The following is a 72,089-nucleotide window of genomic DNA, read 5'->3' on the forward strand; positions in this document are numbered from 1 at the left end:
AAGGGTAATTCCCAACCATAACTGGTGTGAAACCTATCGTTTTTTCAGTGAATTTCAATGGTTTTTTAATAGCAAATCTCTATAGGTATGAAAAGTAATATTTTTTTTATAACGAATGTTATATTGTATAATTATGTAATAGTTTATTTTTTTGTTTTTTTGCCCTGGAGCGCTCCCGGGGCGCGTACCGATGCGCTCACCGGTAAGCGCAGTGTTACGGCACGCCCCGGGGCACGTACCGGTGAGCTCCCATTAGCGCTATTGCCGCGAACGAAAACAACATCGTGACGTCTCGCATAGCCGCATGATGCGTCATATCACGCACTGCGTAAGCGCACCCGGAAGCACGCGAGCGCATACGATCGCGCAACGTCTCAACGCGCTTACGCTACGCGCACCGGGGCGGAACTACGGGCGCGCCCCGGGGCGCGTAGCGTAAGCGCGTCGGGCCATGTGACCTGAAAATAACACTTTTGATTGGTTCACAACAGTTTTGTTTAATAAATGATGAAAGACCCCACCTTTTTTCCTCATTTTCACTTTCTTGTTTGAGTGAAGAAGACCTGCATTCATTCTGTGAGAAATGGCTTCACTAGTAGCAGCTGCAGGTGCATCTGCACCACCACCACCTCCACCACCACCACAAGGACCACCACAAGACCACATTGGTGGTCAACAAGAAGAGGAGGACGAAGAGGAGGAGGTGGAGAGGGACTTTCTGCCTGAGGACAATCCCCCATACAGACCCAAGGAACATTTTATTTGGAACTTTTTCAAGATGCCAAGGGGTGCAAAAAAGGTGAATGCAGCTAAGGTGACTTGCCTCATCTGTGGCCAAGAACTGTCAAGAGGGAACCCAAAGAAGAAGTATTCTTTTGGGAACCACACGATGATTAGACATATGCAGAGGAAGCACCCGAACAATTATTCGGCAGCAGAGGTCAGGGAACTGACCAGGAACCCTTCCCATCCTTCTTCTTCAAGCGCCTCCAATCAACCCACTCTGTTGGATGCAGCGGCTATGGAGATGGTCCCTAATGTACAAACTAGGTTTGGGGATTATAAATTTGTTTGCAAATATTGCAACAAAACAATTTCATATGTTGAGCAAAGCATCACTTTACTCAATCGAGCTGCAGACAACCATCACTGCAGCAAGCGACCTTAATTTTTTTCTATTTTTTTTTGCTCCAGTTGAGCTGTTTGCAATTCCCTGTGTTTTGTTTGCCCCCCAGAAAAAATACAAAAAAAACATAAAATTGTTAAGAAAAGCCAAAAAAAGTAAAAAATGTTCAAAAAAACAATAAAAAAATATAAAACAACAAAAAGAATAAAAAAGAACAGTTCTTTTCAGAACTACCTCTGATTTATAAAAAAATGCTACTTTTTTAAACTCTCATTCTTTTTTCTCCAGGGTACGCTCCCCGGTACGCTCGCCGGTGCACGTACCGGTCGCTCCCCCCGCGAAAATCGATTTTTTTTTTTTTTGCCCCGCGGAGTCTTTTATGGCCCCCACATCAAACCTAGAGGGTCAGGGGGGGTCTACCCTGCCCCCTTTTGGTCGTTTCCCCCTTTGTTTTTTGCCACCTCTTGTGTCTCGATCCTACCGACACACAAGATGGCGGCCGCTCCGGACTGTTTGGAATGTTTACAGACACCCGAGAGCCAATCAGCTTTCCGCTCGCGAACTCGCGTAGCGCGCTGGTACGCTCCCCGGTGCGCGTACCGGGGCGCGCTTATAGATATATATATTTTTTTAAACCAAATTACTCAAAATCCTCTGGAGCACATATCTTGAGACATAGCAAAGGCACATCTACCACATCTACCACAGGCTACCAGTCCCTACAATTTTGCCAAGTTTGGTGAAAATCCATTCAGCCGTTCGAGCTAAAAGTGAGTCCGACCGCCCTATGGAAATTAAATGGGGAAAACACGTTTTTGGACCCCCTTTTATCTCTGCCCCCGATTGACGAATCCCCCCCAAACTTTCAGGGAAGGAGCGGAGAGCCGCGAGGCAAATTTGAGGAAAATGTCAGGCAGATTCCTCAACCGGCGCCAAAGTTATTCCAAATAGAATGTTGCGATTTCCCTATGGAAAACAATCCTAACTATAACTACCTACTGACGACCGCCAGTAGGTGATATATATATATATATTTCTCTATGTGTATTTGAATGTTGTCATCTTGGAATCTGGGAAAGCCTTTCTGTTAGAGAGCATTTTGTAAAATAAAACCCCAAGCCTTATTCTAAAAAGAGAGTCTTTGCATTTTGTAAAATAAAACCGTTGTCTAAAGGTTTTGTTTTGTGTTCATGTCTCCTGCTTCGCCGGGTGGGTTTTGAGCCACTGTGTGGGAGATTTTGTATTATTTGATAGGTGAAGCAAGACATGGTATTGTGGTGATGGTGGTATTGGTGGGATTTGGGGTGATGGTAATGGTGGTGGTATTGGTGGTATTAGTGGTGGTGGCATTGGTATTGGTGGTGGTCTTGGTATTGGTGATGGTGGTATTGTTGGTGGTGGTGGTATTGTTGAGGGTGGTGGTATTGATGGGGTGGAGTTGTGGGTGGAGGTGGTGCTATTGATGGTGGTGGTGGTGGTGGTATTGGAGGTTGTGGTATTGGTGGTGGCGGTGATATTTGTGGTGGTGGTATTGGCACTGGTGGTGGTATTGGTGGTGGTGATATTTGTGGTGGTGGTATTGGTGGTGGTATTGTTGGTGGTGGTGGTTATGTTGGTGGTGATCGTGGTTGTATTTATGGTATTGGTGGTGTTGGTATTAGTGGTGGTATTGGTGGTGGTGGTATTTGTGGTGGTGGTGGTATTCGTGGTGTTTTTAATGGTGGTGGTAGTGGTCGTGGCAGTGGTATTGGTGGCAGTATTGGTGGAGGTGGTATTGGTGGTGGTATTGGTGGTATTGGTGGTGGTGGTAATGGTGAAATGGTGGTGGTATTGGTGGTGGTATTGGTAGTGGTGGTATTGGTGGTATTGGTGGTGGGAGTGGTGGTATCGGTGTTGGTGGTGGTGGTTTTGGTGGTGGTATTGCTGGTGGCGGTATTGGTGGTAGTGGTATTTATGGTGGTGGTATTGATTGTGGTGGTGGTGTTATTGCTGGTGTAGATAGTGGTATTGGTGGTGGTGGTATTGGTGGTGGTGTTGGTTGGAGTGGTATTGGTATTGATGGTGGTGGTAGTATTGGTGGTGTTATTGGTGGTGTTGGTGGTGGTGATTGTATTGGTGGTGGTGGTGGTAGTGGTGGTGGTGGTAATGGTGGTAGTTGTGGTAGTGGTGGAGGTGGTGGTATTGATGGAGGTGGTATGGGTAGTGGTGGTGGTATTGTTGGTATTGGTGTTAGTGGTGGTGATGGTGGTAGTGGTGTTATGTTAGGTTAGGTTGTCTTGTAAAGCGCATGGCTACCCAAGCAATGGGGCGTCCCAGCGCTGTAGACCACTGGGAAACCCATCCTGGCTTTCCCTGTGAGATGATCCCTGCTGGGTATCTCCAAGGTGAAACCAGGCATCCCCGGTGTATGTGGGGGGCCGTTGTGGAGATGAGGCAAGCTAATGCCCAGAGTTGCCGAGTGTGATCCCTGGTTAGAGTAGGCACCGAAGCGAGAATTATCGAGTCCACTGACCCTGGTCCACAACCCTGCCGCGTCGGGAATTGAACCCTGGTCCGAGGCCGTCCTCTGCTTCCGGGTCTGCCGCCTCTAACCCGTGAGCCACACCACTCCACCAATGGTGGTGGTGGTGGTATTGGTATTGGTGGTGTGGTATTGGTGGTGGTGGTGGTGGTAGTGGTATTGGTGGTGGTATTGGTGTTGGTGATAGTGGCATTGGTTTTGGAGTTATTGGTGGTGGTGGTATTGGTGGTGGTATTGGTAGTGGTGGTATTGGTATTGATGGTGGTGGTGTTGTTGGTGGTTGTATTGGTGGTAGTTATTGTATTGGTGGTGGTGGTGGGGATGGTAATGGTGGTGGTTGTGGTAGTGTTATTGGTGGAGGTGGTGGTATTGATGGTGGTGGTATTGGTAGTGGTGGTGGTATTGGTGGTGGTATTGTTGGTATTGGTGGTGGTGGTATTGGTGGTGGTAGTCATGGAATTGGTGGTGGTGTTGGTATTGGTGATGGTGGTGGTATTGGTGGTGCTGGTGGTCTTGGTGTTGGTGGTATTGGTGGTGATGGTATTGGTGGTGGTGGTGGTATTGAATGTGGTGGTATTGGTGGTATTGGTGGTGATTTTGGTGGTGGTATTGATGGTAGCAGTGGTAGTATTGGTCTTATTGGTGGTGGTGGTAAAAGTGGTGGTATTCTTGGTGATGGTATGTAGTGCTAAAGGCGCTCTTGTGGTCTGACACCCTGTGATGACCTTTGACTACCATTATTCTAATTGACTTTGATGTGTTATTTTATCCTAGCTTGAATGTACGACATTCTGCATTTGCCTTGTTTCTCTTAGGGGTTTCTTTCTTGTAATCTTGCAGTCTTTTTGTGGGAGCATTCACGGAGTAGAACAGCCTTGCCAAGAACAGAACGTGTGGGATGTGCATTTGAAAGCACGAGAGATTGAGTGAGTTGTGGAATGTACTTTTTGGTCTTGAAGTGCAGTGTTATGAGCAGTGGTGCACAAATATTCTCTGTGTTGTACATTGAGAGATGATGTATGTGATGCTATAAGCAGTGGTGCACAAATGTGCATTGTGTTGTACATTGATAAGTGTTATCATGTTCTTACTATTTACTTTGATATGGCCTCATGTCATCCTGAATTCTGACTCTGCCTGGCTTGAGCTTTATCTGCATGCATAGTCACGCTTGCAAGTTGTTTGGGTTAATCACGTTCAAGGATTGTTTTTGTGAGAGATTGTTTAATGTACCCTGGAAGGCTTTCATGAGCTTTGTCAAGATAAAGTCTGGACATGCGAGAACGTAGAGGGGATGTGGGAACTTCTTCCTACCATAGAATGCTTGCTTGAAAGCTGGCCAGTCCTAATAAGTTTCCTTGTGCGGGGAGGAGGATTCTCAAACCTTATAGTGGTGTTTTGAGATTATAAAGCTGATGGTTGTTGACTTAGGAACCGGGATTTTGCAATGTGAATGGGTTCAGACGTGTCTACCTCGGTACAGCGGAATCCTGGTTGCGGAGGCTCTTATTCCCGGCTGTTAATCCCCTTGTCAGGAGTGGGTTTAAGATGCAATGTTTGCACCAGGTGAAGTGTTGAGTTTTGATTATTGCCATTGTGATGTGTGGCCAGTGGCTTTGATCATTTGAGGTGTTTTATTATTGAGTCAGTGTATATATCTTTCTGATCTCTTGTGGGACATCCAATAATATTTTCTTGAGTGTTATCTCATATTATTTGCTGCTTGTTTATTCATGGTATTATTCATGCATTTATTTTAACTGTTGCCTTTACCAAGTTTGTTATTATTGCATGCATATAAATATATATAAATATATATATATGTATGTATATTTCTCTATGTGTCTTTGAATGTTGTTATTTTGGAATCTGGGAAAGCCTTTCTGTTAGAGAGCAACTTGTAGAATAAAACCCCAAGCGTTATTCTAAAAAGAGAGTCTTTGCATTTTGTAAAATAAAACAGTTTTCTAAAGGTGTTGTTTTGTGTTTATGTCTCCTGCTTCACTGGGTGGGTTTTGAGCTACCGTGTTGAAGATTCTGTATTATGTGAAAGGGGAAGCAAGATTGGTGGTGATGGTGGTGGTGGGATTTAGGGTGGTGGTAATGGTGGTGGTATTGGTGGTATTAGTGGTGGTGGCATTGGTATTGGTGGTGGTCTTGGTATTGGTATTAGTGGTGGTGGTGGTATTACTCAGGGTGGTGCTATTGGTGGGGATGGAGGTGGTGGTATTGATGGTGGTGGTGGTGGTGGTATTGGATGTTGTGGTATTGGTGGTGGTATTGGTGATATTGGTGGTGGTGGTGGTGTTGGTGGTGGTATTGGCACTTGTGGTGGTACTGGTGGTGGTGGTATTAGTCGTGGTATTGGAGATGGTGGTATTTGTGGTGGTGGTAGTGGTGGTGGTAGTGGTGGTGGTATTGATGGTGGTGGTGGTTATGTTGGTTATGATCGTGGTTGTATTAGAGGTATTGGTATTAGTGGTGGTATTGGTGGTGGTATTGGTGGTGGGGGTATCGGTGGTGGTGGTATTCGCGGTGGTGGTGGTATTGGTGGTGTTGTTAATGGTGGTGGTAGTGGTCATGGTAGTGGTATTGGTGGCTGTATTGGTGGAGGTGGCATTGGTGGTGGTGGTGGTATTGGTGATATTGGTGGTTGTATTGGTAGTGGTGGTATTGGTGGTGCTAGTGGTGGTGGTGGGGGTATCGGTGTTGGTGGTTTTGGTGGTGGTATTGGTGGTGGCGGTATTGGTGGCAGTGGTATTTCTGGTGGAGGTATTGATGGTGGTGGTGGTATTGGTGGTGGTGGAATTGGTATTGGTGATGGTGGTATTGGTGGTGGTGGTAGTGGTGGGGGTGTTAGTGGTGGTTGTGGTATTGGTGGTGATGGTATTTGTGGTGGTGGTAGTGGTATTGGTGGTAGTGATATTGGTTGTGGTGATAGTGGTATTGGTGGTGGTGTTATTGCTGGTGGTGTTGGTCGCTGTGGTATTGGTGATGGTGGTATTGGTGGTGATATTTGTGGTGGTGATGATTGTATTGGTGGTGGTATTGTTGGTGGTGTGATAGTTTTATTGGTGGTGGTGGTGGTATTGGTGGAGGTGGTGGTATTGGTGGCGGTCTTGGTAGTCGTGGTATTGGTGGTGGTAGTATTGGTGGTGTTGTTGTTAATAAAAAAAAAACGTCAGGTGGCTTTAGTACAGATGACATGTAACACAGATGCGCTGTTGTCAGCTTCAGCCCATTAGCAGAAGATTATATGCTACCTGGAATGCACATGACTTTATTCGCTAATCATTTCTAAATTCATTTTACTTGACTGCTTGAAACAGACACAAAATAATGCTGTGTTAAAGTGATTCAAAGCAGGCGCCGTGTTACGGAGGTGGCCGTGCGGCTTGAAAAAACACAAGTGAATTTAGCTGAATTGGAATATTTAGTTTATTACTATGCATAATTAATTAAAACCGTTGCATACACATACCATTAACAATTTAATAAACGTAATTCAATGGATAAAAACAGTGTTAAAAACCATCATTATGCATCAAATTAAAATGAACATTTTGGTGCTAAAGGGCTTTATCAGATCTAAAGTGCCTGTGCATCAATAAAAACTGAGCTAGCGAAAGCTTTGCCAAGTTAAGCAGCCATCATTATGCATCTTGTTAAAATTCACATTTTAGGGCTTACTCGCTTCATCAGATCTAAAGTGCCTACAAGCCAAATAAAGTGGGCTAGCAAAGGCTTTGCCAAGTTAAGCAACAGTAACAGCCTGGCCAGGCTGTTTTTGTTTATCCAATGTCCACTTGCGGTATGTGTTTGAGTCTCTCTGCCACTGTGTCAAAAATGTTTGTAAGCCTGCCGTTTTGCTGTGTTTTGGCCGGATTGAAGCACAGCTTTACAGTCTGCCTGCAGGTCCTGGGACAGTTATGCTTGAATATTGGTCAAAGTAGGGTGTCTCTTTTATCCTTTAGGTTGGGGCAAATGCAGATGACGTGCACAAGGTCCTCGTTTCCTATTTTACATAGACGGCAGGACTGCACTCCAGGTCTCCTTTTCTATGGTGGGAGGTGTGAGAAGATTGGTAAGATACCAAGACGCAGCTTTAGGAATTTTTCTTTTATCCTCATTTTAAGTCCCGTTTTCAGGGAAGATTGTGGTTTTAGGGCTTTGTAGTCACTGAGTACTATCCATTCATGAGCCCTTTTAGCCATTGTTTCCTTATCTTCTAAGTCGGATACCATTTTTGTTACCTTTGTCACCGTCTTTGAAGCACTGGTGTTCTTTGGAGGTCACCCAAAGTTCGGACAGTCCTAGTAGCTTTAGGAAGTCAAGCAAGTACTCCCTTGCAGGTGATTTTTCGTGGAGTGACAATTCATTCCAAAGGTGCGCGTTTAATGATCCTGCTTCGTTGCTTCGGATTTTGTGCCAGCTTTTGATATATACACCCCTTCTTTCCACCAATTGTTTTTGTAGCCAGAATTGTAGGTGTATTTGGGCAGGTGACACATAGCTTGGGAGATGGAAAATTGCTCTGTAGGTGTTGGCTATGACTTTGTCCAAGACCACAGCATCTCTCCCTTTCAGTGATTCGCTCCCATAGGTTAACGCTGGTTGTATTTTTGCACAGATCACCTGTAATAATGGGTCGGGGGTTAGATCAGGCATCACTTTTTTCAGGGGCTTCCTTGTTAGGTAGCTCATTGTGCCCTTCATACGTAGGGCCTCCAGCAGGGGTTTGAATGAGCCTTTATGGTCCAGCAGGACTAATAGGTATTTGTAGTTTGTTGTCTGGTCCAGGCATTGCCCACCTAAATACCAGTTGATTTTTTCCTTTTGTGAAGGTTTATTACTAGGGGTGGGCGGAAGTCGCGTAATGGACTTTCGCGGAGAGGCATGGAAATCGAACCAATTTCCGTGCCTATCCACAAATTTCCGTTACGTGACGGCTGCCCGCCTCCCGCCCGCCTCCCACCCACAATATTATAAAGATTATAGCCTGAAATAATATTGAAAACACTTACCTTATAGCGGGGACATCTCTTCCCAGTCTATTGCGGCTTCTTCTTTGAAACTGCGCAGGCGGGAGCCTGTGCATGCGCATTTCTCGCCAGGAATGCACATGCGCAGGCTCCCGCGAATGCGCAGTTTCAAAGAAGAAGCTGCGATAGACCCGGAAGAGATATCCCCCTATAAGGTAAGTGTTTTCAATATTATTTCAGGCTTTAATCTTTATAATATTGCGGGCGGGCAGCGGGCAGCGGGCAGCGGGCGGCCTACTTCCGTTCCGCCCCTGAGTGTGTGGAAATTTGTCCCATTTTTCCGCCTTCTTTGCGGAAGGCAGAAGGGGCAAATTATCGCACATTCCGTGGACGGAACGGAAATATCCGCCCACCATGATTTTTGTTTTCTTAAGATTTATTTTGAGGGCATTAGGTTGGGAGAAGCTATTGGTGGTGTTCAAGAGATGTTGCAGGCCGATAGGAGTCCTACTTATAAACACCAGGTCATCCGCGTATAACAAGTTAGACAGCAAAGTTGTTCCCAATTTCGGGGCGTGTGAGGTGCTCTTGTCCAATTCCCGAGGGAGGTCAGCTAGGAAGAGGTTAAAGAGTAGGGGTGCTAAACGCACCTTTGCTTTAGCCCTTTGGAGCTGGTGATTCTGCTTGAGAGGTGCGTCCCTGCTCCTAGTTTAATCTTGACCCAGGTATTGGTATGTAGCAATATCAACTGTTGTAAATGAGGTTTCAGTAACCCCCAGCTGTCCAGTTTTTGCAATAGTTTGGGGCAGTTTACGTGGTCGAAGGCTATGCTGTAGTCTATAAAGCATAAGAATAATGGGTAATTTGCCACTTTAGCCACGTCCATCAACAGGGCTAGCACCATGATGTTAGTGGTAGTATCTTGTCCACAACAAAACCCAGTTTGGTTTATAGGGATGATAGAATTTTCCAATGCCCAGGATGTTTGTTTTTCCAGGATTATTTCTGCGTTGTACTTTGCTTCAATATCGATTAGAGCAATTAATCGATAGTTGTCTGGGACGGTCCCGTCACTCTGTTTGAACTTGGGCTAATTATTGATCCTTTCCAAGACTCCGGGATTGTGTGCGCACTTTTTATGTCCTTGTAGACTGGGGCAAATGCTTTACTCCAATATTTTGCCTCGTGCTTGTACAGCATTGGAGGAATTCCATTGGGGTCTAGGGCTTCTTCAAGTCTACCCCTAGCCTTTTGTCTTTTGATCTGTGTTGCAGTTGTTTCGTAGCACTCTTCGTTGTTAAGCGGGGATGATACAGGAACTGCTACGGTTTCAATTCCTGGATGTTTTTGTCTACTCCAGGAGGAGTCATTATGCATTGCTTCCGTTGTGTTTTGAGTTGTTTTATCCCTGTGGGTGATGCCTCTGCCTTTTCTGGTGATCCAGGACTCTTTGTCTGCCTCGTTCTCCTTTTCTGCATTATTGTTGAAGTGGCTAAATAGGCCTTCTGGCCAAAAACCCCATTTTATTTTGGAGTTTAATCCTGGCTGGGCTGATTATTGAATTCTGTTGATCGTCTCCCATAACCTGGCGCTGTTCTTTAGTTTGGCGGTACAAAAGGGGGTGGTAATGAACGGAGCATCTGATTCAATCAAACACTCACACCCAGTCAAAAGATCTGCGTTTAATCCATCACCGTTCTTTAGCCCACTCTGCCACCCCAGTTCAGACATGGCTATATGCAAATCAGTCTGACCCAGTGCCTCATGGGAACAGTCCAACCCGAACTGCCAAGCCATGCCTTCCCTGGACCGGAAACAAGCTTCCGAGGACCGGTTTCTGGCATTACAGCCGTCTTCAGCCCGGCTTGCTTGAATCCAGTGGCAAAGTGAGCAAGGGACCCACGTCTGAGCATACCCTGCCACACTTATGGCAGTCAAAAGCGGTACAAAAGGGGGTGGTAAATGACGGAGCATCTGAACCAATCAAACACTCACACCCAGTCAAAAGATCTGAATTTAATCCATCACCGTTCTTTAGCCCACTCTGCCAACCCAGTTCAGACATGGCTATATGCAAATCAGTCTGACCCAGTGCCTCATGGGAACAGTCCAGCCCGAACTGCCAAGCCATGCCTTCCCTGGACCGGAAACAAGCTTCTGAGGACCGGTTTCTGGCATTACAGCCGTCTTCAGCCCGGCTTGCTTGAATCCAGTGGCAAAGTGAGCAAGGGACCCACGTCTGAGCATACCCTGCCACACTTATTGCGGCCAAAAGCGGTACAAAAAGGGGTGGTAATGGACGGAGCATCTGAACCAATCAAACACTCACACCCAGTCAAAAGATCTGGGATTAATCCATCAACGTTCTTTAGCCCTCTCTGCCACCCCAGTTCAGACATGGCTATATGCAAATCAGTCTGACCCAGTGCCTCGTGGGAACAGTCCAGCCCGAACTGCCAAGCCATGCCTTCCCTGGACCGGAAACAAGCTTCCGAGGACCGGTTTCTGGCATTACAGCCGTCTTCAGCCCGGCTTGCTTGAATCCAGTGGCAAAGTGAGCAAGGGACCCACGTCTGAGCATACCCTGCCACACTTATGGCAGTCAAAAGCGGTACAAAAGGGGGTGGTAAATGACGGAGCATCTGAACCAATCAAACACTCACACCCAGTCAAAAGATCTGAATTTAATCCATCACCGTTCATTAGCCCACTCTCCCAACCCAGTTCAGACATGGCTATATGCAAATCAGTCTGACCCAGTGCCTCATGGGAACAGTCCAGCCCGAACTGCCAAGCCATGCCTTCCCTGGACCGGAAACAAGCTTCTGAGGACCGGTTTCTGGCATTACAGCCGTCTTCAGCCCGGCTTGCTTGAATCCAGTGGCAAAGTGAGCAAGGGACCCACGTCTGAGCATACCCTGCCACACTTATTGCGGCCAAAAGCGGTACAAAAAGGGGTGGTAATGGACGGAGCATCTGAACCAATCAAACACTCACACCCAGTCAAAAGATCTGGGATTAATCCATCAACGTTCTTTAGCCCTCTCTGCCACCCCAGTTCAGACATGGCTATATGCAAATCAGTCTGACCCAGTGCCTCGTGGGAACAGTCCAGCCCGAACTGCCAAGCCATGCCTTCCCTGGACCGGAAACAAGCTTCCGAGGACCGGTTTCTGGCATTACAGCCGTCTTCAGCCCGGCTTGCTTGAATCCAGTGGCAAAGGGAGCAAGGGACCCACATCTGAGCATACCCTGCCACATTTATGGTGGCCAAAAGCGGTACAAAAGGGGGTGGTAATGGACGGAGCATCTAAACCAATCAAACACTCACACCCAGTCAAAAGATCTAGGTTTAATCCATCACCGTTCTTTAGCCCACTCTGCCACCCCAGTTCAGACATGGCTATATGCAAATCAGTCTGACCCAGTGCCTCATGGGAACAGTCCAGCCCGAACTGCCAAGCCATGCCTTCCCTGGACCGGAAACAAGCTTCCGAGGACCGGTTTCTGGCATTACAGCCGTCTTCAGCCCGGCTTGCTTGAATCCAGTGGCAAAGTGAGCAAGGGACCCATGTCTGAGCATACCCTGCCACACTTATGGCGGCCAAAAGCGGTACAAAAGGGGGTGGTAATGGACGGAGCATCTGAACCAATCAAACACTCACACCCAGTCAAAAGATCTGGGTTTAATCCATCACCGTTCTTTAGCCCATGCTGCCACCCCAGTTCAGACATGGCTATATGCAAATCAGTCTGACCCAATGCCTCATGGGAACAGTCCAGCCCGAACTGCCAAGCCATGCCTTCCCTGGACCGTAAACAAGCTTCCGAGGACCGGTTTCTGGCATTACAGCCGTCTTCAGCCCGACTTGCTTGAATCCAGTGGCAAAGTGAGCAAGGGACCCACGTGTGAGCATACCCTGCCACACTTATTGCGGCCAAAAGCGGTACAAAAGGGGGTGGTAATGGACGGAGCATCTGAACCAATCAAACACTCACACCCAGTCAAAAGATCTGGGTTTAATCCATCACCGTTCTTTAGCCCACTCTGCCACCCCAGTTCAGACATGGCTATATGCAAATCAGTCTGACCCAGTGCCTCATGGGAACAGTCCAGCCCGAACTGCCAAGCCACGCCTTCCCTGGACCGGAAGCAAGCTTCCGAGGACCGGTTTCTGGCATTACAGCCGTCTTCAGCCTGGCTTGCTTGAATCCAGTGGCAAAGTGAGCAAGGGACCCACGTCTGAGCATACCCTGCCACACTTATGGCGGCCAAAAGCGGTACAAAAGGGGGTGGTAATGGACGGAGCATCTGAACCAATCAAACACTCACACCCAGTCAAAAGATCTGGGTTTAATCCATCACCGTTCTTTAGCCCACTCTGCCACCCCAGTTCAGACATGGCTATATGCAAATCAGTCTGAGCCAGTGCCTCATGGGAACAGTCCAGCCCGAACTGCCAAGCCATGCCTTCCCTGGACATTGTTCTGCATTCTGCCCATCAACTATTATTTTTGCAATTGTCACCCCGAGTTGGATGGGTATGCTCAGACGTGAGGCCCATGCTCTCCTCACCACTGGAGTCAAGCTATCCTGGCTGAAGACGGCTGATAGCCAGAAACCGATCCTAGGATGCTTGATTCGGGTCCAGGAAAGACGTGGCTTGGCAGTTCGGGCTGGACTGTTCCCATGAGGGACAGGGTCAAGGCTGATTTGCATATGGCCATGTCTGAACTGGGGTGGTGTGGAGTGCAAAAAAACGATGGATTTAGGCCCAGATCTTTGTACTGGGGTGAATGTATGACATTGTTCTGCATTCTGTCCATCAACTATTATTTTTGCAATTGTCAACCCGAGTTGGATGGGTATGCTCAGACGTGAGGCCCATGCTCTCCTCAACACTGGAGTCAAGCTATCCTGGCTGAAGACGGCTGATAGCCAGAAACCGGTCCTAGGATGCTTGAGTCCGGTCCAGGAAAGACATGGCTTGGTAGTTCGAGCTGGACTGTTCCCATGAGGCACAGGGTCAAGGCTGATTTGCATAAGGCCATGTCTGAACTGGGGTGGTGTGGAGTGCAAAAAAACGATGGATTTAGTCCCAGATCTTTGAACTGGGGTGAATGTATGACATTGTTCTGCAATCTGTCCATCAACTATTATTTTTGCAATTGTCACCCCGAGTGGGATGGGTATGCTCAGACGTGAGTCCCAAGCTCTCCTCACCACTGGAGTCAAGCTATCCTGGCTGAAGACGGCTGTTAGCCAGAAACCGGTCCTAGGATGCTTGATTCCGGTCCAGGAAAGACATGGCTTGGCAGTTCGGGCTGGACTGTTCCCATGACGCACAGGGTCAAGGCTGATTTGCATATGGCCATGTCTGAACTGGGGTGGTGTGGAGTGCAAAAAAACGAAGGATTTAAGCCCAGATCTTTGTACTGGGGTGAATGTATGACATTGTTCTGCATTCTGTCCATCAACTATTATTTTTGCACTTGTCACCCCGAGTTGGATGGGTATGCTCAGACGTGAGGCCCATGCTCTCCTCACCACTGGAGTCAAGCTATCCTGGCTGAAGACGGCTGATAGCCGGAAACCGGTCCTAGGATGCTTGATTCCGGTCCAGGAAAGACATGGCTTGGCAGTTCGAGCTGGACTTTTCCCATGAGGCACAGGGTCAAGGCTGATTTGCATAAGGCCATGTCTTAACTGGGGTGGTGTGGAGTGCAAAAAAACGATGGATTTAGGCCCAGATCTTTGAACTGGGGTGAATGTATGACATTGCTCTGCATTCTGTCCATCAACTATTATTTTTGCAATTGTCACCCCGAGTGGGATGGGTATGCTCAGACGTGAGTCCCAAGCTCTCCTCACCACTGGAGTCAAGCTATCCTGGCTGAAGACGGCTGTTAGCCAGAAACCGGTCCTAGGATGCTTGATTCCGGTCCAGGAAAGACATGGCTTGGCAGTTCGGGCTGGACTGTTCCCATGAGGCACAGGGTCAAGGCTGATTTGCATATGGCCATGTCTGAACTGGGGTGGTGTGGAGTGCAAAAAAACGATGGATTTAGGCCCAGATCTTTGTACTGGGGTGAATGTATGACATTGTTCTGCATTCTGTCCATCAACTATTATTTTTGCAATTGTCACCCCGAGTGGGATGGGTATGCTCAGACGTGAGTCCCATGCTCTCCTCACCACTGGAGTCAAGCTATCCTGGCTGAAGACGGCTGATAGCCAGAAACCGGTCCTAGGATGCTTGATTCCGGTCCAGGAAAGACATGGCTTGGCAGTTCGGGCTGGACTGTTCCCATGAGGCACAGGGTCAAGGCTGATTTGCATATGGCCATGTCTGAACTGGGGTGGTGTGGAGTGCAAAAAAACAATGGATTTAGGCCCAGATCTTTGTACTGGGGTGAATGTATGACATTGTTCTGCATTCTGTCCATCAACTATTATTTTTGCAATTGTCACCCCGAGTGGGATGGGTATGCTCAGACGTGAGTCCCATGCTCTCCTCACCACTGGTGTCAAGCTATCCTGGCTGAAGACGGCTGATAGCCAGAAACCGGTCCTAGGATGCTTGATTCCGGCCCAGGAAAGACATGGCTTGGCAGTTCGGGCAGGACTGTTCCCATGAGGCACAGGGTCATGGCTGATTTGCATATGGCCATGTCTGAACTGGGGTGGTGAGGAGTGCAAAAAAACGATGGATTTAGGCCCAGATCTTTGTACTGGGGTGAATGTATGACATTGTTCTGCATTCTGTCCATCAACTATTATTTTTGCAATTGTCACCCCGAGTGGGATGGGTATGCTCAGACGTGTGTCCCGTGCTCTCCTCACCACTGGAGTCAAGCTATCCTGGCTGAAGACGGCTGATAGCCAGAAACCGGTCCTAGGATGCTTGATTCCGGTCCAGGAAACTCATGGCTTGGCAGTTCGGGCTGGACTGTTCCCATGACGCACAGGGTCAAGGCTGATTTGCATATGGCCATGTCTGAACTGGGGTGGTGTGGAGTGCAAAAAAACGAAGGATTTAAGCCCAGATCTTTGTACTGGGGTGAATGTATGACATTGTTCTGCATTCTGTCCATCAACTATTATTTTTGCAATTGTCACCCCGAGTGGGATGGGTATGCTCAGACGTGAGTCCCATGCTCTCCTCACCACTGGAGTCAAGCTATCCTGGCTGAAGACGGCTGATAGCCAGAAACCGGTCCTAGGAGGCTTGATTCCGGTCCAGGAAAGACATGGCTTGGCAGTTCGGGCTGGACTGTTCCTATGAGGCACAGGGTCAAGGCTGATTTGCATATGGCCATGTCTGAACTGGGGTGGTGTGGAGTGCAAAAAAACGATGGATTTAGGCCCAGATCTTTGTACTGGGGTGAATGTATGACATTGTTCTGCATTCTGTCCATCAACTATTATTTTTGCAATTGTCACCCCGAGTGGGATGGGTATGCTCAGACGTGAGTCCCATGCTCTCCTCACCATTGGAGTCAAGCTATCCTGGCTGAAGACGACTGATAGCCAGAAACCGGTCCTAGGATGCTTGATTCCGGTCCAGGAAAGACATGGCTTGGCAGTTCGGGCTGGACTGTTCCCATGAGGCACAGGGTCAAGGCTGATTTGCATATGGCCATGTCTGAACTGGGGTGGTGTGGAGTGCAAAAAAACGATGGATTTAGGCCCAGATCTTTGAACTGGGGTGAATGTATGACATTGCTCTGCATTCTGTCCATCAACTATTATTTTTGCAATTGTCACCCCGAGTGGGATGGGTATGCTCAGACGTGAGTCCAAAGCTCTCCTCACCACTGGAGTCAAGCTATCCTGGCTGAAGACGGCTGTTAGCCAGAAACCGGTCCTAGGATGCTTGATTCCGGTCCAGGAAAGACATGGCTTGGCAGTTCGGGCTGGACTGTTCCCATGAGGCACAGGGTCAAGGCTGATTTGCATATGGCCATGTCTGAACTGGGGTGGTGTGGAGTGCAAAAAAACTATGGAATTAGGCCCAGATCTTTGTACTGGGGTGAATGTATGACATTGTTCTGCATTCTGTCCATCAACTATTATTTTTGCAATTGTCACCCCGAGTGGGATGGGTATGCTCAGACGTGAGTCCCATGCTCTCCTCACCACTGGAGTCAAGCTATCCTGGCTGAAGACGGCTGATAGCCAGAAACCGGTCCTAGGATGCTTGATTCCGGTCCAGGAAAGACATGGCTTGGCAGTTCGGGCTGGACTGTTCCCATGAGGCACAGGGTCAAGGCTGATTTGCATATGGCCATGTCTGAACTGGGGTGGTGTGGAGTGCAAAAAAACAATGGATTTAGGCCCAGATCTTTGTACTGGGGTGAATGTATGACATTGTTCTGCATTCTGTCCATCAACTATTATTTTTGCAATTGTCACCCCGAGTGGGATGGGTATGCTCAGACGTGAGTCCCATGCTCTCCTCACCACTGGTGTCAAGCTATCCTGGCTGAAGACGGCTGATAGCCAGAAACCGGTCCTAGGATGGTTGATTCCGGCCCAGGAAAGACATGGCTTGGCAGTTCGGGCAGGACAGTTCCCATGAGTGACAGGGTCATGGCTGATTTGCATATGGCCATGTCTGAACTGGGGTGGTGTGGAGTGCAAAAAAACGATGGATTTAGGCCCAGATCTTTGTACTGGGGTGAATGTATGACATTGTTCTGCATTCTGTCCATCAACTATTATTTTTGCAATTGTCACCCCGAGTGGGATGGGTATGCTCAGACGTGAGTCCCGTGCTCTCCTCACCACTGGAGTCAAGCTATCCTGGCTGAAGACGGCTGATAGCCAGAAACCGGTCCTAGGATGCTTGATTCCGGTCCAGGAAACTCATGGCTTGGCAGTTCGGGCTGGACTGTTCCCATGACGCACAGGGTCAAGGCTGATTTGCATATGGCCATGTCTGAACTGGGGTGGTGTGGAGTGCAAAAAAACGAAGGATTTAAGCCCAGATCTTTGTACTGGGGTGAATGTATGACATTGTTCTGCATTCTGTCCATCAACTATTATTTTTGCAATTGTCACCCCGAGTGGGATGGGTATGCTCAGACGTGAGTCCCATGCTCTCCTCACCACTGGAGTCAAGCTATCCTGGCTGAAGACGGCTGATAGCCAGAAACCGGTCCTAGGAGGCTTGATTCCGGTCCAGGAAAGACATGGCTTGGCAGTTCGGGCTGGACTGTTCCTATGAGGCACAGGGTCAAGGCTGATTTGCATATGGCCATGTCTGAACTGGGGTGGTGTGGAGTGCAAAAAAACGATGGATTTAGGCCCAGATCTTTGTACTGGGGTGAATGTATGACATTGTTCTGCATTCTGTCCATCAACTATTATTTTTGCAATTGTCACCCCGAGTGGGATGGGTATGCTCAGACGTGAGTCCCATGCTCTCCTCACCATTGGAGTCAAGCTATCCTGGCTGAAGACGGCTGATAGCCAGAAACCGGTCCTAGGATGCTTGATTCCGGTCCAGGAAAGACATGGCTTGGCAGTTCGGGCTGGACTGTTCCCATGACGCACAGGGTCAAGGCTGATTTTGCATATGGCCATGTCTGAACTGGAGTGTAAGTATGGGAGGATCTAGCAGATCTCGCGTACGCGAATTTGCGAATTTACGGATTCGCAATACGCAAAATCCGCGAACTCTCGCGGATTTGCGGGTTTTTACGTTTTTTGTGTTGGCGAGCGTTCGCGAGGATTTGTGGACCATTTCGCACTTGCAAACTTACTTTTCGGCTCGCAACGGCCGCGACTATGTTGTTTCTACGTCTGGTTTATCATCACAGGTTCACAGCACCCTCTGTTTCACCACTGCCACCCTCTGGTACACCCATGCCACCCTCTGGTACATCCTCACTGCCACCCATTAGGTTTGTTTATCACTGTAGATTATGGGGGTGAAAAAAAGCAAGCACACCTGCCCTGCTTCAACTGCCATGAATTAATTTGGGGTTGATTAATGTGTCAGTGATTTTGAAACTTCCAGTCTGGCTGGCACCTGCTTCCTTCCTTATCTGTAATTTGCTTTCTGTTGCAGTGAAAGCAAGCACACCTGCCCTTCTTCAACTGCCATGAATTAATTTGGGGGTCATTAATGTGAGAAGTTGGCCTGGTATATGATGCTCACTGGTTCTAGTGATCACCTTGTACCATGCCAAGCAACCCTTATGGTGCAGGTTGTAAAGTCAACCTTATAGACAAGCTATCCTAGGGGTAGCATGGACTAAGCAGTCTTAGGCTAAACTCTGTAAAGGCATGTGAAGCAAGCTGTTTTACCATACACAATCCCTTGAATACCAAATGAAAGGACACCACACAGATATATATTGAAAATATATATAGATTTATTTCTACAAATAACCCTGATACTCTTTATGAGCACAGAAGCAAATGCGTTAAAACAAAACACAGTTTAAATACACAAAAGTTGCACAATTATGGATGAGCCTCAGGGGCCACCTAAACCATATACTAAAATAGTGGTATAAGAACCACTATGGGGAAAGTGAAGAGGCCTAGGGCCTGGGGAATCGCTGGAGCTGTTCGGGACTAGCAGTGAAGAAGTCGGGAAAGGCCCGCGGTACTCGGGTGCAGTGCGGAAAGTGCACGCTTTACCAATGCAATGTCAATGGTGCGTAAAAGTTACAAAGTTAGTTAAAAAGGAACCTTCCGAGTGACCTAGAAGGATGAAACTTCAGACACAGACACTAGAGGTGTGTACCAGTGTGGGAACACCGGCGGAGCTGAGTTACCTCACCCACAGGAAGCAGGTGCATAGGGTCGAAGTAGTGTCGGGTTTCGTCACGCAGGTCGATGGTGCTTGGAGCTGAAGATGCTGCAGGCGGCTCGATGTGAAGAGTTCCGGTGGATCCAAGGGTGGATCTGAAGAGGTGAAGACCTGAAAGCAGAGGGGACAATGTTCAAAGTCACTAGCCAGTGACTACCGTGGAACCAGAGTGGAACCAGGCGATGTCGGGTGCAAACAGGCGTCGAGGTGTAGCTTCTTTCTGCAGCCACGTAGACACGAGGGGTCAAAGACGTCCAGGAGTCGGTCACGAGCTGTCCCACGCAGACTTCTCGCTGTTGGCGGTGTCGGCAACTTGATTGAAGCAAACAGGCCTTGGCTAATGCAAGCCACGCAGGAATCAAAAAAGGCTTGTTACTCGGACCAGCAAGGTCAGAGCGGGTGCTCCCTTTTACAGGAGCAAGGGCAAGTCTGGAGCAACCAGACCTGCAGTGAAAGTTGTAGGTTTCGTCGCCAAGATGGCCACTAGCCGCGTGGCAAGTGGACGGGAAGGCGTGTCGAGTGGCACAATGCAAAAGGGCCCCACGCAGATCGTGGAGATGCTGGGGGGCTGATCTTCAGTGCAAGGGCTGCTCGAGGTTGGGGCTTCTCAAACCCCAAAGCACAGCGTCGAGGGTTCCTCTGATGCTGCGCAGTCAGGGTTTCGGGGGTCTTCCAAGAGGTCCGGTCCCACGTCTCTCGGTGCGTCCACGGGTCCCTTCTTTGCAGGGACTGTGGATCAGGCGGTGAGAAGTCTGGGAGTCTGGGTCTTGTCAGTCTTTGGGCTCGGGCTCCGGCGGGAGGCAGCGGCAAAGCAGACGTCGAGTTGCTGGTTGGTGCCTGTGTGAACAGGGTGGTCACTCCTTGACCACAAGGGAGATTCTCTTCCGTCTTCTGAGCAGCAGAATGTCGAAGTCCAGTCTTCTTCTGTATTTCAAGTTGATTCAGGATGATCTGAAGTCTCAGGACACAGCTCCCACTCTTATTCGAATCTGGGGGGCCGGATCACCTACTAGGTCCCTCCTCTGGGTGGAACCAGGAAGGGGGGTGGTTACACCCCCTTTCCTTTGTCCAGTTTCGCGCCAGGACTGGGGCTGGAAAGCCCCAGCACCGGTTTGAACTGGCCTATGCACAGGGACACCTTGTGTGCCCCAGGCATGTCTGATTCTATTCAGCCCTGTCCTACCCAATACACAAAATCCTGTCTGGAGTGGTGCTAGCACCTCCCCAGGCAGGAAACCCTTTGTCCAAGCTGCCCTCGCTGGAAGGACTCCCAGCAGCAGGAGGTCAGACTTGTGTCTGTGGTGGCAGCATCCATTTTGGGATGCTAAGGCTCTGTTTAACTTTAACCGGGGTTCAGGCTAGGTACATGTCGTGTCCCTCTAGAAGGGTGGAATGCTACCCCCGTCGCCAGAATTGGCGGGGGGGTAGTATTCCAATTCGTATGACACCTTACTCGACATGTTTTGATAAAGCCAAACCAAAGATAGCATTTAACCGCGAGGTTCATAATGCACTTAAGAGTATATGGTATGGCAATATCATGGAACAGCTAAAGGACATGGTTCCGAAAGCTGCAGACAGGCTCAGCTCATGCCAGAGCACCATCTCACATATTTCCAAGCACTCTGCCTCCAGGATTGATGAGGCCTTCCATAGGAGTGACTGATAGGAACATATGTGTCCATTTTAGGTTAGGTATAGGCATACTACACCTAAGTAAGGGGTGGTTACACCGACTTACCCCAGCTGAGTGATCAGCCAGTTGTGTCAAATATGGAGGCCAGGCCAGGGGTGGCATAATACATGCTGCAGCCCCTGGTAGGCCTTGGAAGCACCTATGCCCTGGGTACCTTGGTACACTGTTACAGGGGCCAATAAGGTGAACCAGTTCCAATTGTGTATGTACCTAAGGTACATGGAGTCCATTTTAAGGAGAGAGCAATTAGCCTGGGGCCCTGAATAGCAGGATCCCAGGCCAACTATGTCAAAAACCAGCTAAACACCAGGCAAAAAGTTTGGGGGTAACCATAGTCAGATATCCACCTTCCTACATAACCCCCCCCCCCAAACGAAAGGAGATAAGGCTATCCTTGACCAGGTAAGCCTATATTGCCTAAGTGGCCATATAAGGAAGTACCAGCTCTGGCTTGGTTACCCCCTGTCTCATGGTCCACTAAGCCATCCCTCACCCTAAGGGTATCTGAGGGTCTCCACCATAGGGAATCTCTACCTGTGGTGTGTCTTTGCAAAGTTAAAGGCTGGTGTTGGGATGGAGTACTGAAGTGAGATTCCTCTGTAGGACTCAGCTTCCTCCAATCACTCTCCACCATGTGTGCCTTTCTTTCTTTGACTGAGTTGCACTGTGCTCTCAGGGTCAACCTCTGGCTATCTAAAGCTGGAGGCTGGGTCCCTCTTGTTGGTTTACTGGAGGGACAGTTCAGGTTTGGGCCCTTGGGGTCCCAGGTTTGGCTGTGCCCAACAGAATCCATCTGTGGGAGGTCCCTAACTACTTTTAAGGGGGCTCCTTCAGGATTTTTTAAAGTTTTCACCTCACTAGGGCTACTAGTTTTGGTGCCCCTAATCTGTTGATGGGGGTGCTTTATTTGACAGGGGGCCCTTTGGGGCTCACTGTCCTTCTTGTCCTCTGCAGCCCTGGGCTGAGTAAGGCAAGGTAGAGAGGGGCAGGATACCTGCTCCAGACTGGGTCCCACCTGAGAAGGGTCCACTGACATCAGAGGCTCTGTCAGGCTAGGCCTGACTACCTCTGGGGCAGTTCCTTCATCAGGGGTAAGATCAGTTCCCTGAGGAGGCTGATCCTTTCCTAAAGTCTGGTGGGAGGGAGATTTCTCTTCCTCCTCAATGCTCTCTGTTTGTGTGGAGTGATCCATCTTTTCAGGCCTCACAACACATGGATCAGTTTGAGTTTGGGCTGTGGCCATCACAGCCCCACCAACCTTTTCAGGAGGAGACTCAGTTTGGGTATGGGCTGTTACCATCACAGCCCTGCTAATCTTTTCAGGAGGGAAGTTAGCTGAAGATGGGGCTGAGGTTTGCTCAGCCCTACCAACCTTTTCAGGAAGGACATCTTGTATTGGGGATGTGGCCAGCACAGCCCCACTAACCTTTCCATGGAGATTTACCATTCTAGAATGGGTTTCCTGTTCCACCTCAGCCCAGGCTGAGATTTCTAAATCATTCCCCAGTAGACAATCTACAGGCAAGTTTGATGACACTGCCACTCTCTTTGGGCCAGTGACACCTCCCCAGCTAAGATTTACTACTGCCATGAGGTGATTGGTTTCTATTCCATCAATGTTTGTCACCTGATATGTGGCATCAGGTAAAAGTTGCCTTGAGGGGACTAGACATTCAGCCAACATGGTGATGCTAGCCCCTGTGTCTCTAAAGGCCTCAACTTTCAAGCCATTGATGGGGGGCTCCTGTCTATACTTGCTCAAAGTGTTTGGGCAAGCAGTGAAATTGGCAAACCCCATGCCAGTCTCATAGACAAGAATATCTGAGGTAGGGGACCTGGTTAGGCCAGAATTCACCTGTCCTCCAAAAGTAAACCCACCCAGATTCCTGGGTGTGCTCCCACTTCCTGGGGGATTACTGCTGACAGTAACAGGAGGTGTTGGAGCTGGCTTTGGAGGTATATTCTCTGTATTGCCATTCTTGGGACAACAGCTGTCTGTTTTGTAATGCCCAACCTGTTTACAGACATGACAATAAGGCTTTTTGTGGGTTGAAGAAGTGTCTTGGGACCCACCCCCATCCTTGGAGTTTTGGGGCCCTGGGGAAGTCTTTTCCTTACTTTTATCCCCACCCTTCTCTTGAGGCTTGGTAGTCTCTTTCTTTTGGTCACCACCCTGGTTCTTAGGCCTGATCCTGGTTCTGACCCATTTGTCTGCCCTCCTACCCAATTCTTGTGGGGAGGTCAGATCAGAGTCAACCAGGTGCTGATGTAGAAGCTGATTTTGACAATTACTTAAGATTTGCTCTCTCATAATTAAATTATACAATCCTGTATAGTCAGTAACCTTACTTCCCAGCAACCAGCCCTCCAGAGCCTTAGTGGCAAATTCAACAAATTCAGACCAGTCCTGAGTCTGTGTCTTCTGGGTGTCTCTGAACATTAACCTGTACTGTTCAGTGGTTAAGCCTAACCCATCAATCAGAGCACTCTTCAGGACCAGGTAGTTTCTAGAATCCCCATCTCTAACTGTGAGGAGTCTGTCTCTGCCTCTACCTTCAAAGGAGAGCCACAAGATTGCTGCCCACTGCTCCTGAGGGACCTGCTGTACTTTGCAAGCTCTCTCAAGTGCAGTCATCCATTTGTGGATATCATCCCCAACTTTGTAGGGGGGCACAATCTTACTCAGGTTTCTATTGTCATAGGACCTGTCTTTATCCTTAGGGATAGTGCTGCCACCAGTGGAATCTAATCCACTCTCTCTAGGCTGTCTTGCTCTAGCAAGTTTCTCTTTGGCCAGGGCAACTTCTAATTCTTGTCTCTGGATCCTAAGTTCAGCCTCTCTCATTTTGGCCTCATGTTCCCTTCTCTGAGGGCTAGTCAACTCCCTTCTGGAGTTGCCATGATAACCTCTAGAAACATGGGAAGTATTGGATTCACCTGAGTGATTCCTCCTCCTCCTCCTCCTATGCTCCTGGTTAAGTCCATTTGGGGGTCTGAATGGGTTGGACCCACCTTCAGTCCCAAATAAACTTAGGTTAGCCTGGTCAAGCCTGCTGACTACCACCTGGCTATTTCTACCATCATCAAAATCACTTTCTTCTACCTCCTCCCCCTCTTCTTCTTCCTCAGGCTGAGTATTCCCAGTGGTCTGGTTTTCCTCATCTATCTGGATGACAGGGGCAGGGGCATCAGGGTTATCATCTTCAGTGGGAGATCCTCCATCTCCAGTCCCTGAGGGGCCTGGTTTGGAGTTCCTTAGAGTTTCAGACTGGTCTAACAGCTCTCTGAGGTGTCCTGCTGTAGGAGAAGAACCTGTTTTGATTCCTCTCATGGAACACAGTTGCCTCAGTTCCTTAAATGGAAAGGTAGCAAATTTGGATGGTGCCCTTGGCGGGTCACTCTCAACAGAGGTTGGTCCAGTGGATCCCTTTGCTCCAGACATTGCTCTAGTGTGGTGGATGCGTTGCAATCTACCTACACTTGTGTTTTCCTACAAAACCTATCTAGTAGTTGTAGTCAGGATGTGCTACTCCCTATCCTCTACAACAACTAAGTTCAGTAGAACTTAAGTATATCTAGTCTTGTTTTAGTGTACCTATCAGGTACCTGTATGGTCTTTCAAATGATATTTTCAAAGATTGTAATGGTAAAACAACAGCAAGCTCAAATCCCAATCCGCTGCCACCAATGTGAGAAGTTGGCCTGGTATATGATGCTCACTAGTTCTAGTGATCACCTTGTACCATGCCAAGCAACCCTTATGGTGCAGGTTGTAAAGTCAACCTTATAGACAAGCTATCCTAGGGGTAGCATGGACTAAGCAGTCTTAGGCTAAACTCTGTAAAGGCATGTGAAGCAAGCTGTTTTACCATACACAATCCCTTGAATACCAAATGAAAGGACACCACACAGATATATATTGAAAATATATATAGATTTATTTCTACAAATAACCCTGATACTCTTTATGAGCACAGAAGCAAATGCGTTAAAACAAAACACAGTTTAAATACACAAAAGTTGCACAATTATGGATGAGCCCTAGGGGCCACCTAAACCATATACTAAAATAGTGGTATAAGAACCACTATGGGGAAAGTGAAGAGGCCTAGGGCCTGGGGAATCGCTGGAGCTGTTCGGGACTAGCAGTGAAGAAGTCGAGAAAGGCCCGCGGGACTCGGGTGCAGTGCGGAAAGTGCACGCTTTACCAATGCAATGTCAATGGTGCGTAAAAGTTACAAAGTTAGTTAAAAAGGAACCTTCCGAGTGACCTAGAAGGATGAAACTTCAGACACAGACACTAGAGGTGTGTACCAGTGTGGGAACACCGGCGGAGCTGAGTTACCTCACCCACAGGAAGCGGGTGCATAGGGTCGAAGTAGTGTCGGGTTTCGTCACGCAGGTCGATGGTGCTTGGAGCTGAAGATGCTGCAGGCGGCTCGATGTGAAGAGTTCCGGTGGATCCAAGGGTGGATCTGAAGAGGTGAAGACCTGAAAGCAGAGGGGACAATGTTCAAAGTCACTAGCCAGTGACTACCGTGGAACCAGAGTGGAACCAGGCGATGTCGGGTGCAAACAGGCGTCGAGGTGTAGCTTCTTTCTGCAGCCACGTGGACACGAGGGGTCGAAGACGTCCAGGAGTCGGTCACGAGCTGTCCCATGCAGGCTTCTCGCTGTTGGCGGTGTCGACAACTTGATTGAAGCAAACAGGCCTTGGCTAATGCAAGCCACGCAGGAATCGAAAAAGGCTTGTTACTCGGACCAGCAAGGTCAGAGCGGGTGCTCCCTTTTACAGGAGCAAGGGCAAGTCTGGAGCAACCAGACCTGCAGTGAAAGTTGTAGGTTTCATCGCCAAGATGGCCACTAGCCGCGTGGCAAGTGGACGGGAAGGCACGTCGAGTGGCACAATGCAAAAGGGCCCCTCACAGATCGTGGAGATGCTGGGGGGCTGATCTTCAGTGCAAGGGCTGCTCGAGGTTGGGGCTTCTCAAACCCCAAAGCACAGCATGGAGGGTGCCTCTGATGCTGCGCAGTCAGCGTTTCGGGGGTCTTCCAAGAGGTCCGGTCCCACGTCTCTCGGTGCCTCCACGGATCCCTTCTTTGCAGGGACTGTGGATCAGGCGGTGAGAAGTCTGGGAGTCTGAGTCTTGTCAGGCTCTGGGCTCGGGCTCCGGCGGGAGGCGGCGGCAAAGCAGACGTCGAGTTGCTGGTTGGTGCCTGTGTGAACAGGGTGGTCACTCCTTGGCCACAAGGGAGATTCTCTTCCGTCTTCTGAGCAGCAGATTGTCGAAGTCCAGTCTTCTTCTGTATTTCAAGTTGATTCAGGATGATCTGAAGTCTCAGGACACAGCTCCCACTCTTATTCGAATCTGGGGGGCCGGATCACCTACTAGGTCCCTCCTCTGGGTGGAACCAGGAAGGGGGGTGGTTACACCCCCTTTCCTTTGTCCAGTTTCGCGCCAGGACTGGGGCTGGAAAGCCCCAGCACCGGTTTGAACTGGCCTATGCACAGGGACACCTTGTGTGCCCCAGGCATGTCTGATTCTATTCAGCCCTGTCCTACCCAATACACAAAATCCTGTCTGGAGTGGTGCTAGCACCTCCCCAGGCAGGAAACCCTTTGTCCAAGCTGCCCTCGCTGGAAGGACTCCCAGCAGCAGGAGGTCAGACTTGTGTCTGTGGTGGCAGCATCCATTTTGGGATGCTAAGGCTCTGTTTAACTTTAACCGGGGTTCAGGCTAGGTACATGTCGTTTCCCTCTAGAAGGGTGGAATGCTACCCCCGTCGCCAGAACTGGCGAGGGGGTAGTATTCCAATTCGTATGACAACTTACTCGACATGTTTTGATAAAGCCAAACCAAAGATAGCATTTAACCGCGAGGTTCATAATGCACTTAAGAGTATATGGTATGGCAATATCATGGAACAGCTAAAGGACATGGTTCCGAAAGCTGCAGACAGGCTCAGCTCATGCCAGAGCACCATCTCACATATTTCCAAGCACTCTGCCTCCAGGATTGATGAGGCCTTCCATAGGAGTGACTGATAGGAACATATGTGTCCATTTTAGGTTAGGTATAGGCATACTACACCTAAGTAAGGAGTGGTTACACCGACTTACCCCAGCTGAGTGATCAGCCAGTTGTGTCAAATATGGAGGCCAGGCCAGGGGTGGCATAATACATGCTGCAGCCCCTGGTAGGCCTTGGAAGCACCTATGCCCTGGCTACCTGGGTACACTGTTACAGGGGCCAATAAGGTGAACCAGTTCCAATTGTGTATGTACCTAAGGTACATGGAGTCCATTTTAAGGAGAGAGCAATTAGCCTGGGGCCCTGAATAGCAGGATCCCAGGCCAACTATGTCAAAAACCAGCTAAACACCAGGCAAAAAGTTTGGGGGTAACCATAGTCAGATATCCACCTTCCTACAATTAATGTGTCAGTAATTTTGAAACTTCCAGTCTGGCTGGCACCTGCTTCCTTCCTTATCTGTAATCTCCTTTCTGTTGCAGTGAAATTTGTTTTCACAGGACCTTTATGGTCTACTTGTAGCTATTCTATGAGCCTGCTGTTTGGGTCATAGCAGGGTCATAGAATAGTTGCAAATAGGCAACTGAACTCTGGAGGGGCCCCTCAGGAAGCACTAGAGTGAATGGTTACTAATGTTAAGTTTGAACTTTTGCACCTGCTGATTGCTTTCAGTTTAGCAAAAATCGTTTTTCTGCAATTTCGCGCCATTTGCGGGGCGCGAATCCGTGCGAGATCGATTTCGGAACCCGCGAATGCGTGCGGATACACTATTTTTTTTTTTGCGGTGTGTATGTTCGCGTGATTTTTTGCATGTTCGCAAGGCGCTTGTAGCGATACGTTTGCGAAGTTACCCTAGCGGTCGTACACGGGAGCGGCCATCTTGTTTGCGTGACGTAATTCCGTTTCCGGCCGCTATGTGTAATCTCGCAAAGTGTGCTGCTCGCTAGTACAATTTTGCGCGTGATCGCGAGGAAAACTTACCCACGCGGTCGTGAACGGGCGCAGCCATCTTGTTTCTCATTCATTGCTATGGTTCTGGGCATGCTTTCTGTATCCTCTCTGAATCTCTCCCATCCTCTGCTTGTTTGAAGTTTTTTTGATCTATTTTACTTATTATCTATCCCTCTATTTTTCTAGCTCTATATTTTTGTGTTTTCTGCTACTTTTTGTTAATTTTAAACTACTTTTTTAAACTCTTTCCTTTTCTTCTTCCCTATTCTATTTCTTCTTTATTATTTAACTTCATTTCTGCCCAGACCATGGTAAAGGGAGCCGGGAAGCACCCGTGCGGGCGTTTGAGGGGGGAGCTAGTGATGCCACGGGAGATCTTTAGCGCGGAGGAGGTGGCCGCACTAATATTCCACGTCCAGCGCCGCCTCCCCAAGACCATCCTGGGAGGCGGCAAGATCGCAACCGGCTATGGCATCCGGGAGCGCCGGAAGCGGTGGGAGAAGGTGTGCCGGGCCATGTTTAAGCTCTCTGGGGTCCGGCGCACCTATAACCAGGCCACCCACCGCTGGACGGATGTCATGGACCGGGAACGCGACTTGCTGGACGCGCTCGGCGTAGAGGTCCCCGGGCTTGGTGAGTAGTAGTAGCTATTTCTAGCTATTTCATCACTACTCTCTTTTATCCGGCTCTGTTATTTGCAAATCTTTGTTCTTTACCAAGAGCAATAATGCTGCCGATTACATTGTAGGTAAATTATATTTCAAAATCTTCTATGCATTTCAGGTGCACTGCTCTCCTTCTCAGTAGCCTTGCTTGCTACTATGCTTATTTGTTTTGTATTTTGTGTTCATTTCATTGGCCTGAGAAATTATGTATGAGTGTAGTGTAAAGAACTGCGTAATGCTAGACACTAAGGGTCATATTTTCAATTACTGGCGCATCCCTGCAAAGTAGCAGGGATGCGGCAGTAATTGTGCGCCATGCCACCACCACCACCCATGGGCCCAAAACGTCACAGAAGCCTTACGCATCTGTGCCGTAAAGGTGGCGCATTGCTGGAGTTGCGTGCCAACGATGGCGCAGCTCCAGTAATGCTCTGGGGTGCCCTATCTCCCCAATGCTGCATCAAGCCGTACGTCGGCTTCAAGCAGGCGCAGTGTTTCAGTCACGCATCATTGTCCTAAAAGTGACTGATTGACATCTTGTAGATTTCCCTTAGCCACTTTTAGGATTCGTTCCTGCGCAGGAACGCCCTCCCTTGCGCCGGAACGCCCCCTGATGGCACAGGGCTTTACAACGTGATGCATCTCCCATATGCGTCATTTTTTTTTTATATACGCCGCACCATGGCGCCTCTTTTGTTCTGCCGCTGCGTCACAAAAGTCACGCAACAATGGAGGAAAATGAGCCGCAAGGGACTTCTAAATCAGCCCCAACAGACTGAAGTCCAGTACTTCCTTTAGACACATGGCTATAAGAAGAAATAGTGGTGGTGGTCGGTGGATTGATAGTTTGAGTATTCACTGATCTGCAAGCACGATGGACTTTGTCTGTCACTTCGCGTGCTGCGGACTGCTGCCTGCCAGGCCTAGGCAAACCTTTTTAGTAGTCTGTTTAGTGAGTTACATAGGAACTTTCAAAGTCAACGGTCCGCAAATCAGGCAATACGAATAACGTAGTATACCATATGAGATTGGTCAATATATCCTGTGGAATAGTTGTCTATCTATTTGCTATTTCTCCAAAATATTTTGTTATTGTTCTTTTGAAATGTTTGATTTGGTTGACAAATCTCATCCATGTTTTCTGGTCTTTCTTTCTTTCATGTTGTACATCAGCTCCCCCCAAGGGCAAGAGGACACAGGAGGAGGAGGAGGGTGCTGTTCAGGAGGATGCAGGCCAGGATCGGGCAGGGGAGGGCTCCTTTGCTGGCCCCAGTAAGTTTTAATTTTAATATAGAGTACCTATTTTTTCCTAGCGTTCCTCATTCGTTTTTTTCTAAATCGTCTTTGATCTTCTTGTAGACTGGATCTAAATTCTTATCCTGCCTCGACTATGACTCCCTGTGGTATTACTAGATTATTCTTATTAGTCTGTCTGTGTAGCTAACTAAGATTGCACATTTGGCAATTCCATTGGACTCCCATTCTAGTCAGCAATAGCTCTATGCACTGAGTGCAGTCCTCTGGGATTGTCCATAATGTCTTTTCAAGTCTTCTAAATGTTTATGCTTTGACAATTGCCAACAATAAAAAGGTGAATGACCACCAAGAAAGAATAAGATACTACTTTACTTTTGGTTTGGATAGGAGGACAATCCATTCTACTACTGTTGCAGGGACAAATCTGCACAAACCGAACTATGAACACTAAATAGTGCATTGTTTATCAATTATAATAGGCGCAGGTAGACTTTCTTTCCACATACCTCAGTGATATCAGACTTTGAAGAACCCCCAATCTCCTTACTGACTAGATAGTGTGGCAGAGTCATTTAGCTCCCAAAGTCACCGATGATTGATCCCCAATGATGATTAGATTATCCAACGCAGGACAAGAGTACGGAGTCAGTCAAGAAGTGTCAGAGGCACTCATGCTTGCAAAAATTCCAAAACCTTTAGCTCATCCACTCTAGTCTGGAGGACCAAAAACCACAGAGTCTATTTAAGTTTAAAAGCTTTATTAAAACTAAACACATTTATTAAAATACACTTTGTCATAAAAGTAAAAGTTTAACTGAAAATGGAAAAGTGCTTAGTGCTAACGATTAATTGGACACATTTCTTGTGGTCGAGCTGAGCTCTCACCTGGTTTGAACTTGAGCTTGACCCTGATCGTGTTCTTAGAAGTCAAGCTTCTGTTAGGAGAAAAAGTGGCGTGTGTTAAAAATAAAAAGCAAGCATTCATCAGTTGTGCCAAAAAGTGCAGCAAGACAACAGCCTTCCCTGGAAAAAGGGACATTTTTACTTTAGAGTATACAGTTACAATTTATTACATTGTATTTCGTTTTTTTAACATTTCTTTATTCCTCCTAGACCAAATATTATATAGTAGTGAGTGGTGTATTTCTAACATTCTTAAATGTACTTTGTAGGTGTAACATCTGGTGGCGGGGCCAGCGCGGAGGTGGTGGTGTTGGACGAGGACTCTGGGGAGGATGCGGTGCAAGTGCCGGACGTTCCTGTGAGGGTTCACACGGTGGTGGCGGGAAGAGATAAGCTATATATTCCTTACTTATTGAGATTGAAGACTGCATAGTGTGCTTTCTGCACGGGTGTACAATAAATCAACCAGGTGGTAGCCTCCTCTAAATGTACTTCGACTTAGCTGTGAAGTTTTTGGTGAGAAGAATCCCAATAAGATCTTAGATGAACTTGATGGATGGGATGAACGAAAAGCGAAAGAAGGGTGTAAGTAAGTGTGGAAGGACGAGAAATTTTATGATGGCTGGCAAAGAAGAATGATATGTGTTTGCTTGGTCCCCGAGGTGGCTGGGAAGGAAAGAATATGGTACGGTGCATGGCTGGGTCAATGATGAAGCAAGGATGGGTGGAAGGAGAACAGCCTGGGTGGGTGAAACAGAAACTGGATGTGTGCATATACTTTGAATGGATGGATGCCTGGAGCATGGTATTATCTGACTCTTAGATAGCATATGTGTATCTAGAGAGAGTAGATAGTCACTGGATGAACTAAGTGTTACCTTGAAGAGCATGTAACACCGCACCCGCACGTCCGTTCCAGTGTAGGGAAGGCAACTGGCAAGGAAAAGAAATTGTAAATTTGTCCAATACTACCATGAATAGTAGCAGTAGTTTGTATTGCAACTGCAAGCACAGCATATATCCGGTTATTACGGTGGACACTCCGTACCTCTCTTAATAACTTTAGTTTAGTAGTAGTACGTCATTCATGTGTGGGTGTATCACTGTTCACTCAATAATAAGCAAAGCACCTAAAGTCATCCCATATGTCATCAAATACATCCCATGTGAAGTGATAGATAATCAAATTATTTAGCTTCTTCATTTTCCTTTTCTAGTACTCATTTGCACTGTAGGGTTAAAGGTAAGTTAATTAAGCAGTAGCCCTTGTAACAGAGTATTCTCAGTGCCACCCGTAATAGAAAAGTAATAGCTTCACCACCTGCATGTACTGGACCGGTACAGTAACGCAAGTCTGTCTCACTCATCATGGTGTGCGTCTGTTTTTCTCGGGTGCAAGTTCACTGTGCTGGCATTCTGCCGGCTTGCATAAGATAACGTACCAATTTTCCTAAACAAGAGAGAAGAAGAAGAATAAGACTGGTGTACTGTCATAGTCAACTGTAATGGAAGTCCATAGTGGTCGTAGAATTTGTTCATTAAACTCCCACTAATGTTAGAGCAAGGATGCAGAAGTGGGAGGTTAGATAGATACTGTCCTCAATAGTTATGTACTGTGCTTTCAATTTGCTACTTGTACTGTGACACAACTTTCGGCTCAATCACTTTGTGTTATTAATGTTAAGGAGCATTGGTTACAGACTATGTCTTTCTTTCTTCATATAGTTGCTCCTTCCAAATCGACATCACGGAGGGAGCAGGCTCGAATGGCCCGGCAACGGAGGCTGGATGCCACTTTCGCCGAATATCGGCGGCTGGTGGCCCTGGAGGAGGAGGACACGCAGTCAACCGGTGGAACCACAACATCCTCCACTGGGACAGCTGCATCCTCCTCCGTGCCCCCACGGGCTGCCAGCCAGCGCAGTGCTCCAGCGGTACGGAGCCGGGCTACCAAAGCCAACCGCCACCGCCAAGCAGCAAAGACACCAGCTGCCCCCCACAGGAGTTGCAAGGTACGCCAGCGCCGCTTAGGACTCAGAGTGTCCTACCTGGAGCAGGAGGTCCATAACTATAAGAACTTGGTGGAGGGCCTCCGCTTCGACCATGCCACCCTCCACAAGGAGTATGATGCCCTGGCCGCTAAATTCACCAGCACCCTCCAGTAGTGTAGTGTCCCTTGCACTTTTTTTAGAGACTTTTGGGGGGTGGGATTTGGGAGTTGGGTTCTTTTTGGGACTTTTGAAAGACAATCGTTGGGGTTAGGGAGGGTCTTGAGGGAGATTATTTTGTTAGGGCTACATAAATATACTTTTTTAAACTTTATCTGACCATACCTGTTTTTTACTGCTTTTGAGTCTGGTGGGTGGGGGTTTAACAGTAAGTTTGTTTTCCTGAAGAGTCCTAGGACTTTAGTAGTACTACTGTCAATCTCTCGTCTAGTCCTAATACTCCATTATACTACCTCCCACCAAACGCTTATCTTACCTGTAATTTGTGTTTGAAATTAGGGCTAGGCCCAGGGCTGGCTCCACGGGAAATGGGGATTAAGGTTGGCAATCCTGGGCGGATGAAATGTCCTCATTGCGGTGGTACTAGTGGTGTGACACAGTGGCAGTTGCATGCCTATGGAAAAAAAGAAAACGAAACCTGGTTTGTCCTTACTGTAGCATTACAACGGTTACGGTACGATAGAGAATATAGCAGGTGACAGTACACTAGAACAGTGCCACAATGTAGCCTAACAAATGGTAAAGTATTGCAAGTATAACTAGTACTTGCGTTGAATTTATTTGACATTGGCTCCTACTACTACAAGAAATAGTACTGAAGCTGAGTAAGTCTAGAATATATCCTCGGATTCCTTCACCAGCCTGTTGCTATGACCTTATCCTCCCCAGCAAGTGTGTGGAATTATTGATGTCATTTAGTCAGACATCAAGCAAAACCACACAGCCCGGGGGAAGAGGGTTAGGGTTTGGAAAATAGATGGGAATGGGGGTTTCTTTTTGGGTAGGTTTTGTTGAGAGAAGAAAAAAAAGCACAGCATGGACAAACAATACTTGAAGATAAAGAAATCTTTGGGTACAAACTAAAGCTAACCACAAATCTTTTAAGTGACATAAAGGAAGTGCATGCCCTACTGCATGCATTGTTACTGAAAAGTAAGTAGTACTAGAATGCGACAGTACAGGGCTGCAGCGTTTTGACTAGCCTATCTCTCTGCACTCAGAGAAACACTTCTTACATTAAATTAGGTTTAAAAATTAGCCGAATGAAAACCTATAGAATGGCTGTAGGGATCAATTTAGAAGCAGAGAGAGATCCAAGAAATGCAGTCACACTCATAGAAGAAAACAATGGATACTGTATCTGTATGTTGTTGGAGTTGTCCTGTTGAATTTGGTAAGTAAGTTGCATGCAGCAAACAATTCCTCTTATTAGCGGCACTCTTCCATTCCAGCTGACGCTTCGTCCATCAATGTTGGTGACCACTGACAGAAGACACCCTGTCCACTGCCTGCCTGGCGGATGTTGACTGAAACCCGGCCTGTAATTATTGAACGGAAAACAGGAAGTGCTATTACAATACCACTGATAAATAAATATAAGGTATGTACGCTGTGTGGTGCAAAAAGTCACACTTTGATTTTCCTAATAGACAGTACAATATTTTTGAAATTGCGTACTCTGTCTGAGTCACCTTTTGAAGGATAAATAAGTATGGCCAAATTAATTTAGCGGATCTTTCCCCTCAAGCTAGGTGTACTGTAAACTGTGTTTTAGAACAAAATTAGACCTTCCCAGCAATGCTCCCACCAAGACCCTTACTAAAGCCAGTTGCAAAAATGTAGAAGACCCCCAATCAGATCTAAAAAAACGAGGCCTAGCAGAAAAATTGTGACAAAACGTACTTTGAAAGTAAAAGTAGGCCCAAATACCCCCTTACCCACCGTGGATTGTATTGAAACCACTTGCAAGCCAGCAAAAGTATCCATAGCCAGCATCGCTCCAAGAGTGCTCTAAGACCCCAGAACTTAGTTGCAAAAATCTAGAACACCCCGAAACACATGCAATCCTGCTGCTAGGGCTAACCCTAACGAACCCTAAGTTACAAAAAGTGCCAAAAGACTTTTCCTTATGGATTTTGTCCAAACCACTTCTATCCGGTATTAGACCTTCCCAGGAATGCCCCAAGAGACCCGCCAACCCACCCGCAAAAAAGCACGCGACAACACTCCCAAACAGCCAAAAAGCAAAATCTCATACTTACAATATCTCTCGGCCTTCGGTCCAAACGCGCTGTGCAGCTAGGTCATCATCATAACTCCTGTTTTCCACCACGGATTTCCTGAAAAGCAAATGCAATCAAGATTAGACTGTCGCAGCAGTGCTTCCAGACCCCAAAAGTCACCCACAAACACCCAGAACCCCGCCAAAGAGCACCTCAAAGGCAAGCAAGTCAGCAAAAACGGCAAGAAATTTCCGCCTCATATTTGGTCCAAAACACTTTTATCCGTTATTAGAGCTTCACAGCAATGGGCCCAGAGCCGTCAACTCACCCGCAAAGAAGTAGAACACCTCCACAAGTGCTGAGTCTTTCTTCATTGGGCGTAATCCAGCCCTCTGCTTTGAGGGAAATAGGAGTCTGGAGGAGGAGGATAGAGGAGCATGTTCTTCTGAACTTGTGAACCTGAGGAATGTAGACTGCGGCACCTTCAAATCAATAAGCAAACAAGTGAAGACAGTTCTGCTGATGGGCTTGTTTTTGTGATTAGGTGATTAAAGTTTGAATTAAATTAACTGTGCAAAACAAAGAAAGACAGACACACAGGAATAAAAGTGAATAAGGACGAAAAAGAAAGTTATTGATTCATTGTCTCATTTTCAGGGCTCGGTGTCAGGGAATAAGAATAAGAGTTCGTCATCATACTCTGCGAATTCAGGCAGAATGAAGTCAGCGTCACCGAACAGAGAACAAATTCCCTCATCTACGTTGCTGTCCTCCTCGTCTTCATGCGGCGTGCTTTCTCGTACTTTGTAATCTGGTGGTATGAGGTGCTGATTCATCTTGATCATTGTTAGCCTCTCCACATTTTTGGGCGAGAGGCGGCTCCGTTTGGGAGTTACAATGCCACCAGCAGCACTGAAAACACGTTCAGAAGACACACTTGCGAGTGGGCAAGACAAGTAGTTTATAGCCAGGTTGGAGAGCTGTGGCCACAATTGTTTTTTCCCATGCCAATACTGCAATGGCTCATCATTAAGAAAGACCTCTGTTGAGTCATTCAGATAGTCCTGCACCATCGACTCAAGGTCCTCAACGGTTCCTCCACTTTGCTTACTTTTTGCTGTGCTTGTGACCTTTTTTCGAGAACCATACCCAAGCAAAGTTAGCCAATCCTCTTCAGCATCCAATGTTACTCTTGTGTGTGGTGCAGATGATCTGGTTGCCGGTGTCTTTAACGGCTGAGAGGTCACTTGTGCCACAGCCACAGGTGCAGAAGTGGATTCTTTTGACTGGGGATGGCCTGCTGATGCTGATGTACTGCCTTCTCCTTCAATATCCTGCCGTTCTTTTTCAAACCTCTTGGCTGACCAGGCTAGCCAACGTTTGTACTTTTTAACATCTTCATCAGCAAAAGGAAAGAATGCTTGGCCTGCCAGCGCCTTTTTGTAGCGTGGATCCAGAATAGTAGCACAAATGTAATGCTGTTCTGAGTTGATCATTTTAAGACGTTCATCACCACGTAGGCGCTCTAATAATTTCTCCGACAAAACAAAAGGGTCTTTGTTTTTTTCATCTTTTTCTAACTCAGAAGACACCGCCTTCAGTTGGTGCTCCAGCATGCACAACAATGGGATAGCTTTTCCCAAATTACAGTCCTCCTTGCTGACTGCACGCGTGAAGACCTCAAAAGGACGAAGCATTTCTGTCAGGCTTTTAACTATTTCCCAGTGCGCCGCATCCATCCTCAGGTCCTTCTGAGCTGTACCCAGTGTTAAGAAATAGTGATCGAGTACCGTATACTGCTCATACAGATGCTCAAGCATGTAGAAGGTTGAGTTCCAACGTGTTGCCACCTCCTGGATGAGTGCTTTCACTGCCATTCGACGTTCATGTAGCAGGCTCCTCAGATGCTTCCGGGCCTTAAAAGAATGGCTGAAATGGTTGCACATTTTTCGGCAGGTGGCCATTACCTCGCACGCTGGACTGTCTTTATCACTCAAGAATTTTTGAACTACCAGGTTGATACAGTGCGCCAAACACGGCACACTGAAATAGTCACCCAGCGCCATGGCCTTAACTACATTGGCGCCATTATCCATGGAAACATAACCAATCCGGGTTTTTTTTGGGGACAGCCAGTGAAAGACCTTTTTGTTAAACTCGTCCAAAATGTTTCGTGCTGTGTGACTTTTCTCCAAGCCAAACATGGCTAGTGTTGCATGTTTCCGAGCAGCTTTAAAAACTTGGTCCGGGTCAACACCTGCGTTTAGCTTTGCTTTAACACCTGAAAAAGAGACCCAGTGTGCAGTGATTCACATGTAATCCGCGCCTGCGCCACTGGTCCACATGTCTGTTGTCAGATGTATAGTGTGAACAGCACTCTTCTGCAAAGCTGCCCCAATCACCTCCAGCACATCTTCATGTAGTGCTGGAACCGCAACTCTGGCAAAATAGAACCGGCTAGGAACCTTCCATTTAGGGCAGAGCGCTGCCACTAATTCTAGAAAACCTACAGCTTCTACAAAAGAAAAAGGGAGAAGGTCCACAGCTAGCATTTTAGCCAGCTTAGTGTTATACAGACGCGTCAGTGGGTGGTTGCGTTCATATGGCGCGTCTAAAGAAAACATGGTTCTAATGTTGCCCTGGACCAAGCATTTACGGGATGATAATGACTTCGTTGACCCAATTATGCTCGCTGGTGAACTTTTTTGCGTTGGTGTCTCACTCGCTACAACACTCTTAGTGTGCCTCACATGGGGTGTGCTGCTGACAGGGTTACTGGGTGTAAGTGAAGGGTTTGACACGTCTTCTTCCTCCTCGTCATCATCAGATGAAACATCAACGTTTTCTTGACTTCCAATTCGGGCTTCCTTGATCGCCTTTAGGTGCGCAAACCATTGGACAGTGTGCTGTCTCTTAAGATGACCTCTCTGGCCTCCGGTACCATAGTTGGTACCAAACTTACCACGACTAACTGCAAGCTTACAAATGGTACAAATGGCGAACTTTTCCCTTTTTGGGCAAACAGTAAAGAAGTCCCAAACTGGGGACTTGAAGTGTCTGTGGGGGCCGGAGGAGGCGGCGATACTGGTGGTGGTGGTCATGCTGCTAATGCCAGATAAAGTGGAGGATCTGGATTGCCCAACTTTTGTACGTTGTGCACTTTCACCGCCACTAATTAAGGTCGAGGTGGATGGAGGTCCCTTCTTGCGAGAAAGAAATATGGAAGCGGTACGAGTTGGTGTACTACTTAACTCCAATGATTGTGGTGTTTCCACTGCCTCCTCGTCGACAACATCATCATCATCACGCTCAGCAGCTTTTCGGGCTAGGGTCAAAATGTCTGTTTGCTGCATGCCCGCTGGGGCTGCAGTGACCTTTATGATGACTGGGTCGTCGTTGTCAGAGTCTTCATCAGCAGCAGTATCCGCCACTTCTTGTTGAGCCTCATCATCACACTCCATAACTCTGAGACTTTGGACGAGCTTCCTTTTACGCTTAACTACCTTTGTCAGATCATGGTGTGCCTCACTCTCAGACGGCAGTGGTGCTGGTTCCCAATTTTGATCCATATCATCAGAAGGAGGTGTGCTTGAAGAAGATGTAGACACCACCCTTGATCTCTTCCTTGCTAGGGGTGTGGAAGACAATGAATGATCATCATGAGGAGTGTCTTCCTCAAATGATACCTCGCCTTGATTGTCGATTTCCTGATGTGCCCCTACTTCGGGAGGAACAACTATTGTGGGCACTTGTGACCCTCCATGCACCTCTGCTTGCGCATCTCCTTGCGCTGCCTCTCCTTCCACATGTACTTGGGCTTGTACTTGCACATGTGGTTTTTGTTGCGGCTGTGGTTGTCCAACACTCGTCAGATGAGTTACAACAACCTGTGTTGATTGAGGGACATTGCTGCTACTTTCTTGCGATGAGCCAACATCACTGGTCGATGGTGATTGAACAACTAGACTAAGTGCCTCTGCAGCAGTGAAGGGCTTGGACTTAAGTTGGCGTGGTGGTGGTGGTGGCACTGAGCCCAATGGAGCGGGGGTGCTGCTCCCAGCTTGGTCCCCAGCAGATCCCGCTGCTGCTGCAGGCATACTTTTTTTTTACTCCCAAAAAAAGGTGCAGCCGGCACACCAGTCTCCTTGGTAACTTGCTTCTTCTGCTCCTTACTGGCAACTTTCTTGCTAGAGGAGCTACGGGTAACTTTTTTTGGGGCCATCTTCTTCAGAGCAGGTCAGAACAGCAGGCAGCAGTTGCACGAGTTGCAGAGTTGTCTGTGTCCAGACGTGACGTCGCGTGACTTTATGCTGCACACACACACACCGCTGCAGGACTACTTCCTGGCACTGGTGGTTCTCTTGAGTCTTGTGCACCTAAAAGCAATGGAAGACGGAGGAACATCAGTTCAGTTATACACCCCAAAAAATCGAAAAACACAGAAAAATCAGCACAATCCCATGCCATCCATGATGTTTACATTCAAGACACCACACCGAAAGACTAGGCCCATGCAACACTCACTACCCCTGGGCATAATGGATGAAAAGTAGGCAAAATAAGTGCAGGCCTCAGACACTGCCTCTCTTCAAAATGCCCCCTTGCACCCCAAGCACATGTTGCCTGTACCAGCCAGCACTCAAGATGGCCACCACCACCACCCACATGGCCAGTCCACATCAACAGTACACCCCAAAAAAACGAAAAACACCCACAAATCACCACAATCCAATGCCATCCAGGATGTTTACATTAAAGAGAGTGAGACCCCACAGGCACACTCAGTCCATGCACCACTACCCCTGGGCAAAATGCCACACCAGCAGCCGCAAGAAAACGACAAAAACACAAAAAACAGCACAATCCCAGCCCATCCATGGCCTCAATGGTGTTTAAATTCAAGAGGACACCCCACAGAAAGACTAGCCCATGCAACACTCACTACCCCTGGGCATAATGGATGAAAAGTAGGCAAAATAAGTGCAGGCCTCAGACACTGCCTCTCTTCAAAATGGCCCCTTGCACCCCAAGCACATGTTGCCTGTACCAGCCAGCACTCAAGATGGCCACCACCACCACCGACATGGCCAGTCCACATCAACAGTACACCCCAAAAAAACAGAAAAACACCCAAAAATCACCACAATCCAATGCCATCCAGGATGTTTACATTAAAGAGAGTGAGACCCCACAGGCACACTCAGTCCATGCATCACTACCCCTTGGCAAAAGGCCACACCAGCAGCCCCAAAAAAACGACAAAAAACAAAAAAAACAGCACAATCCCAGCCCATCCATGGCCTCAATGGTGTTTAAATTCAAGAAGACACCCCACAGAAAGACTAGGCCCATGCAACACTCACTACCCCTGGGGATAATGGATGAAAAGTAGGGAAAATAAGTGCAGGCCTCAGACACTGCCTCTCTTCAAAATGGCCCCTTCCACCACAAGCACATGTTGCCTGTACCAGCCAGCACTCAAGATGGCCACCACCACCACCCACATGGCCAGTCCACATCAACAGTACACCCCAAAAAACCTGAAAAACACCCAAAAATCACCACAATCCAATGCCATCCAGGATGCTTACATTAACCACTTGGATGCTAAGGGGTGTGCGAGTAGGTCCATTGAATTTCCATTGAAATCAATGGAAACTCCATGACGAGTTACCCTTGTCATTAGCACTGAAGGGGTTAAAGAAAGTGAGACCACACCACAGGCACACTCAGTCCATGCACCACTACCCCTGGGCAAAAGGCCACACCAGCAACCCCAAAAAAACGACAAAAAACAGCACAATCCCAGCCCATCCATGGCCTCAATGGTGTTTAAATTCAAGAGGACACCCCACAGAAAGACTAGGCCCATGCAACACTCACCACCCCTGGGCAAAGGGCCCCACCAGCAGCCCCAAAAAACGACAAAAACCACAAAATTCAGCACAATCCCAGCCCATCCATGGCCTCAATGGTGTTTAAATTCAAGAAGACACCCCACAGAAAGACTAGGCCCATGCAACACTCACTACCCTTGGGGATAATGGATGAAAAGTAGGCAAAATAAGTGCAGGCCTCAGACACTGCCTCTCTTCAAAATGGCCCCTTGCACCCCAAGCACATGTTGCCTGTACCAGCCAGCACTCAAGATGGCCACCACCACCACCCACATGGCCAGTCCACATCAACAGTACCCCCCAAAAAACCAGAAAAACACCCAAAAATCACCACAATCCAATGCCATCCAGGATGTTTACATTAAAGAGAGTGAGACCACACCACAGGCACACTCAGTCCATGCACCACTACCCCTGGGCAAAAGGCCACACCAGCAGCCCCAAAAAAACGACAAAAACACAAAAATCAGCACAATCCCAGCCCATCCATTGCCTCAATGATGTTTAAATTCAAGAAGACACCCCACAGAAAGACTAGGCCCATGCAACACTCACCACCCCTGGGCAAAGGGCCCCACCAGCAGCCCCAAAAAAACGACAAAAACAACAAAAATCAGCACAATCCCAGCCCATCCATGGCCTCAATGGTGTTTAAATTCAAGAAGACACCCCACAGAAAGACTAGGCCCATGCAACACTCACTACCCCTGGGCATAATGGATGAAAAGTAGGCAAAATAAGTGCAGGCCTCAGACACTGCCTCTCTTCAAAATGGCCCCTTGCACCCCAAGCACATGTTGCCTGTACCAGCCAGCACTCAAGATGGCCACCACCACCACCCACATGGCCAGTCCACATCAACAGTACACCCCAAAAAACCAGAAAAACACCCCAAAATCACCACAATCCAATGCCATCCAGGATGTTTACATTAAAGAGAGTGAGACCACACCACAGGCACACTCAGTCCATGCACCACTACCCCTGGGCAAAAGGCCACACCAGCAGCCCCAAAAAAAGACAAAAAACACAAAAATCAGCACAATCCCAGCCCATCCATGGCCTCAATGATGTTTAAATTCAAGAAGACACCCCACAGAAAGACTAGGCCCATGCAACACTCACCACCCCTGGGCAAAGGGCCCCACCAGCAGCCCCAAAAAAACGACAAAAACAACAAAAATCAGCAGAGCACAATCCCAGCCCATCCATGGCCTCAATGGTGTTTAAATTCAACAAAACAGTTGTATCATGCACCCATAACCAACCCTGGTCCTACTGGATACTGTGGATACCCACAATATATTTTATTTAATGTCCAGAAAAAGTGCCAAAATTGTAGTTGCAGCAACTGTAATGCCCCAAACAAACTTACTTGTGAAAGTTGATTTCTAATCCAAAAGTGATCCAAAGAAAGTCAAAAAGGCCTCAAATCCAAATATCCAGCAGCACCCACAAAAAGTAATCCTTCCAGGTCAAGGTCCAAATGAAAGTGACCAGCACATGAAGAAAGCACTGGGAGGAGCCTGCTGGACAGGAACAGGAAGTTGGAGACTGTGGGGCACCTCCTCCCCCCCCCCCAAAAATGGACTCCTTGCAAAAAAAAAGGCCATGCAAATGTCAACCTGAGGAGTGATTCTGATAAAAATCATCATTTTCTGAAGGTTTATCCTGTTTGCTGGTGGATTTCTTGTGCAGAATTGCAAAATCTCTATTTCGCGAGTGCGAGATTGTTACTGTCCGCCGCAACTACGTGTTCGCAATTGCGAACTCTCGCGAGGCGTGCTGTGCAAGGTGGCAAGCCGCGATTACGTATTCGCGGGCGCCAAACTCCCGCGGGATCCCGCAGCAAGATCCAAAATGGCGCAGCACTCGCAAAATATGATCGAGAAAAACAACTCGGCAAACGCTTAATGACGGAAAGTGAATGCCGTGCACCACGCCGCGCGCCGCAATATTGTGTCACCAAGCAAAAAATCCGCCGCGAGCGAATTCACGGATTTTCGACAAATTTGCGCGAGTTCGCGGATTGCGAATTTGCCGAAAATCCGAAAAATCCGCGATCGGAGCGGATTTTACGCCCATGCTTACTGGGGTGGTGTGGAGTGCAAAAAACGAAGGATTTAAGCCCAGATCTTTGTACTGGGGTGAATGTATGACATTGTTCTGCATTCTGTCCATCAACTGTTATTTTTGCAATTGTCACCCCGAGTGGGATGGGTATGCTCAGACGTGAGTCCCATGCTCTCCTCACCACTGGTGTCAAGCTATCCTGCCTGAAGACGGCTGATAGCCAGAAACCGGTCCTAGGATGCTTGATTCCGGCCCAGGAAAGACATGGCTTGGCAGTTCGGGCTGGACTGTTCCCATGAGGCACAGGGTCAAGGCTGATTTGCATATGGCCATGTCTGAACTGGGGTGGTGTGGAGTGCAAAAAAACGATGGATTTAGGCCCAGATCTTTGTACTGGGGTGAATGTATGACATTGTTCTGCATTCTGTCCATCAACTATTATTTTTGCAATGGTCACCCCGAGTGGGATGGGTATGCTCAGACGTGAGTCCCATGCTCTCCTCACCACTGGAGTCAAGCTATCCTGGCTGAAGACGGCTGATCCAGCATGATAAACAATTTACGAATAACTATAAGTGAATGGTTCCCATGGATACATTGATAAGATAATTATCCGCTGTAACCATACTCTAGTGTCTTTATAGTGTAGGCACTATATATATTTATATTTCATATGGTGTCCCGGACTTCCACAAAATCCTCATCTATTTCTAGATTTCTATTTATCATAATTTCTACATGTGTAGTATGCCTACATAATGATTGAATAGTATAGGTCTTGATTTTTGGCTGAGCATATATGTTGGTTTGATCTTAGGATTAATAAGTGTTTCTTAATATTGGGACACAGATGTTCAAAAAATGATCCATATCTACAGTTCTGCTGTACTAAATAATTGCTTGATCCCAAGGGATCTCAGAATTTAATCCATTATTAACAGTATTGAACATAAATAAATGGTAGACTTCTCGCTTTTTTCTTATTTTGTCACAGCAGAGCTCTGCTGTGGGTGTAATTTTTTCCAATATATACCAACGTATATCATCTGGTGAGTGTCGGATCATTTTTTGAACATCTGTGTCCCAATATTAAGAAACACTTATTAATCCTAAGATCAAACCAACATATATGCTCAGCCAAAAATCAAGACCTATACTATACAATCATTATGTAGGCATACTACACATGTAGAAATTATGATAAATAGAAATCTAGAAATAGATGAGGATTTTGTGGAAGTCCGGGACACCATATGAAATATAAATATATATAGTGCCTACACTATAAAGACACTAGAGTATGGTTACAGCGGATAATTATCTTATCAATGTATCCATGGGAACCATTCACTTATAGTTATTCGTAAATTGTTTATCATGCTGGATCGACTGTTTTTCATCTCTTTTGGCAGTGCAACACATCACAATATTATCTCTAATTTAAATCGTGCATCTGCTTGCTTTTTGTTGTTCCACCTTACCACTGATCGATTTAATAACATCATATATTAGTGGTTTGTCTGATATGCCATGAATATCTCGATTGTTCTTTCATTTATTTTTTCTACTTTCTATCTTTTAATTACGTTCTTTATTATTTGATACTCTGTTTCCTATTTTTTCGAATACATATATTTGTCTTCTCTCTAGTTATTAGTGTTAAGTTCACCCCTGATCGATACAATAACGTTTTACATTAGTGGCATGTCATGAACATCGTGTTCGATCTTTATTCATTTATTTATTTTTTCTATCTTTATTATTTTTCTTGAAACTCCATCTTAGACTCTCCAGAGGCATTAACTAGTCCCCTCTCTATTTCCCATGTTTCTATCTTTCACCTTCACATCCGGTCTATAACGATCTAATTGTCCTATTTCTATTTCAAACTTCGAACCTAACGAGTACATTGACCATCTCTGAAATGTAGCGTCAGTCCCATTTCTACATCTATCTTTTTTCTTTTCCCTAATTGATGTCACCTGAACTATATAAAGCAGCCTACTATTATGAAGCGGCTGTCCCTATTGAGCGTTCTCACTCACAGGCGGTCGACTCTTTTTCGTACCGGGAGTTAGAAACCATCAGCTTTTTCGCACAGGTGAGATACAATATTTACGGCGTCAATTTCGCTGTGGTTCTGTGAATTTATCAGGATGTGTCTGCCGTCCGATACACATACTTTTAAACTTACTCACGTCATATTCTTCAGTATTTATGGGTGCATGCGAACAGTTTTCTTATTTAAACGTATAAGATCACTGCTATATTTATTTAGCTTGCACACACTTTCGAACTCATGTTGTCTTGGTGCGTGCAAATAGCTCCGTAATTAAAAGTACAAGAGCATTGCCATATAAACTTAGCTACCATTAATTTGTGAAGTAGTGTAAGCCATAATAATTCCCCTGAATAATAGAAACTTATAAAGATATAAGTAAATCTATTCTCAATAGATGGATTATTATATAGCGATACATTTTACACAAAAGCCTCCAAATGCGGAAAGCTAATTAAATTCTCTCTATATATATATATATCCTTTTTCTATAGATATGGCAACACGATTGTTATCGGCTAAGTAGATCTCAACCCCCGGGAAACAACTTTCTAGCTATCTCCAAGTAAACGGATAATAATTTTTTACTCGATATGATAGACTCCTGTAATAAAGACATAGGTGTCGTTATGCCTGGACAAAATGACTAAAACATCTCCATATATATGCTTTATTCACAGATACGGACTGATCTATTTGCTGATTTTATCGTTTACCATCGTTATATATTTTCGCTATAACCCCACAATAAAGGTATATATACTTATGAGTACATCTGACATTACGCAACATGTATCTTAAAGTCGTTGTTACTACTATTACCATCTGTTCCTAGGCAAAATTTTCATAGATATTTCCTATCCCCATTTCTCCTGTCCAGGAAGTTCAGATCTACATTATATTAAGTATCTAGAAACTGTAAAAACCGAACAGGACGTATACTAAAGATCACTAGGTAATTATATGATACTTTTGCTATAATCTGGTTTTTACACAATCTTTATATGAACATGCATTCATACATGTTTATGATTATTTAATAGATATCATCTTTATTCATCGACAAATATTATACATATGCTTCTGGATCTCAGCCACCTGAATGTTAAGGTACAAAGTAATTATTTATAACCTATTACCTTATTCAATAATAGGAATCATGGTTCTTTTGATAATTTGTTGTTTAAATATCATTAAGTGGAGACTATATGCACATTTTGGATGTTTAAAATTAGCATATCAATTGAGACTCGCCACTCTATATCTCTCTATAGATACCAAGACATCCCAAATATCGATCCACCTGTTATATATGAGCTAAGAATAAGGTTTGAGTTCGCACAAATTTTGTAAGTATAGGAATAATTATGGGCTATAACTACAACCCTAATAATCAATATTAGAGAGTTGATACATTATAGATCTCTGGAACTTTAATGGTGTAGTCAAATATTAAGTTATGCTGCTACTAAATTATGTTGTAAAGTGCTGCTGCAATCATATAGATATCTTTCATGTGGTGCCCGTTGATCTTCACAATGTATTCATCTCAACCCATGTGATAAGCAATAAACTCTAATCGTATAACTATGCCATCACTGAATGATTGGTGCTAATCAAAGGTTCACTCCGAATATGTTTAGGAAACTGATTAATTTAAGGATGTTTTCCGCAACCTATAACCGGTTTTCTTTTAGTATTAATCTAAAGAATGTTAATTTTAGATAACATGAATTGAGATCCCAATGCAACTGCCACATTTATGAAATGTTTATCCATCTATTGATATACAATATATATGAACAATTAAAAAGAAAGAAAACAACCAAGAAGATACAAAGATCTGATTTTGATGTAATAGATATGTATATATTTGCTAGACGTGCCTGTTAAATAATGCCCTTGTTCTGCAATATAGATGAAGATATTCTTCTTAAATTTATTTATTTTTTCCTTGCTGCAATTAAGAAGACACTTAGTTGATTAAATGTATATAATAAATGTATATATTTAAGTCCACTGTAAATAATATGTTTTTGCCACTGTAAATAATATGTTTTTGTCATGTAAATTTATTGAGATATGTTTTCTATAATCCATAGTGCAGTAGACGGTAACCTGAAGAAGGCTCAAGAGCCGAAACGCGCGTTGTGACATCTACCGCTTTGCCCTCAACATTGTATTCAGCTTTATGTCTATTGGTTATGTATTTTTTCCTATATGTTTTTAACTGATCATTCGTTGTATAGAAAAATAATCTTAAGAAAACAAAAAACAAAAGAGAAATACACAAAAAAAGAATAAAATATATGTAAATCTTTAAAGAACTGTTTGATATATATAATTTACAATAATAAAATCAAAAGAGAAGACTTCAGTGTTTTGAAATAATTTATACACAGTTGGACTTTCTATCTTCAATCTAATACTTAGATTGTATCAACTAAAAAATAATTTGATTGTGTCACTTTGCTATAGACGTTTTCTAATTCAGTTTGTTCCCTATGTATAGCAGATGCAACAGTTATCTATAGGGGTCCCCTTTTTTCTAAATAATTGTTCTGCATTCTGTCCATCAACTATTATTTTTGCAATTGTCACCCTGAGTGGGATGGGTATGCTCAGACTTGAGTCCCATGCTCTCCTCACCACTGGAGTCAAGCTATCCTGGCTGAAGACGGCTGACAGCCAGAAACCGGTCCTAGGATGCTTGATTCCGGTCCAGGAAAGACATGGCTTGGCAGTTCGGGCTGGACTGTTCCCATGACGCACAGGGTCAAGGCTGATTTGCATATGGCCATGTCTGAACTGGGGTGGTGTCGAGTGCAAAAAAACGAAGGATTTAAGCCCAGATCTTTGTACTGGGGTGAATGTATGACATTGTTCTGCATTCTGTCCATCAACTATTATTTTTGCAATTGTCACCCCGAGTGGGATGGGTATGCTCAGACGTGAGTCCCATGCTCTCCTCACCACTGGAATCAAGCTATCCTGGCTGAAGACGTCTGATAGCCAGAAATCGGTCCTAGGAGGCTTGATTCCGGTCCAGGAAAGACATGGCTTGGCAGTTCGGGTTGGACTGTTCCTATGAGGCACAGGGTCAAGGCTGATTTGCATATGAACATGTCTGAACTGGGGTGGTGTGGAGTGCAAAAAAACGATGGATTTAGGCCCAGATCTTTGTACTGGGGTGAATGTATGACATTGTTCTGCATTCTGTCCATCAACTATTATTTTTGCAATTGTCACCCGAGTGGGATGGGTATGCTCAGACGTGAGTCCCATGCTCTCCTCACCACTGGAGTCAAGCTATCCTGGCTGAAGACGGCTGATAGCCAGAAAACGGTCCTAGGATGCTTTATTCCGGTCCAGGAAAGACATGGGTTGGCAGTTCGGGCTGGACTGTTTCCATGAGGCACAGGGTCAAGGCAGATTTACATATGGCCATGTCTGAACTGGGGTGGTGTGGAGTGCAAAAAAACGATGGATTTAGGCCCAGATCTTTGTACTGGGGTGAATGTATGACATTGTTCTGCATTCTGTCCATCAACTATTATTTTTGCAATTGTCACCCCGAGTGGGCTGGGTATGCTCAGGGGTGAGTCCCATGCTCTCCTCACCACTGGAGTCAAGCTATCCTGGCTGAAGACGGCTGATAGCCAGAAACCGGTCCTAGGATGCTTGATTCCGGTCCAGGAAAGACATGGCTTGGCAGTTCCGGCTAGACTGTTCCTATGAGGCAGAGGGTCAAGGCTGATTTGCATATGGTCATGTCTGAACAGGGGTGGTGTTGAGTGCAAAAAAATGATGGATTTAGGCCCGGATCTTTGTACTGGGGTGAATGTATGACATTGTTCTGCATTCTGTCCATCAACTATTATTTTTGCAATTGTCACCCCGAGTGGGATAGGTATGCTCAGACGTGAGTCCCGGGCTCTCCTCACCACTGGAGTCAAGCTATCCTGACTGAAGACGGCTAATAGCCAGAAACCGGTCCAAGGATGCTTGATTCCGGTCCTGGAAAGACATGGCTTGGCAGTTCGGGCTGGACTGTTCCCATGAGGCACAGGGTCAAGGCTGATTTGCATATGGCCATGTCTGAACTGGGGTGGTGTGGAGTGCAAAAAAACGATAGATTTAGGCCAAGATCTTTGTACTGGGGTGAATGCATGACATTGTTCTGCATTCTGTCCATCAACTATTATTTTTGCAATTGTCACCCCGAGTGGGATGGGTATGCTCAGACGTGAGTCCCGTGCTCTCCTCACCACTGGAGTCAAGCTATCCTGGCTGAAGACGGCTGATAGCCAGCAACCGGTCCTAGGATGCTTGATTCCGGTCCAGGAAAGTCATGGCTTGGCAGTGTGGTAAATAAATAATTAATTACCGATACTGTTTTTCTATACATTAACTATAACAGATAGCTCAATAAATAAGAGGCAGGATCCGTGATATCTGAGTCAAAATGGCTTTAATCGGATGGCTCGAGCCTAAAGACCATGATGTGGCATGCAATGGACTGGCATGTAATGGACTGGAATGGCAGCTGCAACGTCTCATCAACAGTACATAGTATATATAGGAAAACATTACAATTGCATTGAATACAGTAGGCGTAACAAGTGACAAACGTAAGATAAGAACAAATGGGCGTACAAAGAAGGCGTGCATAGGGCGTGCACGTAGACATGTGATGAAAAACGTCACAGAAGTGTCATAAATGGGTGGATACATGGAGGGGGCTACCTGGGCAGCTGGAACCTTTAACCTACTGGTGCGCGCAAACGGGCCATGACGTGTAACTAGGGAGAACTGGGGGCTCTGACTTCTGCACTAGAAGAGGAGACTAAAGTCTGGGATGTCAGGACGACATGTACCTATAGCATATCTGGTATCTGGTGTTTGGAGAACATGTTGATAGAATCTAGAAGCTATCAGGGCAAAGGCTACTTGACACTAAGGCTGGTGCATGCATATATTCTACGTGTATTGGGTGTGCTATGAATCTTCTATGGATACTAATTCAGTAATTCTCTTGCATGGAGACAGGAAGACTAGACTATAGCTGAAGATGTTTATGCGGTTCGTTAGCTTAGGAATGTGAAGCCGGGGAGCTGAACTGATAACTAGAGGCATAACATATTCTTGGCAGACAGGCAAGCCAGGCCGGGCACCGCGCTGCTTGGCAGAAAGTAAGCGAAGGGTCAGGGATGCGGGAGGGGCTGCATCGCTCCTCGGAGTGGGTTCAGGAGACTGGAGACTCGAATCTGGTGTCCGGGCCCTTATGAGGCCTAGAAACGGGGACAATTCGATGAATTAACGTGCACAATGTAAAACGTTGGCAACATAGGCCTAATACTCGTTGTTTTCACGAGGACAGGAAACTGGCATACTAACGTTGGACACAACTATAATTGCGTCTTTATTCGGTCAAGGGGGAACATATGCATATCGATCATGCACATATAACATATAATGGGGGAACACGTAGGGACACATGACAAGGCAAAATTCAATTTTCCTCATTCCCTCCTTGTGCCCTACGTTTCCTTCAGGAAACATCAATATTCATGATACCATCTATCTGTTCATATAGCATCATTTGCTCGTCTCGGATTTTCTTGGAACGGGACTTAGGACTTGGAATACAAGAGGTAGCGCACAAGCCGCAAATCGCAGGGCCACATTGTAAACATAGACAACAACTGAATATGATCATTACTACTATTCCTAGGAATGACAGTACTTTCCATCCCCAGGCAGATATTATACTCCAGAGCCAGCCGGACCATGTCCAGGTGCCTGGATTCTGGTGTAACTGATGGGCTATTTTATGAAGTCTGGTTATAGCTGAATATACAGACGGTGCGTTATTAGGAATGAAAATGCAGCAACTAGATCCGATGACTCTACAAGCTCCGCCCCTATCGGCCAGTATGACGTCAAGGACGAGACGATTTTGAAGCACGACAAATCTCATAGCAGATTGTTCTTCAGTTAAGTTACCTAGAGCGGAAGTAGTCTCATTCACTACGGCTTCAAGGGTTCTGGTTAGCCTACGTATTAGCTTACTATTCTGGATAGGTCCTATGAAGAAAAAGAAACCTTTATTGAAGTCTTGATACTGTTCTAAGGCAGTTTCAGTTTGATCGACAATTGGGGACTCGATCTCTCTTCTATGTCTGATGTGTACTAGATGTGTATTTCTGTGATAATCGGATGGGGCTAGGAAAACTGGTGGCAGTAGGAAGGCAATGTAACATGTTCCATCCCAATCTAGGGGCAGACGAACATATGCGGTCTGACCACACACAAAATATGAATGATGTGAGGCTTTGAAATTAGATTTCCCACTGTCACTATACTCGACCACAGTAGTACAATCACTATGTCCTAGATGTACTGAACCATTCTTTCTGACACATAATTCGCCTTTCACTGGTAGGACTGTAATAGCAGGCAAATCTGGAGTAGTCTCAGACTGAACATTCAAAACCATGAAATTCGAGGAATAATTACCTAGATCATATACTTCATTTTCTAGATCTAACCCTGTTCTATGGGAAAATCCTTCCTTGTCTGGGAAACATGTTCTATTCAAAAGGGACTTATCGTCTGTGGATGATGTTATCGTAAACCATGCTCCACACGAACCATTGTGTGAAAACGGATAGGGAAAGAGTGGCAGAACTCCCTTCGGTGTCTGGAAAGGGGGGAGTCGACCACACACCCAACAATTAGTGACATTGCTAGTCTGGTGTGAATAGTGTAACATTCGGATAAAAGTATTGTTGCGCATGGCAAGTCTGTAGGATAACTCGTGAGGAGGTAGTTCACTAAAAGTGTGCTCTACTGTATCATTAGAAGACAAATGTACATGTGAATCAATAGGAGGAAAATATACATGTAAAACATAACTTATGCATGTAACCATGAGACTCAGAAATAACATAAACAGTAACGTGATCACGCATCGACTGCGTAAATTCTTACAATAGCGTATTTTCTTAGAGTTTCGACTAACTCTCTCACTATGGGGGTCTATCTCATACATGTCAGGAACCTGTCTAACCGCTTCACCCGAGAGGGACTTAAACAATTAAACTGTCTGACTTACTAGACCTCAGTTTTTGTTTATACTCCTGCTGCGGAGTTTTCTCTAACAGGGGAAGTTTAGAGTCAGTATCTGGGCAGTCCTTGAGAACGGGGCAGTCCTTGAAAAAAGTCTTTGGACGGGGTCCATGAAATCGTTTAACGTGACTGGAATGAATCCAGCCTTTGCGGCCCTCCACCTTGATCGCAGTCCTTGTGGTCATCAGAACGAGCTTCCGTTCTTTCCAGCGGGGCTCCAGCGGACTTGAACGATCAAAATTTCTTATCAACACCAAATCGCCTGGAACGACCTCGTGCGGTTTCACTTGCGTGTTGTCTGGAAAGGCAGCAGCGACCTGTGAACGACAAGAGAGTAGTGCAAACATCAAGGAAGCCAGGTAATCTGTCAGCATATTACTGTCAACATCTGTAATTTTACGTGGTATTGGTGTACCCCACATGTTCGGGGGACGACCGAATACAACCTCGAAAGGTGACAGACCTGAACGGGAGTGAGCGACCATTCTCATGTAAAAAAGGGCGACTGGCAGTGCTACCATCCAATCTACGCCTTTTTCTGCGCAAACCTTGGCAATGTGGATTTTCAGAGTCTGATTATGTCTCTCGACGAGGCCAGCTGCCTCGGGGTGTCGTACACAATGGAACTTCCACTGGTACCCCAACAGAAGAGATACTTGTTTCATGAGTTCGGATGAGAATGGCTGGCCGTTGTCTGAATACACGACTCTGGGCAAACCATAGCGCGGGAAATACTCACGAACCAACTGCCTGGCAGTGGTCGCGGCAGTGTAATCTGGGACTGGATATGCTTCTGTCCATCTGGACAAAGCGCATACAACTACGAGGACATACTTGAAACCTCGACATCGATTCATCTGAATATAATCCATCTGGAAGACCTCAAAAGGGTGGTCAGGAGGATGGAATCCACCTTGTTCCACCGGAACACCTTTACCTGGATTGAACTGACAACATATCATGCAGGTACGTACTTTCTGTTTGGCTGCTGCTCGTAAATGCTTGTTAAACCAAATATTCTGGATACTGTCTATCATGGCTTTTTCTCCTAAATGTGCTGGACTATGTGCGGTATTAACAATAACTTGAACCATAGAGTCGGGGAGAAACCATGTCGCTTTTCCCTTCGTCACCCATCCTTGATCTGTCTGGACCCCTCCTTGTTCAGACCATTTCTTGATTTCGTCGGGAGTAGCATGTGACTGTATGTCTAGTACATCTCGTGTAGGGTCTTTAACTGTCATACAAGTAGTCTGATCTGGAATATCTGTCGTTGTCGTGTTAACTGGAATGTCTGGAGTCTGAGCTGTAAGCTTGGCTGTTCGATCTGCTCGATCGTTACCTTGGGAAATGGTGTCAGTAGCTTTCGTATGTGCTTTGCACTTCATAACGGCAATGGCTTTCGGCAAATGTATTGCTTCTAACAGAGCTTGAATGAGGGGGCCATGCTGAATCTTGGCTCCATGAGAGGTCATGAAACCTCTTTCTTGCCAGAGTACTCCAAAGTCGTGAACGACTCCGAATGCATAACGTGAATCTGTATATATGTTTACTTTCAGGTTCTTGGCTCGTATGCAGGCTTGGGTCAGAGCGACGAGCTCTGCTGCTTGAGCAGACAGGGTGTCAATACGATGTGTTTCTATAACTTCGGTTTCAGTAGTCACTGCATATGCGGCTACTAGTTCTCCTGTACTTGTTCTCATACATGAACCATCCACATAAAGTGTCAGGTCGGGATCAAGTAATGCAATGTCTGTCAAGTCTTGTCTTGGCTTCGTCATGATGTCAATAACTTCCACACAGTCATGTGTGGCAGGATTTGGAACAGTCGAGGGTAACAGTGTAGCAGGATTTAAAACGTTGCAGCGTCTGATTTCTATGTGTGGCTGGAACAGTGTCAGTTCATACCCTGTTAATCGTGCAATTGTCAAGTGCTGAGTCTGTGTTCGGTTTAAAAGAACTTCCACGGAGTGTGGAACTTGTACTGTCAGGGAGTGTCCTAACACTATGGAATCACTTTGTCTGATAGCTAGAGCTGTGGCTGCAACTGACTTGAGGCACGCAGGCAGAGCCTGGGCTACTGGATCTAATGTGCTAGAAAAATAAGCACAAGGCTTGTGTTGTCCTGCTTGATCTTGCGTGAGAACAGATAATGCTGTACCATCACGTTCAGTAACAAAAAGTGTAAAAGGCTTACTGTAGTTTGGTGTCGCTAAAACAGGTGGATTACATAAAGCTTTCTTTAACTCATTAAAAACAAGTGTATGTTCCTGGGTCCAAGGGAGGACAGTCGATATGGCTGCCTCCTGTGTCGTTAACTGTATCAGTGGTTTAGCTAGATATGCATACTGAGGAATCCATTGTCTGCAGTAAGAAGTGAGGCCGATAAAGGCTCGTACCTCCTTCTGTGTCTTGGGCTGTGGAAGATGTGCTATTAACTGGATACGGTCAGGTGTCAACTGTCTACCCCTCTTGGACAGTAAGTGTCCTAGGTATACCACTTGCTGAACACAGAATTGCAATTTCGAAGGGGACACCTTGTGCCCCATCTCGGCCAGAAAATACAGGACTGTAAGTGACGCTCGTTCGCAGTCACGTTCTGTACGGGCTGTGATCAATAGATCATCGACATACTGGAGCAGGGCATTGTCAGTTGGCATGTGAATACTGTCTAGTTGTCTCTTAAGTGCTTGACTGTAAATACTAGGACTTTCTGTGAAACCTTGAGGAGCTCGTGTGAATTTATAGCTTCTTCCATTTAAACAGAAACCGAAAAGGAACTGGCTGTCTGGATGAATAGGGACACTAAAGAATGCGTTCTTGAGATCAATAACAGTAAAGAACGTAGCTTCAGAATCAATGGCTGTCAATAGGGAAGAGATATCTGGAACCACAGGGTACTGGGGTATGATACATTTATTAAGTTCTCGAAGATCAATCACTAATCGATAAACTGGAGGTGCATTTGGATCAGTACGTTTAAGAATCGGAATGATAGGAGAATTACATACATTGGAGTCAGTTTCTACAACCACTCCTTGAGCAATGAGCTCGTCAATAATTTTCGATAAGGCTGTTACAGCCTCAGGTGGCAACTTGTACTGTCGGATTCGTGGCAATACAACACCTTGTTTCAGAGTGACACGATATGGTGTAATGTGCATACAACCTACATCAGTTGGACCTTGCGCCCATAAATGCTGTGGTACATTCAGTAATCTTGGATCAAAATCACGTAACACATAATGACCTTTAAAATCTCGTAAAAACAATCTCACTCCTTCTGGGGAACAGCATATGACTGCACCTAATTCTTTCAATGTCTTAATACCTAGTAAATTTTCTGGACATGATTTCGTAAGTAACAAGTCTGTAGTTCGGGACAATGGACCAACTTCTAGGGAAACTGGTTTCGATATTTCATTAACAATAGGCTTTCCTGAAAATCCCAGGGAAACATTTCTTGAGCCTGAGAGTGGAGCCCCTGGAACCTCGTCATGACTGATGGTAGTCCTACTTGCCCCTGTATCAATCAGAAACTTTCTGTCTTTCCCTAATACTTGACTGTGTACATAGGGACCCTCTTGATCTACAGGAACCTCGATGAGAGGCAAGCCAACCTCCCTCTCTAGGCTGTTTCATGAATACTGCTGATATTCTGGATAATCTGACTGTGCGTACTGGTACATCTGTTGTGTAACGTGTTGTGTGGCAGCTATAGGCTGCGGTACTGTAACTGTCTGTTGTGCGTTCTGCGGTGGTTGCGTATTCTGCGGAACATGTTCTTGTCTAGGAGGACGCGGTCTCTCTTTCGTCTTACCTGTAGCTATGTTGTGTTTCAGAACTGCACATTCGTTTATGTAATGACCTGGCTGTTTACAGTAATTGCATGTCCCTTTAACGGGAGCTGCAGAATGACTAGTTTGATTCGTACCCCTCTTCTGACTATCTGCTGGAACAGACTGTGCAACTAGTACTTTCATTTTCGTATCTTTAATACGTCTTCTTTCGTGTTCTTGCTCTTCCCTGATTCGGTTCTGGTGATACTGTAACATCTGGAGCATTTGGGACGGGGTATTAGCTTGCCAAGTACTCTCGACTTTCAATACTCGATTTTTAACTTGTGGCAAAGAATTCTCAACTAGTTTGGTAACAAAAAAATGTGGATACGATTCACTACTCGTTTTCAAACCGCTATTAATAATGAAACATTTCTCAAATCTGGAATAAAAATCACTAGTGTCTTCGTCTTGTTTCTGTTTACAGGCTGAGATGGCATCCCAGTCTTCCTTTTTCGTGGCTAGTAATCTTGGCAAGACTTGTATTAACAGTTCGGGCAACTCTTTGGCTTTATCCCCAAGACCAGTACCTGGGACTCGTGCATTATCTTCAGTCTCTAACGCGGTCCAATCTATCTTTTTCTCTCCCACCTCCCATTCTTTTTCTTTAAGTTTTTCATATATGCCCGCAGGCAACAGGACTTTTAACATTTTTATGATATCAGGATACGTATATTCTCCCATACGGAGCATGTCTTTTAATTCTCGATGGAACCCTGCTGGATCTTTATCGTGACAGGATATTAACTTTTTCATTTCTAGTAGTTCTATTTTCGTGATAGGGGTGTAAACAAATACTCGTTCGAGATTACCCCCCTCTCCCTTAACTGGATGCACTTCTCGTAACGGATTCTGTCTGTCTATGTAGAATGGGGGTGAAACAGAAACAAAATGCGGAGTCAGGAACGTTCTGTATTTGTGGCGCTGTTCTAAAATGACACTAATTAGATCGGTACCTAGACCTTTCCATCTGTTTAGGAGTAACTCGTTCAATACATTATATAAGGGACCTGGATCAGAATGCTGACTCTCGTACAGCGTGATGAGGTGCTGGATCATGTACATACCCACCAGTCGCTGCTCGGCTGGGGGCAGTTTCAGAAACATTTGAGCCACTACTTCGTCTGGAAACGTGGCAGAATCACTAGTCCATCGGACTGCTGATCGGGCTAGTTCTTGTTCATGCATGGTACTGAGTTCACTGTAACCTATTCGTAATTTCAGAACTTTATCGGTAGCCTGGAATACTTGTTCAAGAGAACACTGTTCTGGTACTGGAGGAGGAAAAACTTTCTTGTAATCTAGGCGTGTGTGTCTATCGGGAAGTCTCGTTCTACCTACATACGCTATTCTACTGGGATTCTCGGTGTCTACATCTTCGTCTGAAGAATCATTCTCTTTGTCTGCTACTATTCTTGCTTTCTCTTTTTGGTGTATACTTATAATTTCTTTACGGATCTTTCTGTACATAGTTTCTATACAATTTTGTGTCTTGTGTTTTCCGTCTGCTATATTGTCACTCCATTTTGTCAGGACTTTCATCTCTTCTGGACTTTTATCAGGACGGTCCTGTTCTCTTATTAAACAATTTATCAGAAATTGCAAAATCATGCCTTGAGTCTCGACTTTCCTGTGTGCCATAGCTTCGTGAATACTTCCTGGGTTCTCCCCAGTTTGGACAAAATGATATATTCTGTCTAAATGTTCTTTCATATCTGGTATGGTGATCAAGAAGTTTGCAACTCGTCGTAAACGTACGGAGTATAATATCATGTGATCTTCGCCTGGTACTGGATCATATCTACAATCAGTAAGGAACTTCTTGAGGGCTTCATACGTAGCCACTTTGGGCGTACGCTGTAACGCTGCATCTCTCAGCGTCAGGCGTTTTGTTTGAGGCGGGGTGGTAGGAGCACCTCCCCCTGCCCCTCGTGAACTGGAATCGTCAATTAATACTGGATGTGCGGCTGTTGGTAACGTGACTGGTACAGTAGGGATACGTAATGTGGGTTGATCCTGGGGTGCTGGCGCATGGACAGGACCAACGACTGGAGGCACAGGAATTACATTATTAACAGGGGGCTGGACTTGAGCTTGGACTGGCGGGATAGGATCTGTATTAGCATATTCGGGAACAGTGTCGTCTAAATAGGAAGAAAGAAAAATTTCGGCTGCAGTCGGTTTATGACGCAGCTTAGTCGGAACCAAGGGTGGCGGTAAATTACAGGGTGTTTCCGGGGTCGCTTTAGACAAACCCTCGGCGAGAAGAGGATACATACCTTTAATAAGGGCATTTCTTTGTCGGTCTGACTGTTCTGCTCTAACTCGTTCACCTTCTTCTAGTAATTCCCTTTCTCGGGCTTTTTCTGAGGATTCTCTACTTAATTCTGCTTTTCTGAATTCTTTCTCTGTTCTTTTATGGGATTCTTTACACCATAACTCTATGGCATCTTTCTGGGATTGTCTGGCTTTCTTTTTCCATAATGCTTCTTCTACTCTCATGATGCACTCGGCATCCCATGTTCCTGAAACAGGCCATCTATATTTCTCTTCAAGATTCTTGGTGTAGTCCACCCATAAATCTAGATACAGTATGGCATCTAAGCCATGTTTATGATACATGAAATGTCCAGGACTGTCCCTGGGAGGGACAGGAACTGATTCTTCGAGTAACCCTTTTCTGGTTTTTATCTGACGTAACTTTGAAAACAGAGGCATATTTGAACCGTACTTGGACTTGAACGCAATACACAATGAACACAGTAATGAATAGCAAAACAATCACTCATACCACGACATCAATAACACATTAATAACAGTTCGAACAGATACTACCTAATACATTGAAAACATGATACTTGAATTTCTCGAGAACAGACTTACTAGAATTACTGGATGCACTGCTAAAACAGTACAGAACATACCGGTCTCATAAAAAGACACGTCATACCGTATCCACCTAGATGGACACGTCGGACTGGATCTGCGTACCCAAACCCATCGGACCGGAGACAAACTAATGACCCCGTCTAGATACTCCCCCAGCAACGGTACTCACCGGGAAGCAGAACTGAAGGCCTCGGACTGGACTGGACTGCTACGACGTCTGGGTACTACGCATGCGCTTCGAACTTCGGGCTTCGGAAACAGGTGGGCCTCCGGATACCTCGGACCTTGCTCTCTCGGCTTGGGGTCTGGTCGGGACGAACCGCGTTCCTCACCGCCTCGTCTGGATGCCGGACCGCAGTCTCCGTCTCCTCCGTGGGCCTGAGGGAGACTTGATGAAGCAGAAATATCTGCACGTGCACGGTAGAGTTCCGTCACGGCTGTAGAAGGGTCAGGGGGCCTGCGTTACATCGCCGGCGCGTGGGGAAGGGGCTAGTCCCTATTCGGGCGCCATTTTATGTGGTAAATAAATAATTAATTACCGATACTGTTTTTCTATACATTAACTATAACAGATAGCTCAATAAATAAGAGGCAGGATCCGTGATATCTGAGTCAAAATGGCTTTAATCGGATGGCTCGAGCCTAAAGACCATGATGTGGCATGCAATGGACTGGCATGTAATGGACTGGAATGGCAGCTGCAGCGTCTCATCAACAGTACATAGTATATATAGGAAAACATTACAATTGCATTGAATACAGTAGGCGTAACAAGTGACAAACGTAAGATAAGAACAAATGGGCGTACAAAGAAGGCGTGCATAGGGCGTGCACGTAGACATGTGATGAAAAACGTCCCAGAAGTGTCATAAATGGGTGGATACATGGAGGGGGCTACCTGGGCAGCTGGAACCTTTAACCTACTGGTGCGCGCAAACGGGCCATGACGTGTAACTAGGGAGAACTGGGGGCTCTGACTTCTGCACTAGAAGAGGAGACTAAAGTCTGGGATGTCAGGACGACATGTACCTATAGCATATCTGGTATCTGGTGTTTGGAGAACATGTTGATAGAATCTAGAAGCTATCAGGGCAAAGGCTACTTGACACTAAGGCTGGTGCATGCATATATTCTACGTGTATTGCGTGTGCTATGAATCTTCTATGGATACTAATTCAGTAATTCTCTTGCATGGAGACAGGAAGACTAGACTATAGCTGAAGATGTTTATGCGGTTCGTTAGCTTAGGAATGTGAAGCCGGGGAGCTGAACTGATAACTAGAGGCAAAACATATTCTTGGCAGACAGGCAGGCCAGGCCGGGCACCGCGCTGTTTGGCAGAAAGTAAGCGAAGGGTCAGGGATGCGGGAGGGGCTGCATCGCTCCTCGGAGTGGGTTCAGGAGACTGGAGACTCGAATCTGGTGTCCGGGCCCTTATGAGGCCTAGAAACGGGGACAATTCGATGAATTAACGTGCACAATGTAAAACGTTGGCAACATAGGCCTAATACTCATTGTTTTCACGAGGACAGGAAACTGGCATACTAACGTTGGACACAACTATAATTGCGTCTTTATTCGGTCAAGGGGGAACATATGCATATCGATCATGCACAAATAACATATAATGGGGGAACACGTAGGGACACATGACAAGGCAAAATTCAATTTTCCTCAGCAATTCGGGCTGGACTGTTCCCATGAGACACAGGGTCAAGGCTGATTTGCATATGGCCATGTCTGAACTGGGAGGTGTGGAGTGCAAAAAACAATGGATTTAGGCCCAGATCTTTGTACTGGGGTGAATGTATGACATTGTTCTGCATTCTGTCCATCAACTATTATTTTTGCAATTGTCACCCCGAGTGGGATAGGAATGCTCAGACGTGAGTCCCGGGCTCTCCTCACCACTGGAGTCAAGTTATCCTGACTGAAGACGGCTGATAGCCAGAAACCGGTCCTAGGATGCTTGATTCCGGTCCAGGAAAGACGTGGCTTGGCAGTTCGGGCTGGACTGTTCCCATGAGGCACAGGGTCAAGGCTGATTTGCATATGGCCATGTCTGAACTGGGGTGGTGTGGAGTGCAAAAAAATGATGGATTTAGGCCAAGATCTTTGTACTGGGGTGAATGCATGACATTGTTCTGCATTCTGTCCATCAACTATTATTTTTGCAATTGTCACCCCGAGTGGGATGGGTATGCTCAGACGTGAGTCCCGTGCTCTCCTCACCACTGGAGTCAAGCTATCCTGGCTGAAGACGGCTGATAGCCAGCAACCGGTCCTAGGATGCTTGATTCCGGTCCAGGAAAGACATGGCTTGGCAGTTCGGGCTGGACTGTTCCCATGATACACAGGGTCAAGGCTGATTTGCATATGGCCATGTCTGAACTGGGGAGGTGTGGAGTGCAAAAAAACGATGGATTTAGGCCCAGATCTTTGTACTGGGGTGAATGTATGACATTGTTCTGCATTCTATCCATCAACTATTATTTTTGCAATTGTCACCCTGAGTGGGATGGGTATGCTCAGACTTGAGTCCCATGCTCTCCTCACCACTGGAGTCAAGCTATCCTGGCTGAAGACGGCTGACAGCCAGAAACCGGTCCTAGGATGCTTGATTCCGGTCCAGGAACGACATGGCTTGGCAGTTCCGGCTGGACTGTTCCCATGAGGCACAGGGTTAAGGCTGATTTGCATATTGGCATGTCTGAACTGGGGTGGTGTGGAGTGCAAAAAAACGATGGATTTAGGCCAAGATCTTTGTACTGGGGTGAATGTATGACATTGTTCTGCATTCTGTCCATCAACTATTATTTTTGCAATTGTCACCCCGAGTGGGATGGGTATGCTCAGACGTGAGTCCCGTGCTCTCCTCACCACTGGAGTCAAGCTATCCTGGCTGAAGAAGGCTGATAGCCAGCAACCGGTCCTAGGATGCTTGATTCCGGTCCAGGAAAGACATGGCTTGGCAGTTCGGGCTGGACTGTTCCCATGAGGCACAGGGTCAAGGCTGATTTGCATATGGCCATGTCTGAATTGGGGTGGTGTTGAGTGCAAAAAAACGATGGATTTAGGCCCAGATCTTTGTACTGGGGTGAATGTATGAAATTGTTCTGCATTCTGTTCATCAACTATTATTTTTGTAATTGTCACCCCGAGTGGGATGGGTATGCTCAGACGTGAGTCCCATGCTCTCCTCACCACTGGAGTCAAGCTATCCTGGCTGTAGACGGCTGATAGCCAGAAACCGGTCCTAGGATGATTGATTGCGGTCCAGGAAAGACATGGCTTGGCAGTTCAGGCTGGACTGTTCCCATGAGGCACAGGGTCAAGGCTGATTTGCATATGGCCATGTCTGAACTGGGGTGGTGTGGAATGCAAAAAACAATGGATTTAGGCCCAGATCTTTGTACTGGGGTGAATGTATGACATTGTTCTGCATTCTGTCCATCAACTATTATTTTTGCAATTGTCACCTCGAGTGGGATGGGTATGCTCAGACGTGAGTCCCATGCTCTCCTCACCACTGAAGTCAAGCTATCCTGGCTGAAGAAGGCTGATAGCCAGAAACCGGTCCTAGGATGCTTGATTCCTGTCCAGGAAAGACATGGCTTGGCAGTTCGGGCTGGACTGTTCCCATGAGTCACAGGGTCAAGGCTGATTTGCACATGGCCATGTCTGAACTTGGGTGGTGTGGAGTGCAAAAAAATGATGGATTTAGGCTTAGATCTTTGTACTGGGGTGAATGTATGACATTGTTCTGCATTCTGTCCATCAACTATTATTTTTGAAATTGTCACCCCGAGTGGGACAGGTATGCTCAGACGTGAGTCCCATGCTCTCCTCACCACTGGAGTCAAGCTATCCTGGCTGAAGACGGCTGATAGCCAGAAACCGGTCCTAGGATGCTTGATTCTGGTCCAGGAAAGACATGGCTTGGCAGTTCGGGCTGGACTGTTCCCATGAGGCACAGGGTCAAGGCTGATTTGCATATGGCCATGTCTGAACTGGGGTGGTGTGGAGTGCAAAAAAACGATGGATTTAGGCCTAGATCTTTGTACTGGGGTGAATGTATGACATTGTTCTGCATTCTGTCCATCAACTATTATTTTTGCAATTGTCACCCCGAGTGGGATGGGTATGCTCAGACGTGAATCCCCTGCTCTCCTCACCACTGGAGTCAAGCTATCCTGCCTGAAGACGGCTGATAGCCAGCAACCGGTCCTAGGATGCTTCATTCTGGTCCAGGAAAGTCATGGCTTGGCAGTTCGGGCTGGACTGTACCCATGAGGCACAGGGTCAAGGCTGATTTGCATATGGCCATGTCTGAACTGGGGTGGTGTGGAGTGCAAACAAACAATGGATTTAGGCCCAGATCTTTGTACTGGGGTGAATGTATGACATTGTTCTGCATTCTGTCCATCAACTATTATTTTTGCAATTGTCACCCTGAGTGGGATGGGTATGCTCAGACTTGAGTCCCATGCTCTCCTCAACACTGTAGTCAAGCTATCCTGGCTGAAGACGGCTGACAGCCAGAAACCGGTCCTAGGATGCTTGATTCCGGTCCAGGAAAGACATGGCTTGGCAGTTCCGGCTGGACTGTTCCCATGAGGCACAGGGTCAAGGCTGATTTGCATATGGCCATGTCTGAACTGGGGTGGTGTGGAGTGCAAACAAACGATGGATTTAGGCCCAGATCTTTGTACTGGGGTGAATGTATGACATTATTCTGCATTCTGTTCATCAACTATTATTTTTGTAATTGTCACCCCGAGTGGGATGGGTATGCTCAGACGTGAGTCCCATGCTCTCCTCACCACTGGAGTCAAGCTATCCTGGCTGAAGACGGCTGATAGCCAGAAAACGGTCCTAGGATGCTTTATTCCGGTCCAGGAAAGACATGGCTTGGCAGTTCGGGCTGGACTGTTCCCATGAGGCACAGGGTCAAGGCAGATTTACATATGGCCATGTCTGAACTGGGGTGGTGTGGAGTGCAAAAAAACGATGGATTTAGGCCCAGATCTTTGTACTGGGGTGAATGTATGACATTGTTCTGCATTCTGTCCATCAACTATTATTTTTGCAATTGTCACCCCGAGTGGGCTGGGTATGCTCAGAGGTGAGTCCCATGCTCTCCTCACCACTGGAGTCAAGCTATCCTGGCTGAAGACGGCTGATAGCCAGAAACCGGTCCTAGGATGCTTGATTCCGGTCCAGGAAAGACATGGCTTGGCAGTTCCGGCTAGACTGTTCCCATGAGGCAGAGGGTCAAGGCTGATTTGCATATGGCCAAGTCTGAACAGGGGTGGTGTTGAGTGCAAAAAAATGATGGATTTAGGCCCGGATCTTTGTACTGGGGTGAATGTATGACATTGTTCTGCATTCTGTCCATCAACTATTATTTTTGCAATTGTCACCCCGAGTGGGATAGGTATGCTCAGACGTGAGTCCCGGGCTCTCCTCACCACTGGAGTCAAGCTATCCTGACTGAAGACGGCTAATAGCCAGAAACCGGTCCAAGGATGCTTGATTCCGGTCCTGGAAAGACATGGCTTGGCAGTTCGGGCTGGACTGTTCCCATGAGGCACAGGGTCAAGGCTGATTTGCATATGGCCATGTCTGAACTGGGGTGGTGTGGAGTGCAAACAAACAATGGATTTAGGCCCAGATCTTTGTACTGGGGTGAATGTATGACATTGTTCTGCATTCTATCCATCAACTATTATTTTTGCAATTGTCACCCCGAGTGGGATGGGTATGCTCAGACGTGAGTCCCATGCTCTCCTCACCACTGGAATCAAGCTATCCTGGCTGAAGACGTCTGATAGCCAGAAACCGGTCCTAGGAGGCTTGATTCCGGTCCAGGAAAGACATGGCTTGGCAGTTCGGGCTGGACTGTTCCTATGAGGCACAGGGTCAAGGCTGATTTGCATATGAACATGTCTGAACTGGGGTGGTGTGGAGTGCAAAAAAACGATGGATTTAGGCCCAGATCTTTGTACTGGGGTGAATGTATGACATTGTTCTGCATTCTGTCCATCAACTATTATTTTTGCAATTGTCACCCGAGTGGGATGGGTATGCTCAGACGTGAGTCCCATGCTCTCCTCACCACTGCAGTCAAGCTATCCTGGCTGAAGACGGCTGATAGCCAGAAAACGGTCCTAGGATGCTTTATTCCGGTCCAGGAAAGACATGGGTTGGCAGTTCGGGCTGGACTGTTCCCATGAGGCACAGGGTCAAGGCAGATTTACATATGGCCATGTCTGAACTGGGGTGGTGTGGAGTGCAAAAAAACGATGGATTTAGGCCCAGATCTTTGTACTGGGGTGAATGTATGACATTGTTCTGCATTCTGTCCATCAACTATTATTTTTGCAATTGTCACCCCGAGTGGGATAGGTATGCTCAGACGTGAGTCCCGGGCTCTCCTCACCACTGGAGACAAGCTATCCTGACTGAAGACGGCTAATAGCCAGAAACCGGTCCAAGGATGCTTGATTCCGGTCCTGGAAAGACATGGCTTGGCAGTTCGGGCTGGACTGTTCCCATGAGGCACAGGGTCAAGGCTGATTTGCATATGGCCATGTCTGAACTGGGGTGGTGTGGAGTGCAAAAAAACGATAGATTTAGGCCAAGATCTTTGTACTGGGGTGAATGCATGACATTGTTCTGCATTCTGTCCATCAACTATTATTTTTGCAATTGTCACCCCGAGTGGGATGGGTATGCTCAGACGTGAGTCCCGTGCTCTCCTCACCACTGGAGTCAAGCTATCCTGGCTGAAGAAGGCTGATAGCCAGCAACCGGTCCTAGGATGCTTGATTCCGGTCCAGGAAAGACATGGCTTGGCAGTTCGGGCTGGACTGTTCCCATGAGGCACAGGGTCAAGGCTGATTTGCATATGGCCATGTCTGAATTGGGGTGGTGTTGAGTGCAAAAAAACGATGGATTTAGGCCCAGATCTTTGTACTGGGGTGAATGTATGAAATTGTTCTGCATTCTTTCCATCAACTATTATTTTTGCAATTGTCACCCCGAGTGGGATAGGAATGCTCAGACGTGTGTCCCGGGCTCTCCTCAACACTGGAGTCAAGTTATCCTGACTGAAGACGGCTGATAGCCAGAAACCGGTCCAAGGATGCTTGATTCCGGTCCAGGAAAGACATGGCTTGGCAGTTCGGGCTGGACTGTTCCCATGAGGCACAGGGTCAAGGCTGATTTGCATATGGCGATGTCTGAACTGGGGTGGTGTGGAGTGCAAAAAAACGATGGATTTAGGCCAAGAGCTTTGTACTGGGGTGAATGTATGACATTGTTCTGCATTCTGTCCATCAACTATTATTTTTGCAATTGTCACCCCGAGTGGGATGGGTATGCTCAGACGTGAGTCCCGTGCTCTCCTCACCACTGGAGTCAAGCTATCCTGGCTGAAGACGGCTGATAGCCAGCAACCGGTCCTAGGACGCTTGATTCCAGTCCAGGAAAGTCATGGCTTGGCAGTTCGGGCTGGACTTTTCCCATGAGGCACAGGGTCAAGGCTGATTTGCATATGGCCATGTCTGAACTGGGGTGGTGTGGAGTGCAAACAAACGATGGATTTAGGCCCAGATCTTTGTACTGGGGTGAATGTATGACATTGTTCTGCATTCTGTTCATCAACTATTATTTTTGTAATTGTCACCCCGAGTGGGCTGGGTATGCTCAGAGGTGAGTCCCATGCTCTCCTCACCACTGGAGTCAAGCTATCCTGGCTGAAGACGGCTGATAGCCAGAAACCGGTCCTAGGATGCTTGATTCCGGTCCAGGAAAGACATGGCTTGGCAGTTCCGGCTAGACTGTTCCCATGAGGCAGAGGGTCAAGGCTGATTTGCATATGGCGATGTCTGAACTGGGGTGGTGTGGAGTGCAAAAAAATGATGGATTTAGGCCCAGATCTTTGTACTGGGGTGAATGTATGACATTGTTCTGCATTCTGTCCATCAACTATTATTTTTGCAAATCTCACCCCGAGTGGGATAGGTATGCTCAGACGTGAGTCCCGGGCTCTCCTCACCACTGGAGTCAAGCTATCCTGACTGAAGACGGCTGATAGCCAGAAACCGGTCCAAGGATGCTTGATTCCGGTCCTGGAAAGACATGGCTTGGCAGTTCGGGCTGGACTGTTCCCATGAGGCACAGGGTCAAGGCTGATTTGCATATGGCCATGTCTGAACTGGGGTGGTGTGGAGTGCAAAAAAATGATGGATTTAGGCCAAGATCTTTGTACTGGGGTGAATGCATGACATTGTTCTGCATTCTGTCCATCAACTATTATTTTTGCAATTGTCACCCAGAGTGGGATGGGTATGCTCAGACGTGAGTCCCGGGCTCTCCTCACCACTGGAGTCAAGCTATCCTGACTGAAGACGGCTGATAGCCAGAAACCGGTCCAAGGATGCTTGATTCCGGTCCTGGAAAGACATGGCTTGGCAGTTCGGGCTGGACTGTTCCCATGAGGCACAGGGTCATGGCTGATTTGCATATGGCCATGTCTGAACTGGGGTGGTGTGGAGTGCAAAAAAATGATGGATTTAGGCCAAGATCTTTGTACTGGGGTGTATGCATGACATTGTTCTGCATTCTGTCCATCAACTATTATTTTTGCAATTGTCACCCAGAGTGGGATGGGTATGCTCAGACGTGAGTCCCGTGCTCTCCTCACCACTGGAGTCAAGCTATCCTGGCTGAAGACGGCTGATAGCCAGCAACCGGTCCTAGGATGCTTGATTCCGGTCCAGGAAAGTCATGGCTTGGCAGTTCGGGCTGGACTGTTCCCATGATACACAGGGTCAAGGCTGATTTGCATATGGCCATGTCTGAACTGGGGAGGTGTGGAGTGCAAAAAACAATGGATTTAGGCCCAGATCTTTGTACTGGGGTGAATGTATGACATTGTTCTGCATTCTATCCATCAACTATTATTTTTGCAATTGTCACCCTGAGTGGGATGGGTATGCTCAGACTTGAGTCCCATGCTCTCCTCACCACTGGAGTCAAGCTATCCTGGCTGAAGACGGCTGACAGCCAGAAACCGGTCCTAGGATGCTTGATTCCGGTCCAGGAACGACATGGCTTGGCAGTTCCGGCTGGACTGTTCCCATGAGGCACAGGGTTAAGGCTGATTTGCATATTGGCATGTCTGAACTGGGGTGGTGTGGAGTGCAAAAAAACGATGGATTTAGGCCAAGATCTTTGTACTGGGGTGAATGTATGACATTGTTCTGCATTCTGTCCATCAACTATTATTTTTGCAATTGTCACCCCGAGTGGGATGGGTATGCTCAGACGTGAGTCCCGTGCTCTCCTCACCACTGGAATCAAGCTATCCTGGCTGAAGAAGGCTGATAGCCAGCAACCGGTCCTAGGATGCTTGATTCCGGTCCAGGAAAGACATGGCTTGGCAGTTCGGGCTGGACTGTTCCCAGGAGGCACAGGGTCAAGGCTGATTTGCATATGGCCATGTCTGAATTGGGGGGGTGTTGAGTGCAAAAAAAACGATGGATTTAGGCCCAGATCTTTGTACTGGGGTGAATGTATGAAATTGTTCTGCATTCTTTCCATCAACTATTATTTTTGCAATTGTCACCCCGAGTGGGATAGGAATGCTCAGACGTGAGTCCCGGGCTCTCCTCACCACTGGAGTCAAGTTATCCTGACTGAAGACGGCTGATAGCCAGAAACCGGTCCAAGGATGCTTGATTCCGGTCCAGGAAAGACGTGGCTTGGCAGTTCGGGCTGGACTGTTCCCATGAGGCACAGGGTCAAGGCTGATTTGCATATGGCGATGTCTGAACTGGGGTGGTGTGGAGTGCAAAAAAACGATGGATTTGAGCCAAGATCTTTGTACTGGGGTGAACGTATGACATTGTTCTGCATTCTGTCCATCAACTATTATTTTTGCAATTGTCACCCCGAGTGGGATGGGTATGCTCAGACGTGAGTCCCGTGCTCTTCTCACCACTGGAGTCAAGCTATCCTGGCTGAAGATGGCTGATAGCCAGCAACCGGTCCTAGGACGCTTGATTCCAGTCCAGGAAAGTCATGGCTTGGCAGTTCGGGCTGGACTGTTCCCATGAGGCACAGGGTCAAGGCTGATTTGCATATGGCCATGTCTGAACTGGGGTGGTGTGGAGTGCAAACAAACGATGGATTTAGGCCCAGATCTTTGTACTGGGGTGAATGTATGACATTGTTCTGCATTCTGTTCATCAACTATTATTTTTGTAATTGTCACCCCGAGTGGGATGGGTATGCTCAGACGTGAGTCCCATGCTCTCCTCACCACTGGAGTAAAGCTATCCTGGCTGTAGACGGCTGATAGCCAGAAACCGGTCCTAGGATGATTGATTGCGGTCCAGGAAAGACATGGCTTGGCAGTTCAGGCTGGACTGTTCCCATGAGGCACAGGGTCAAGGCTGATTTGCATATGGCCATGTCTGAACTGTGGTGGTGTGGAATGCAAAAAACAATGGATTTAGGCCCAGATCTTTGTACTGGGGTGAATGTATGACATTGTTCTGCATTCTGTCCATCAACTATTATTTTTGCAATTGTCACCTCGAGTGGGATGGGTATGCTCAGACGTGAGTCCCATGCTCTCCTCACCACTGAAGTCAAGCTATCCTGGCTGAAGAAGGCTGATAGCCAGAAACCGGTCCTAGGATGCTTGATTACTGTCCAGGAAAGACATGGCTTGGCAGTTCGGGCTGGACTGTTCCCATGAGGCACAGGGTCAAGGCTGATTTGCACATGGCCATGTCTGAACTTGGGTGGTGTGGAGTGCAAAGAAATGATGGATTTAGGCCCAGATCTTTGTACTGGGGTGAATGTATGACATTGTTCTGCATTCTGTCCATCAACTATTATTTTTGAAATTGTCACCCCGAGTGGGATGGGTATGCTCAGACGTGAGTCCCATGCTCTCCTCACCACTGGAGTCAAGCTATCCTGGCTGAAGACGGCTGATAGCCAGAAACCGGTCCTAGGATGCTTGATTCCGGTCCAGGAAAGACATGGCTTGGCAGTTCGGGCTGGACTGTTCCCATGAGGCACAGGGTCAAGGCTGATTTGCATATGGCCATGTCTGAACTGGGGTGGTGTGGAGTGCAAAAAAACGATGGATTTAGGCCTAGATCTTTGTACTGCGGTGAATGTATGACATTGTTCTGCATTCTGTCCATCAGCTATTATTTTTGCAATTGTCACCCCGAGTGGGATGGGTATGCTCAGACGTGAATCCCCTGCTCTCCTCACCACTGGAGTCAAGCTATCCTGGCTGAAGACGGCTGATAGCCAGCAACCGGTCTTAGGATGCTTGATTCTGGTCCAGGAAAGTCATGGCTTGGCAGTTCGGGCTGGACTGTACCCATGAGGCACAGGGTCAAGGCTGATTTGCATATGGCCATGTCTGAACTGGGGTGGTGTGGAGTGCAAACAAACAATGGATTTAGGCCCAGATCTTTGTACTGGGGTGAATGTATGACATTGTTCTGCATTCTGTCCATCAACTATTATTTTTGCAATTGTCACCCTGAGTGGGATGGGTATGCTCAGACTTGAGTCCCATGCTCTCCTCACCACTGGAGTCAAGCTATCCTGGCTGAAGACGGCTGACAGCCAGAAACCGGTCCTAGGATGCTTGATTCCGGTCCAGGAAAGACATGGCTTGGCAGTTCCGGCTGGACTGTTCCCATGAGGCACAGGGTTAAGGCTGATTTGCATATTGGCATGTCTGAACTGGGGTGGTGTGGAGTGCAAAAAAACGATGGATTTAGGCCAAGATCTTTGTACTGGGGTGAATGTATGACATTGTTCTGCATTCTGTCCATCAACTATTATTTTTGCAATTGTCACCCCGAGTGGGATGGGTATGCTCAGACGTGAGTCCCATGCTCTCCTCACCACTGGAGTCAAGCTATCCTGGCTGAAGACGGCTGATAGCCAGAAACCGGTCCTAGGATGCTTGATTCCGGTCCAGGAAAGACATGGCTTGGCAGTTCGGGCTGGACTGTTCCCATGAGGCACAGGGTCAAGGCTGATTTGCATATGGCCATGTCTGAACTGGGGTGGTGTGGAGTGCAAAAAAACGATGGATTTAGGCCTAGATCTTTGTACTGCGGTGAATGTATGACATTGTTCTGCATTCTGTCCATCAGCTATTATTTTTGCAATTGTCACCCCGAGTGGGATGGGTATGCTCAGACGTGAATCCCCTGCTCTCCTCACCACTGGAGTCAAGCTATCCTGGCTGAAGACGGCTGATAGCCAGCAACCGGTCTTAGGATGCTTGATTCTGGTCCAGGAAAGTCATGGCTTGGCAGTTCGGGCTGGACTGTACCCATGAGGCACAGGGTCAAGGCTGATTTGCATATGGCCATGTCTGAACTGGGGTGGTGTGGAGTGCAAACAAACAATGGATTTAGGCCCAGATCTTTGTACTGGGGTGAATGTACGACATTGTTCTGCATTCTGTCCCTCAACTATTATTTTTGCAATTGTCACCCTGAGTGGGATGGGTATGCTCAGACTTGAGTCCCATGCTCTCCTCACCACTGGAGTCAAGCTATCCTGGCTGAAGACGGCTGACAGCCAGAAACCGGTCCTAGGATGCTGGATTCCGGTCCAGGAAAGACATGGCTTGGCAGTTCCGGCTGGACTGTTCCCATGAGGCACAGGGTTAAGGCTGATTTGCATATTGGCATGTCTGAACTGGGGTGGTGTGGAGTGCAAAAAAACGATGGATTTAGGCCAAGATCTTTGTACTGGGGTGAATGTATGACATTGTTCTGCATTCTGTCCATCAACTATTATTTTTGCAATTGTCACCCCGAGTGGGATGGGTATGCTCAGACGTAAGTCGCGTGCTCTCCTCACCACTGGAGTCAAGCTTTCCTGGCTGAAGAAGGCTGATAGCCAGCAACCGGTCCTAGGATGCTTGATTCCGGTCCAGGAAAGACATGGCTT

This window comes from Lissotriton helveticus, chromosome 1_1, assembly GCF_964261635.1.
Source record: "Lissotriton helveticus chromosome 1_1, aLisHel1.1, whole genome shotgun sequence".
Taxonomy (NCBI): Eukaryota; Metazoa; Chordata; class Amphibia; order Caudata; family Salamandridae; genus Lissotriton; species Lissotriton helveticus.